Genomic DNA, 67,237 nt, shown 5'->3' with positions numbered 1-67,237 from the left:
CTTGAAACATTTTGTATAGTATAGGAATGATCCTTGAACATTGAAAAAAAGAACTTACCCATAAAACTCTCTGGGCCCTGTGCCTTTTTCTAGGGTAGGATTTTATAGCTTTCAGTGGGCAACCTGTTTATTGACAGGTTTAGATAGTCTAGGTCCTTAAGACAATTTCCAGATACATATTCAGTGAAACAAGACCTTTAAATTCCATTTAGTCAACAAATATGTTTCAGTTCCTATTATGGTCCAGACTCTAAAGGCAGATACATTTCAATCTGAATCGGCATATAGAATGTCCATGAGGATAGACATTCAGTAAATTTCAGTCTCTTTGCTTTCCTCCCTCCTCCCTGACTAGGGATGTCACAAGTGACGACACAGTAGATATCCGTTGACCTGCATTTGCCTTATACACACCCACATGTCAGTTCCTACATATATCTATCCCTGTATCTACCTATTCAACCATCCATCTATCCACCCACCCATCTACCCACACGTACGTACACACATACATTCATATGTACATCCATCCATCTACCTGTCCACCCACTCACCCATCTGTCCATTCAGGGCAACCACACTGAGCCTCTACTCTGCAACAGATCCTGGTCTAGGTATTGGGGTCCGTGGAGATATAAGCTAAGTGCTTAAGTGCTGGAAGGCCAAATGAAGGATCAAAATGGCCCCAGGAGGCTACAATACGAACAGAACTGAACAGGATAAGGTGGTGTGCTAGGATCCAGGGAACCAGGGGGCCAGAGTGGCAGATCTGAGTGACTGATTTCGGGGTCGGCCACCCCACCTGAGCAGGGCGGGTAGTTTTCAGCTCCTGCTTGGAGGAGGCAGCCTGCAGAAGGAGCGGTCCAGGGTCCCAGGTGAGAAGCCCCCTGGGGGGTAACTCCCCTGACGTGGGCATGCCCTCAGCTCTGCTGTCCCTGTCACCCTTGAGTTGGCACACCAGGTTCCTCCTTCACTGTGATTGTCTTGAGGGCAGCAATGGAACCTCATCCGTCTCCGTGGCTCCGGGGCCTTGCTCAGAGCCCGGCACCGACGTTTACTGGATAAAAGATGAGGGAAAGGAGGACCGATGGCTGGGAGGCAGTGCGCGCTCACACAGATGCTGTAGAGAGCTGGGTAGGGCACTGCCAGCGTGGGTCTGGGTTTCTTCCCCTCCCACTGAAGCTCTGCACCCAGGTCCCCAGGGGGTGGGAGACGCCCCCACAGCCTCAGCTCCCACCTGCTGGAACCCCTCAGCACACAAGAGGCCTGGAGAACCTTTCTTCCCCACAGCTGCCCAGCAGGGGCAAGACCCTGGCTGGGGAGCATCCCAGGCCCCTAGGCTCCAGGAAGGTGGGGGTGGGAGCGCTTGTTCTCCCTCCTCCCTTCACCGGCTCCGCTGAGAACCAAATCGCCTTATCAGAAACTCCCTCGAGTGACTGGTTAACCAAATAGCTAGAATTCCTGCTCAGAGGCACATCTGTTCCTGATCGAGGGGAGGCCAGGGGATGACAAGGAGAGGAGTGGGGAGCAGAGGTACAAGGCCAGGCCGTCCCAAAATGATGCTCGGGCCAGACCACTGGGAGCGGGGTGCCAGCCTGGCAGGAGCAGACCGGATTGTCTCCAGGGCTGGGGGTAGGACAAGCCCCCTGCCTGCACCCCCCCGCCAAGAGTGGGGAGCTGGGACCTGCCCACCAGGGTGGGAGGGAGACGGATGGGAAGCACCCCCACCCCCGTGCACTGGCTCCGGGATGCTGGGCCACGCCGAGCTCTTCCCAGTGGGCGTGCCTCCCCTCGGGGCTCTGCCCCCTCCACCCCCTAACACACCCCCAACCCTCAGGCTCCAGCTGGCCCCACGTGTAGGCCGTCCCCAGAACGGCACCTGAGCGGCTCTGCTCGTGGAGACCGCAGGTCGTTCCAAAGCCGCCCGAGCCCTTTTCCCTCCGCCCAGAGCGCCCTTCCAGCCTCAGCGTCCGGCCAGCTGCCCTGTGACTTCCCATCAGGTGGTCCTCCTCGGGTACAGGGGTTTCCAGGGCGCCTCTGCCTCACCCCCACTGGTGAGACTGCGGACCTGCCCCGTGACACCCGAGCCCTCAGCCCAGGAATTCCTTCCTCTTAGGCTCTGGCTCCCCGGCCCCCAGCGCAGAGCAGAGCACGAGATAACGGAAGGATGAGAGAGGCCTCGCAGGGAGAAGGCAGAGGAGGAGACAGGCTGAGGCCGACACAGAGGAAGGGATGCCGAGGGAGGCCGCGAGGGGGAACTGCACGCGGCGGTCACAGCGGGAAGGGCCCAGTCCCTCCCGCCGGCCAGAGCCCCTGAGTCCTGCAGGGCACCCACCTCTGGGCTCCAGCGTGGGCCTGGGAGGAGCCCTGCTTTGCTGTCCCCCCAATCTGGGCTGGGACCACCAAGCTCTACACCTGCCACTTCGCGGACACTAGCCTTCCCGGGTGCCCGCCCCCGGGGCAGAGAATGTGCCCCCCACCGTGGGCTGCACGCTGAGCCGGCTGAGGGCACATGAGCCCTGGGCCTTAGGGCAGGGAGGAGCGGGGAGAAGGGGCTGCCGCGCAGGGCAGGCAGGCGATAGACCAAGTCCGGCCGCCCCGTGGCTCTGTGCGAAGGGGTGGGAGCTGGGGGGCTGACAGCAGACTCCGGTGGGGGCTTCCTTGGAGGGGAGCCGCTGGGGGCAGCATCTGCCCACCTCCCCCGCTGGGCAGGGCTGTGCGGCATCCCCAGTGCAGCTAGACGGAGGGGCACCTCCAGCCCCCAGCACGCTCCCCGTCACCGACACCCCGGAAGAGGCAGCCTCCCCTCAGCCCAGCCTGAGGAGCCCCCCACCTCGGCCGGGCCCCGCACCCCTCCCGCGAGGCCGCCCATCGCGGAGGGCCTGGCCTAGGGCGAGGGCCAGTGTAAACAGATCATTTCTGTCCGCCTGGGGGGTGGGGGTGGGGGAGTTGTCTTGAGCTTTGTTATGTTCTGAAAAAAAAGGCAAAAAATTTGGGTCACAAACCACAAACTGTTTTGCTTTCGGCATAACTGGCACAAACAGGCATTTTGTCTGTGGTTTCTGGCCGCTGAGGCCTGGGCTGTCTGGGGCTGGGGCGGGAGACGCTGGAGGCTGCGCTCATGAGGGCAGAGGGGGCTGGGCAGGTAGGGGCCGGGCCTCCTGGGGTGGCCTGTCGGCCTGTGGCCCCCCGGGGCGGCCACACCTGTGCAGGAGCGCCAGCTGGGGGCCAGGCCCAGGCAGCCCGGAGGAGCGGGGACCCCGGGAGCCGGGACCAGCCAGGCAGGTGGACACAGGTCGCTGGGGGTGAGGCCTGGGGCCCAGGGCCACATGCGCGCCTGCCGAGGCAGGGAGACCTGCCTCCGGGAAGGCGGGGTTCTCCCCGGAAGGCGGAGAGCAGACGGGGCTGCGTGGCGAGGGGTCCCCAGGGGTTGGTATGATGGGGTCCCTCCCCACACCCTCCGGGGCCGTCCCCCCGGCTGGCTCTGCGCTGGGGGCTTTGCCGAGAGCTCCGGAGAGCTTGGGAGGACCTGACAGCAGGTGAAACGATGCACCTGTGGTTATGGCATGTCTGGGGGTCACAGGCAGGGGCTGAATGCCAGACCGCTGTCTACACGGGAGGGGCAGCTCTGGACACCAGAGACCCAGGAGTGGGGGGTTGGTGAGCCAGGACAGCACAGAATGATGGAGAGGGCACGAGGGCGGGGGGTTAGAGGGGCCAGGAGAGAGCAGCCCGCCTGTGTGAAGCCTGAGGGGTCAGGCGGTGGGGACCGAGACACGACCCACCGAGAAACCGGAGGGTGCCAGGTGCTGAAGACCCCAGGAAAGCCTGGCCTGGCGTTTGCCCTCTACCCAGTGGCCCACGGGAGCCACGGAGGGTCGTAAGGGGAGAGCAGCAAGCTGTGGGCCTGCAGAGCAAGCTTGCCTAGTCGCACATGCAGAGTGTCTGGAGCAGAGACTGGAGCAGCGTCCCGCTTCCAGTGGGCCTTGGCGACCAACTGAACGTGGTGGGAGGGGGCAGAGGACCCTGGAGCAGGTGCGGGGTGGTGGCCGTGAGCGTGCTCTGGTCAAGGGTCTGCGGCACACTGAGGCAGCTGAACAGGCCCCAGCGGGTGCCATGCTGCAGCTCAGGTGGAAACACCAGGTGGAGGGAGACACAGGTGGGGTCAGCAGCGGGGAAGCAAGTCCAGTGCCTCCAGCTTAGCAAACTCAGTCTCCTCCCATGGCTCATGGTCAAGCCTTGGTGTCCCCCCGCCCTCCCCCTGTCCTCCTCACTCAGCAGGTGGTCAGGGGACTGGAACACACGGAGCGCTCCTGAGAGGGTGCTCTGGGCAGGCCTCCCCGAGGGGGGTGCAGTTCAGCACCGAGTGATGAGGGCAGGGCCCAGGTGGGTGCCGGCAGGCAAAGGGGTCCAGGCAGAGGCAGCCCGTGCAAAGGCCCTGAGGCAGAAACATGCATGTGCGTTCAACCAGCCCAGCGGTGGGCGGGCCAGGGTGGCCTTGCCAGCCATCGTGAGGACTCGGTCTGTCTCCAGGGAAGCCAGGAGCAGAGGTGGGACCTGGTCTGATGTTTTAAGAGACCACCTGCGCTCCGCGTGGCGGTCAGGAGTGGAGACGGGAAGGGGCCATCCTGAGGGGGGGGTGCGGGCGTGGCCACCTGCTGGACTCACTGCGGTGCCCTCGGCCCCTGGAACAGGGCCAGGCAGAGGAGGTGTGCCCTCGCCTAACTCGTTTCCTCAGCAACCACAAGCTGGGTGGCTTAAAACTATAGAAATTCATTCTTTCTCAGTCCTGGAGGCCAGAGGTCTGAAATCAGTTTCACTGGACTCAAGGCGTCCAGGGCCAGGCTCCTTCCAGAGGCTCTAGGGGAGGGTCCTTCCTGCCTCATCCAGCTTCTGGGGGCTCCTGGCTTGTGGCCGCATCCCCCCAATCTCTGCTCTGTCTTCACACGGCCCCTCCTTTGTGTCCTTTCTCCTCTCTGCCATGGTAGGAGCCCCCGTCCCTGGATCTGGGCCCTCCCTAAATCCACGACGGTCTCACCTCCAGATCCTTCACTTCATCACATCTGCAAAGACCCTTTTTCCCAATCAGGGCACATTCGCAGGGGTCTAGAATGTAGACACGTCTTTTTGGGGAGGACACCTTTCAGCCCACCCCCATGGGTGCCCATAAATATGGGCCTCTGACCTCATCTCCCACACTTCCCCCGCGCCCCCCGCGGCAGCCCCAGCCCCAGCCCCAGCCCCGGACTCCCCAGGTCCTGCTTCACCCCTCCTCCCAGGAGACGCCCCCCCACCCTCACCTCCTGAGTCACTTTCTCCATGAGGTCTAGCCACTGGAAAAAGCACCCCAGTAATCCCCTCCGTGACGCCGAGCCTGGGGTGCCCCGCACACAGGCGCTCATCCACACGTGTGAATGAGTGGATGAGTGAATGGAGCCCTGGGGTAAGCTGAGAGCTTGCAGAGCGCGTGGAGAGGCTGGGCAGATCCAGGGCACCTGGGACACGGCTGGGCCAAGCAGAGTGGAGTGGGGGCAGTGATGGCAGTGGGGGAGGCTTGGGGCTAACTCAGGAGGGCCGCGGGAGGGCTGGCTGTGCCCTGGTCGTGGCGGTCTTGGGGAAAGCAGGTGGGGGCAGAGGCATGGGCGAATGGGCTGCAGTGAGGGTGAACAGGCTGGGTGATGGGGCAGCTGGGAAGGGCAGGGCCTGCCCAGAGCTGCAGGAAGGGAGACCCTGGCCCAGCATCCCAAGGGTCCTGGGAGGGGCCCCGGGCAGGGCTGCAGTGAACCTTTCGGGGGTGGGTCCTACCTGGGGTTGGCAGGAGACAGACTCCAACTTGGTCTGAGGGTGGGCAGGGCTGGGCAGAGGGTCCCGAGCTGGGTCCACACCCTAACCCCCCGGGGGGTGTCTCAGCACCTCCTTGGGTGGGGGGCGCCCTCTGCCCCGCCCTGGCCCCCAGGCTCCCCTGAAGGGCCCCGGCTGCCCAGAGGGCACGGTGCGCCCCCGTCCAGCTCACTCTTTCCCACTTTCCCAGCCCTCCTCATCCTTGATCCCGCCTCCTCCAGGCAGCCCCTCCCCACCCCGTGGCTGAGCTCAGGGAGCCTGGGCATCATGGCCGCCCCTGGGGACGCCATCCAGACCCCAGGGGCCACAGCCCGGCACCAGGCCGGCAATGAGTTCCAGAGGCGGAGTGAGCAGATTCAGGTGCAAGGCCTCGCCCCAACCCAGACAGGGGCTGAGAGCCCTGGGCGCCCACTGAAGGCTGCCCAGTCCCCGGTCACAGCCCACCGCCCTCTCCCCACTGGCCACACCTGCTGACCGGGGGCTTGGGGATAGGTGGGGTGAGGGGAGGGCCGGGCAGGCCCCGAGCATCGTGGAGGCCAGCCTGACTGCCTTCTGAGGGGCACGAGGACCCTAAAGGTCAGTGGTCAGCGTGGTCTGGGCTGCGGTGCGGGGCTGCGCGGGGGAGGGGGTTTCCAGTGCCCTCTGATGCGGCCTCAATCTCGGGGGCACGGGGAGCCCATCTGCGTGTGCAGGTGGGCACACAGGTGACAGGTAGCCCTGAGTCCCCATCTGTAGCAACAGCTACAGTTTCCAGAACCTTTCAGAACCTGGCCCACGCCCTTCCCCCTGTCCCCCGAGGCTGGGAAAATTCCCTGGGGTTGACAGACAGCGACAGCAGTTTGCTCCTCAGTGGGCTCTTGGAAGAGTCCCCCGGGACCCCTCCCGTCGCCTGGAGCCCTGTCTTTGAGGATTCGGTCCCTGAGATGGTCCCAGAGCCTCCCGAGATCCACGACCGTGGTGTCACCACCGCTGAGAGCTGCGGGCCTTCGGGCTGTCCTCCCTGCACCCCATCACTGTTCCATGAGTGCTATTTTTTTTTTTTCCTCTTGCTTCTCTGATCGAATGAATTCTGCTGCCCTGTCTTTGAGTTCACAGATTTTTTTCTTCTGCTTTATCTAGTCTGCTGTTGAACCTGTATGTTGAATCCCGCAGGGGCCCAGAGGAGGTGTCCCCACCTGCAGGGTCTTCCTGCCCCCCCTTCCCACCTCCCCTGCCCCCTCCCCAGGGCTCAGACCTCCCCTCCCTCCCTCCCTCCACCAGGTACCCAAGTGAAAACGCAGAGGACTCAGAAGAAAATAAATTTAAATGCTTTATTTGGGATTGCGAGCGTTAAAAGTTAAAGACAAAACCCAAGCTGTGGATTCTGTCAGAAATAGCATGTTAGGGGCGAGTGGAGGCGAACACGGCCGCGGGATGGACTGGGCGGCAGGTGACACTCGGTGTTCTGCGCGTGGGGGTCCTCAGATGATGGTGTAGAGACCCGAGAGGGGGTCCCGCTGAAGACAGCTGGGGGGACTCGGGGAAGAGACACGATGGAGGGCCACAACCAGGGCGTGGAGGTCGGAAGGAGCCCGGGTCGGATGGCGATGACCCACAGAGAGCTGCTCACTGGGGTACACAGAGGAGCCTCGGCAGACGCCCCCAGAGCCCCCACCCGATCGAGGCAAACGGAACACTGGGTGGGTGGCGTCTGGCTGAGTGGGCAGGTAATTTGGGGTGCCTCGAAGACAATTTGGATCTCAGGCCAATCCGTCTGGCTTCTCCGATTAAGACAATTTGGCTTTTTGGGCTTCTGTCCAATGGTCCAAATGGCCCACTCCCTGGACGCTGGCCGGGGGACCCTCTGTGCCTTGGGTGGGCTGGCACGGACCGCCCCCTGGGTCGTGCCAGCCCCGTCACCGGGGCCCAGAAGCCTCGGGCCTCTAGATTGCTAGTCGGGCTGCTGTGCAGGGGGGCTGCGCTGGGGGCAGAGGCGGGGGTGAGGTAAACCTCTCAGCCGCCCGGGTCCCTGCCGCAGCCCTAGGCGCTGAGATGCTGGCTGGGTCAGTACCGCCAGACCCAACGGCCTCGGGGCCCAAGCGACCCCAGCTGTCAGACACACTCACAGCTCTCCTGCTCTGCAGGGCTCGTGCCCTCCGGACCTCTCCTACTGCCTGGCATCACCCCACCTGGTCACCAGGAAGCCCCGCGGAGCTCCGAGCTTCCTGGGGCCCAGACGGGGCACTGAGGAGGCGGGCAAGCTGTCACCGAGGGGCGCGGGGAGGGCTCCCCAGGTGCGCGGAAGGCGGCCACCTGCTCCCGCCCGATGGAGCCCCTTGCTCACGCATCTGTAGCCCCTTCCCCCCCGCCGGCTGGGCCGGCCGGGGGCCCCACATTGGTGGCCTCCGAGCACCTTCCTGACACCTGAAGAGACGCCTCCCTGCCCCCTCCTCCGCCCCTCAGGACCCCCGGGGACCAGCCACCGCCCCCGGGGGCCAGGCCAGGCAGCGGCCGTCTCCATTCCCCTCTGACTTCTCGGGGGGCACAGTGGCCAGCACCCCCGCGAGGCTCCACTCTCCACTCAACCCAAGCGACAGGGACAGGCAAAAATCAAACCAAGGGTGATAAATGGCGGAGGGCAGGACGGCGGCGGGCGCCGCAGAGGTGACAGGTGGTTGGCTTCGTGCGTTCCTTGTCCTTGGTCACTGCCCCCCTGTTACACGGGGAGGGGAGTAAGTTTAATTTGGTACATGAGCGCGCAAAAAGCTAAGGAGGGATAAAAAAAAAAAAAAAAAAGGAAAAAAGCCCCAGGAGAAGCCAATTAAAGGGGGGAAATAGATCAATTGGCGTCAATTTGGGTTCCTGATTCGATCTGTAATTCTGCACGTCTCCTCGTCAATCTTTCCTCCTGACCGTTTCGTCCAAACCCTTGCTGGACCACTTCCTACCCCAGAGCATCCCCCCCCAGCCCCCAATGCCCCCCCACCCACCCCACCAACCTCCAGACTTCCCACACTCCCCATGACCCTTGCCAGTCTCCAGGGGGCCCTCATTTCTGACAGGCTCCCCCAGGAGGCTGGCAAAGGCGAGCCCTAGGTGTGCTGGGGGGGGTCCCCAGATCTCACAGGAGCACACCTAGGGGGTCAGGCGACGCGGCAGGGCATGTCTTGCTTGGCCACAGCCATCTCCACTCCGGCCAAACCCGTTCCTCGCTCAGCACGATAGTAGGTGCGTGGATGCCAGTGGGGTCTGGGGGCATCGGGACTCTCACTGCAGGTGCCGTGGGGTCAGGACGGGTGCCGAGAAGGAGGGGGGATCTGCCTCATCTCGGAAAGATGGAACCACCCGCGCCTGAGCCTGGGACACACACCCTCCCACCCTAGGGCGCATCCCAGGGGACCAGAGAGGAGCACAGGACGCGAAAACCTCATCGCAGGGCAGCTTAGAGAAGAATTTGGGATGGAATGCGGTCTCATCTGCACAATGCTGGGTTTGGGTATCCCACATATATGGGTGTGTGTGCGTGTGTGTGTGGATGCACGTGAGGGTTGTGGATGTGTGTGAGAGTGTGTGTGTGCGTGTGTGGATGTGTGTGAGAGTGTGTGTGTGTGTGTGTGTGTGCGCGTGTGTGGATGTGTGTGAGGGTTGTGGATGTGTGTGAGGGTGTGTGTGAGGGTGTGTGTGTGTGTGTGTGTGTGCGCGCGCGTGCAGGGTTGCGTGTGGGTGCGTGTGCTTTCAGAGGTGAGAATTCAGACGTAAAATTTTGGAGCGTGTGGGCGTTCATGCCAATTAAGTCTTATCTGCGCGAATTCGGGTTTTCTGTCCCGTGCACCGCTCCCCGGATGTTGCTGGGCCCCCCCCACGGCTCCACAGCGGTCTCAGTGATGGAAACTACGGGGAGGAACAGGTTTGGGTCTTCGGTGTCACACGGCCAGAGCCCGGCGAGGGTTGGTGGAGGAGGGAGATGGCTGGCGAGCAGTGACAAGCCTACCTGCAAATTTGGCGCCTTCCTTTCTCTTGGATGGTCAGTCACAGCCAATTGAAGTCCAGGTCCGAGAGGAACGAGAAGGAAGGGTGGGGGCCGAATTCTTTTATTTTGCCAATTGTTTTGAAGCCAATTTATTTTTAGTATTTTTTTTTTCAGCTAATTGATTTTTTTTTTTTTTAGGGTTTTCTGGAAAGCTAGTTAGCTTTTCCGGTGTTGCTAAGAAGCCAATTCGTTTCAAGGGGGCCGACACGTTTGTGATTGCAATTTCGGTTGTGTAATTTGGGGGTAATTTGGGGGTGATAATTTGGGAGAGAGGGCGAAAGCCAATTGATTTTGTACATTTTTAAAGATTTTGTTGTGATTCCCTTAGCCCGATGGAGGGGGCCGAGGAGAGAGCAGCCTGACGTGGGGAGGTTGGGGCACGGGGGCCAGGTCGGGGGAGCCCGCAGACAGGACGGTACAGAGGTTTCAGCGGTGGGACCTGATGGAAAGGTCCGGTCAAGAGGAGGTCACGAGTGGGTGGTGCCGCTTTGCAGAATTACGACAATTTGGCTCACTTGCGATGGCCGGACGCCTCAAGAGAGGCGCCCCCGTGGGCGGCGGGGTCCTGGGTGGGCAGGGCGATCAGGGGGCGGTGACGCTTGGCCTCTCTGAACACCTCCAGCTCCTTGGCGAGCGTGCGACCCCGGCGGGCTCGCAGGAGGGCGGGCAGGCCCCTGCGCAGGCGTTGGGCGGACTGCTTCCAGGTGTCATATTGGAAGAATTTGCCCACGGGGTATCTGGGGAAGTTGTCCTGAGAGGGGAAGGGCCAGTCAAGGGGTGCCTGGCCCCCAGCCCCTGCTCCCCAGCCACCCAGGCCCCGGGGGGACATCTGGGCAACCTGCTGGGGGCTGTCCCTAAACCTTGCAGCGTGCCCGACGTGTGACAGGTCAGTAACTCCCCCGGCTTCTGGTCAACACCACCACGGTTGCGGTGGGGGCACGTGGCAAACATGTAAAGGACTCCCTAGCCGCGCTTCCAGCTGAGGAGCTGCTGCGCCCTGGTCCCCTGGCTTACAGGTCACAGCCCCGAGGGGCTCCAGAGAGGGGGAGGGTCCCGGAGACGCCGGCTCCCCTCACAGGGGCCGGGCCGCCCACAGGCCCAGAGCTGGGGGGCTGCCCACGGGCCCAGAGCGTCCACAGGCCTGAGTTGGGGGGCTGTCCACGGGCCCAGAGCTGGGGGGCCGTCCACGGACCCAAGCTGGGGGGGCCGCCTTACCGGAAGCACGGTCGGAGGGGTCGACACGTCCCTCTCGGACTTGGCGGGGGTGGCGCAGTAGGTCTCCAGCAGGGCCAGGTCGCAGCTGCGGAAGCAGCACTCTTCCACGATGCCACGGCTGCGGCGGTTCACGCGGCTTGCCGGCCTGCCTGGAAGTCCCACAGGAGGAAGGAAAGGGCACGTCAGCACCAGCGCCCCAGGGGGCTCCCCAGGGTTCCTCCAGCCAGCCCGCCGCCCCTGCCCTTGGGACAGGATGCCGGTCACCTTGCAGGGACAGCCGGCCTTGGACTGGAGGGAAGGAAGAAAGCGAGAGGGGGGCGCGCAGGGGCCCCAGAAAGGAGAGAATGGACAGCGGGGTGAGTGCGCTCCAGGACCAGCCCCCTGGCCTCTCGGTGCCTCCCTCGTCGTATGTAAAGTGGGCACGGCCTCCTGGTCCACCACCAGGGGCTGTTTGGAAAATGCACGGGGCCCGGCCCCACATCCTGGGATCCCAGGGTCCTGACCCAAAGGCCGGCTGGGACCCAGGTGCCATCCCTGAACCAACCAGGAGCCTGGGTGCCTGCGGCCCTAGAGCCGCCGCCGAGACAGGTAGGAATGGGAGGAAGAAGGAGAAGACGGGAGGAGAGGAGTGAGGACCTGCAAAAACCACGCCCTCCTTTCTTCCCGTCCTCCCCCTCTCCTCCACGCACAGGCTCCAGACTCAGCTGCAAGGAAAAGCCCCCGGCCTGCCTTCCGCCATCGGTGGGGGGAGGGAGAGGAGCCCCTAGTAAGGGGTCCAGGTGCAGGGTCGAAAGGGTTGGGGGCTCAGCCCGGCCCTCCTTTCAGGGAAACCTGGTGCCAGGGGGCCACTCCCCGGGCGAGGGCCAGCCAGCACCAGACCGTACGGTGCTATCTCCTGCCCCCAAATGTGGCAGGAGACAGAGGCCACAGGAGAAGCCAGGGCAGGCAGGGGCCTCAGAAGCGTCAAGAAGCAGGAATGTTTTTTAAAGAGAAGCTCTGACATGCAAGACGGGCATTTTCGGCCCATTTCAGAGGGTGGGTAAGTAAAGGCTGCAGAAGAAGGTGCCTTGTGGTGGGTGATGGTTACGATGAGCCTTACGGCCACTGCCTGCTTGCCCCAGCCATGTCCCCACCCACACCCAGCCCTGAGCAGTGTCCGGCTGAGCCCAGGGGGAGCACACACTCCCTCCCCCCTCGAGGGTCAAGAAACTGCTCCCTAGTTTCTCCCGTTATCCGGATGGACACTCTCCGGAACTCCCCTGACCCATCCTGCAGTTAAAGAAACTGAGGCCCAGACTGCTGGGAAACGAGGGCAAGAGCCCACACCCCGAAGGAGAGCTCACCTCCAACGGGGGACCCGCCCTGCCACACAGGGCACAGGGGCAAGGGAGAGCAGAGGTCTCCACATGCCCAGCCGGCTCCTGCAGGTTGGGAATCAGAGAGGAGGGCGAAGAACAGAGCCCTCGGGCCAGCAGGCGGGCGCCCTGCACTGTGCCCTGCCCCTTGGGTGCGGGTCCCACCCAGGCCTGGGGTCCCCGGCGGTCCCCTCCTGCAGATGCAGCCGAGCGTGGGCGAGGCACACTCACGCCGCCAGCAACGTGTGCTTTTATTCTGACTGGTTTTCAACCCATTTGATTCCATTTAAAATCTCACCATCCACGGGTATCTGCCCGTTGCCAAGATGTGGGCAAAACGTGCGGGGAAACCAGTGCCTGCAGCCCTGCCCATGGGCAGGTCAGGGAGAAGCAGGAGGGGAAGGGCTGCCTCCCTGTGGGGGCCTGGGTCACCCCGCCCGGAAGCCCGGCCTCCAGCCCACTCTGCACCCCACCCGCACCTGCCACTTAAGGTCTGGTCCCCCTGTAGATACCACCGTCCACTCTCCCTCCCACCTGCAAGAAATCAGGGAGTGCGGGCACCGCCCAAGCACACCGTAAGTGCCTAATAAATGTGGACTGCGAGGGCGTGACTGCGCTCTCCAAGTCTCACAGCAAGGGCCCCGGGCTCATTCACCTCTGAGGGGCCTCCCTGGGCCCGACCCCCAGGCCAGGTGTGCTGAAGACCTGCAGAGGTGTCTGACATGCGGTAAGGAGGACTCCGGCATCTATCGAGCACCAGCTGCGTACACCCCTCCGCCCTCGCCCCGCTGAGCTACTTACTGAAGTAGAAGCCGCGGTCCCCGCAGACAAACTGGAGGGTGTCCACCAGCTCCCCGCCGCACAGAGTCTCACTGGGGCGGTAAGCAGCATAGCAGCACGAGGCGAAGGCCAAGAAGGCGAGCAGCCCCAGCATCGACTTTCCCACTCGGATCCCCATTGGTGTCTGCGGGCGGAGACAAGAGGCGTGAGCCCACCGCCCCGCCACGTCCAGGCCCGGGCCCCTCCCACTGCCCACCAGCCAGGGCGTCCCGAAATGCTGGCCCAGCAAGGGGATGCGGGCCTGCTCCCTTCGGGGACACTCAGCTCAGCCATCTCCTGATTTAAAGTCCAGTTACAGCTTTAAAGCACGGCTTTCTCCTTAATCTTAATTGTTTTAATTACAGAAGAGCTGGAGCTTCCACTGCTGACGCAGGCAGGATGCAGAGCTGCCCCGCGTGAAGGGCTGTGTGCGGGGCACACCTCTGAGGGGCACCGAGTGCTAGTCAGTAACTTCACGTGGGGATCCCCATCGTTATTACTGCAGGGGCTCAGCCACACCCAGAGCTGCAGGGGCCAGTGCTGGACACTGGACCTGGCCTCCATCCTATGATGTCATGGGGGCGGGGCCGGCACAGGGCAGCGGCCACTCCTCGGGCCTCCCAGCGCCAGCCAAGATGGCAGACGGCCCCACCCCAGCACAGAACATGTGCATCTCAGAGGACCGGCTGAGCAAGGGTGCCAGGAGGACCAGCCTCCCTCCCAAAGCAACAGGGGGGTTCTGCTGGGCCAGCACCACCCTCCTCCCTCCCGCACTGCCTCTCCCACCCTCTCAGTCTGCGGCTCAGCAAAGCCTGGGTCAAGGGTCCGACGGTCAGCACGGCGGTGCCAGCCACGCTCCCAGGAGCCACCTTCTCCTACATCACTCAGTCCCTCGACTCCAGCCTGCCCTGGGCACCCCAAACACACATAAAAGCCGAAAGCCTCCTTTCCAGGCCTCGCATCACACTACCCAGGGCCAGGGACCTCAAAGTCCCTCCAGGACCACCAGGCCCTCTCCCCATTTGGGGTACCCAACCCCACCCCAGGAGCTGGAGAGAACAGCTCAGGCCACCTAGAGGCCAGACCCCCGGTCCCTCAGGGCACCGCCTAGAAGGAGAGGCACATCTCAAGACACACCCCCTCGCAAGGTTTTGTGGCTGCAGACCTGGGGCAAGGGTTAACCAGGTCCCCGAAGGAGTCGGGGGGGCTTGAAAGGGACCTTGACTCCTCTTGGGACGCAGCGAGCCACCCCTAGCCCTCCAAAAGGTGGAAGCCCCCCAGGCAGGCAGCCCCAGCCTGCCCTCTGCGGGCCCAGGTACGAGCCCCTTCTGGGGGGACAGTCTCGGCCGGGTGCCCCTGAGCCCCGTGGCACCCGCAGGCTACCCTAGTAAGGGCCTGGGTGGAGCTGCCCACGTGTGTCCCTCTTAGGCTGTGCACCCAGTGAGCACAGAGGCACCGAGCAGCACGCCCCTTGCCAGCCTGGAGCAAGGCTGCTGCATGCTGGGCCCAGGGGAATTTTGATGCAATAAATCGTGTAGGAAATGAGGGGCTGCGAAGGAAGCACAGTCTCGCTTAAGCTCCTGACGAGCAGGGCCAGCTCCGTGGAAGATGGAAACTGCCGCCTGGCTCAGCTCACCTCCTCCCTGCACCAGACCCCAGCCTGTCTCCCGACAGCCCGGTGCCGCCCCCCGCTCCAAATTCTAGGAACAAATTTGTCCAGCTAGGGACTCGGTGCCGTCCGAGCGGCAGCCCCATCCTTCTGCAAGCCCAGCCACTCGGTGCGGGGTCCAGTCCAGGGCACCAGCAGAGAGCAGAAGACTAGACGAGGGGCATGGAGCTGTGCGGGCCAGGTGACCAAGCGGGCAGAGGAGGGAGGGCAGGGGCGACAGGGCAGAGGCAGAGGGGAGGGATGAAGGGGCTGGGTGGGAGGCCGCGGGCAGGGGCCAAGGGGCTGAGGCCGGAGCGGGAGGGCAGCCGGGTCCTCGCTCAACAGCCCCGGTTACCTGCAGCTGGACAGGAGGCTCGCTGGGGCTGGAGGAAGAGGATGCGGGAGGAGGAGGCTGGAAGGCTGCCTCAAAGGAGAAGCCAATGTCCAGTTTGCAGGCTGGTCAGTGCCTCAGCTTTTATGTCTGAGCCGGCTCCTCCCAGCCGCGGCTCCACCCTACCCCCACCCCTCTCCCTGCTGACCACTCCCCCCGCCCCCTTTGCTCCCGCCCCCTCCCTCCTTCCAGCCGTTCCCTTCTCTGCGGCACCCCCAACCGCCTTCCCCACCATCTCTTAGCAAAGAACGGGGGGCGGGGGGGGCTCATCCTGCACCCCAGCCCATCCTGGCACCGGGAAATGGGGGCGGGGGTGCAGGGAGGGGGGCTGCTTTCCACCTCCTTGTCTGGAAACTTCCATCTGCCCACTGGGGCAGGGGCAGTTACCCTCTCTGGGTTGTCCACTGCTGCCCTTTCGAGCCCTGGACCAGGCCCTCTCTCCAGATTACTGGTGGGCAATGTCGGGGACAGGGAGAGGGAGGCTGTAGGGGGTGCGCTGCGAATGCGGTGTCTGGCAGGACTCCTTTGCCAACTCGGCCCCCCCTCGCTCCATCCTGGCCCCGCCCACCCAGTTTTCCTCTCTCGGTCTTGCTGGCACCGAGTCAACATACCAGGGTGGGTTTCTGAGACTTGCGCCCGTCCTCGTTGCACTGCCCCCCCGCCCCCGCCCCCGCGGCACAAATCACAAACTTTCAGCAACACCCCCTGCACCCGCAAAGCGACCAGGAAGTCGCCTTGCAGACAGCTCACACCTCCCCGGGCACTTCCCAAGTCCCCACCCCGCCCCCCCCCCACCCCTCGCCCCCTCCTCCGCGGCACAGGGCAGAGCTCGGGGTTCGAGACGCGGAACGTGACCGACAGCCCCCCACCCTGTCTGCCCCGGGCCCAGCCGCCCCGGCCCGGCCCGGCCCGCACGCAGCTTACCTGGAAGCCGGCGCAGGGGCCGCCCACCTCCCTGCTGCGTATTGCAAACCGAACAGCGGGCGTTGGCCCTCCTGCCGGGCACTCCTCTGCCAGCGCCGCTCTGGCCGAGTCGCGGGGGCCGAATGTGCGACGGGGCAGAACGGGGGGATGGCTTTTTTGGGGGGGTGGGAAACTCGTCTGATTGTTTGGGGAGGACGGGCTGTCTGCGGGCTGGGGCGGGCCAGATGTTGTACTTTTAGGGGGGGAAAGGGTATCGGGAAATGAGGTCAGCTGTTGTATCAAGGATAGAGAGGGGCAGAGATAGTGAGAGAGACAGAGTGAACGTGAAAAGGGGGGGGCCGAAGAGAGGGCGAGAGAGAGAGAGAGAGGACAGTGAGAGACGGGCAGGCGCACAGCGGGAGAGAACAGCGAGGAGAGAAACAGAAAGCGTATAATTAATCCACTTTGGGACGGCGAAGGCGAGAGGGCGGGCGTGGAAGGGGAGGGAGTTGGAGGCAAGGAGCTGGGGGGGGCGGGAGGGAGCAAAGGGAAGGCTGCGGAAGAAGAGAGGGGGCCGGGACCAGAGGCCGGAGAGGGGACGGGGAGCGCAGAGAAGCGAGGAAAGGGCGCAACGTCGGGGGCCGGGGAAGGTGCTGAGGGGGGCGGAGCGGAGGCGTCACCCGGGCCGCGGGCGCCCAGCTCGGTTTGGGCCGACGGAGCCCTCGGCCGTCGCGAGCCCGGGCCTCGGGGGGGGGCGGCGGTGGCGGCGCCGGGGCCGCTCGGGACGCAGCGAGGAGGGGGAGCGGCCGGGCTGCGCGCCGGGGAGGGCCGGGAGGGAGCGCGGGGGATGACAACGCCGGCGGCCTGCGAGCCGGACTGCCTGCGGGGGGGACCGCCTCCTCGGGCGAAGCGGGACGGGCGTTGAGGTAGATGAGGAGGAGGCGGCGGGGGATCCGCAGGCCGGCGGAGCGCGACCCCGCCGACGGCGCCCGAGATGGGAGTCAGCAGCGTGGCGGCGGACGGCGTCGACGCGGGGCCGCCAGCCGGGTGGAGGCGCTGGCGGGCCGAGCGCGGGCGGGCGTGGGCCAGGAGGCGGGGGCGGCCGGAAGGGGGGGGGCCGGGGGCCGGCCTGGCCTCACGCAGCTCCGCCGGAGAGCAGGCGAACTCCGGGCGCCAACGCCCGGCTCTTATAGCCGCGCCACCCCGCGGCTCGGCGCCCGCTCGGGCCCCGCTGGCCGTGCGCCCGCGCCAATGGGCGCCCGCGGGGCCCTCGCCCCGCCCCCGGACCGCCCTCGCAACTCGAGCCAAGGGCGGGGGGCGGGCTTGGGGTCCCGGGGGGCGGCGGTTGGGGGGGGCTGTGGGGTGCGCGGGGGCGAGATTGGATTGGGGGCAGGGATCGGCAGAGTTCGAAAGAAATCCCGAATCGCTATTCTAAAGTGTTTGGGGGCCCCGTCTTAGGTTCCGGGGTGCCAAGGTCCCCGCATTAGTGCACGGGGGACGCGGGGCGACCAGGGTGGGCGGCGTCACACGCCCTAGCGACGGCCAGGTCCCCGCGCCCGGCCAGGGGGCTACGCGGCGAGGGTGCCCTGTCGGAATGCGGGCGCAGGTGGCTCGACACTGGGTCGGGGGTCCCCGAGTGCCGCTGGGATGTACAAGGGAAGTGGGGAGTCCCTGGGCGCGGGCGGGGCGCGCAGCCGCCACCTGCCCGAGCAGGCGCAGCCCCTCGAGCCGCAGCCGGAGCCCGAGCGCCCCCCGGTGCCGCGCGGGAACCGGGGAGTAGCCTCGGCGGCTGCCAGGTGCAGTACGTGGGGAGGGCCGGCCGGGCCAGGACCGAATCTGGGCCAGGCATGGGGCCGGCCCGGGCTGCGCCTGCCGGGAGAGATACGAGCAGGGCGGGAAACATCGCTCAAATCCTACCTGCATGACCGGGCTCACCGGGGTGCATCTAAGCAGCTCGCCTTTGGGGCCCACCCAAAATATCCGGATAATAGTTCCCCCGTCCTCAGTGCGTTGGACTTGCGCAGACTCGGGTTCAGCCCCAGGGGCCACCACGATAATTTGGGGGTCTGGGGAAACCATCTCCTGGAGAGTTTGGACGATGTAAGAAGTCGTTGTGATTTTTACCAAGTCAAAAACCACGCACGAGCCCCCGCGCCCCGCCCGCCCCCAGGAGCCCCGGCAGCCAGCGCCCCTCCGAGGGGAAGGGGCCGCCGGCGGCGGAAGCCCGCGCCCGGCTCGCCCCCTCGCTCCGCCATCAATCACGTCGCCCGCGCTCGGCGCGCGCCTCCCGGAGTCCTCCGCCCGGCGGCTGGCGGCGCCGCGCCGCCCGAGCCGGGTGCGCCTGTCCTCCGCGTCCCTCCTACCCTGCGCCCTGCCTGCCCCGCTGGGGGGCCGCCGAGGCGCTTTCCCCACGACCGTGATCTTTGCAGAGAGCAAACGAAAGCGGCGCGGGTTTCAGGGCGCCCGGCCTAGCGAGCGCGGCCGCCGAGGGGCTAGCCCGCCGCAGGCTCCCGCGCCCCGCGCCGGTGTCCCCAGCAGCCGCTCGGGACGGCGGCGGGTGGGTTTGGGAGCCGGGCCGGGACGCGAGGCGGCGGGGAGCTCACCGCGAGGCTGGAGGCCGGAGGCTGCGTCCGCGGGCGCGCTAGGAGCCGAGGCAGAGAGCGAGCGCTCTGCAACGGGCGGCGGACGCGCTGAAGGTGAGCGAGACCCCGGGGGCAGTCCCCAGTGTCCGGGGGCAACGCCCAGTCCGTTGGAAGACCCGGGGACAATGCCCAAATTTGGGGGAAACTGGGGGCAATGCCCAGTCGTTTTCCTGGACGCGGGAGAAGCACTGCCTGCGTCCTGGAGGACACGCTGCTGGGCCAAGTGTGTTTGGGGAACACAAGAGAAATTTTCCAACTCCGAGGAGCTCCGGGGACTTCGTAGGAGACGCAGAGAGGCCCAGAACCAGTGCCCGTGGTACGCGGGATTGGGGAAGCTGCAGAGACCGCGGCGGGGCCGGGAACAATGCCCAAAGGCCGGGAACGCAAGTCAGAGCCGCCTGATTTGCGGGCGAGAGAACGAGTGTCCCGAAGTGGGGACCCAAGGGAGGTTGCGTCGGTGTGGGGAACTGCGATTCACGACTAAATTCGAGACTCCAGAAAGAGAGTCCGAGTCTGAGGACCGGGGGGATTTCTCCCTGCAACTGGGGGACAAGGGAGCCGCGTCTAAAATGTGGGGACCCCAGCATCTGGGTCAGCAAGTTTGTGGGGGGTCCCACTTTGTGGCGAAGTAGGTTTGGGGATGACCCGAGGAAAATGCTCAGCGTGAAACTTGGGAGAACCCCAGAGGCGTACTGTCTAAAACCGGGGGAAGAAAAACAATGGACACATTTTGGGGATCTAGGCAAATCGTCCATGCGGTGGAGAAGAGTGGAGATTAATTTCCACAACTTAGAAATTCAAGTTAGTGGCCTGGACGCTTGCATCACCCAGGGAAAGTAACTTCCATAATTGCTGTGGCTTTTGAGAAAATCCTCAATGTCCTTTAGAGAGTCAAGAAACACGATCTAAATTCGGGGCAACCTGGGGTGTGATCAGGACATTTGGAGAATGCAGAAAATCAATGTCCTTTTATATCTTAATTTTTACGTTGGTTTCAATTAGTTTATTTTTTGGTGAACAGGAAAAAAATATATTTTCCCGGGCACTGTCTGCATTTGGGGAACCCTAGGAAGACGTGGCCCAAGTTTGGGGGAATCCATGAAAATTGTTCAATAGAGATTGGTACCTAAATTTCAGGGAACCTGGTTAGTAGCAAGGAAGCTTGTAGGACGCGGCCTATAATACCTGGGATTTCCAGGACCCGGGGATTTTTTTCGGTATCTGGGCAATTTCACTTTGGGAGGCCTGTGGAAAATTGCCTAAATTTAGGGGGACTCGGGGCAAGGATCATCAAGTCAGGGGACCCATAAATCAACGTTCAAAAAAAGATCAATTCTTTTGTGGAGGGGGGAAAATAATCTCAGTTTATTTTGGAGGGCTGGCAGGCAGTGTCTCAATCTGGAGGCCCCAGAAAAATCATTTCTGAATCTGGGGATCCAAAGAAGCTCTTCGAAGTCCTCAGGAGAAATGAGGGTCAGTATCTAAGTTTTATGGGGAAAGGATTCAGAGTTCCTAAGTGGTGGGGCCTGAAGAATCAGTGCCTGCAGCTGGGTATCTACAGGGGGTTTGCAGTGTCTGGGAGACTCAGAAAATGTCGACTAAATTTGGGGTGACTCAGTGGGTGCCTGAGATGCCTTGGAGCCCAAGAAATCGGTGCCTTTCTGTGACAGAAGTGTAACATTGAATGTGTCTGGGGGGCCTGGAGGGCAATGCCTGATGTTGAGAGCCCAGCGTGTCCAAATAGAGGAAAGGGTCCAGCGTTGGTTGGCCCGGGATATGGGATCCGTTCTGAGTTTTAGAAAACCTGGATTCTTGTCAGTAAGCTCGTGGGGCCCAGGGAATTTTTTAATATTCAGAATGTTATGAGGCGGAGAAAATATTCAGAATATTTGGTTACTGGGACACTCAAAAGAGCTTGGTATAACAAGATATAGGCTCTGTGAAAGAGTTTGTTTTGTGCGTGGTTTGACCCAGGGGGACCTGGGAGGTTTGCGATTTGGGGGGATCTGCCTGTCCACGATCACAACTGAGCGCACCTTGGATAATTGCTCCACGTGCTTTCGGGGCCTGGGTAAGTGTCTAAATTTTAATGAACCTGATAAGTGGCAAGGAAGCTTGGAGATCCCCGGGAATGAACGCCCCATATCTTCATGGCCCACCAAAAAAAAAAAGGGGGGGGGACCAGAAATTAATGCGTTTTGGGGACCAGAAATCATCCTCTCAATTTTGTGGAACTCAGGAGATCAGAGCGCAGACTGTTTATGATTCAGAAGGGGGATCGGCGTGCTTTGGGTGTAACGCCTAAATTTTGGTGGAGGTATGGGAAGCAACGTTCAGACCCTGAGGGTCCCGGGGAAATGGCTTAGTGTGTTGCGGAGGTGGGGGTGCCTAGGATTCTTTGTGGAAAATTTAGGGAACCCAGGGTGAGGCCAATACAGTTGTGGAACCCAGCAGATAATGCCCCGAACTCTGGTGAACCAGGGGAACAGGGCTTCAGTGTGGGGGGCCCAGAACAGGGGTGGTAAGCTTGGGAGCCACTGTCGTCCAAAATTACGGGGACACAGGAAGAGAGCTCCACTTGTTTGGGAATGATGCCTAAATGCCAGAAAAACACTGTGCACATTCTGGGGAGCCAGGCGAATTGGTCAGCCTGACCACAGGACCCAGGGTTAATGTTTAAATCTTCCCGAATAGGGTTTGCCACTGTGTAACTCTGCAGAACCTGGGGGTGGGGCTGGGGGGTATATAAAATTGTGAAGAGCCTGGGAGAAAACACCCAATGAGTTTGGGGACCCAGGCCACTAGTGTAAACCTGGGAAAGCCAGTGGGGGTTATGCGTTTTCAGATCCCCAGAAATTAATGTGCAAAAAAACCCCAAACCAAACCAAAAAAAAAAAAAACCCTTGTGACCTGGAGAAATGTTGAATGTACTGGGGTGACCTGAGCAAGGCTTAAATTTGGAAGAGACCAGAAAATATAATGTCTGCGATCCGGAGGAGCGGGGAAGGTGCTGGGTGGGTTGGGACCCTGGGAATGGAGGGCTGCGTTTGAGAGGTTGAGCTCCGGTGCCCGGGGAAGCACCCGCCGCTGGGGATCCGCCGCCCCCGGGACTCGCGCGGAGCAGTGGCGCCCTCCCCGGGGGACGCGAGCGCGGGTTGCGCGGCGGCGGCGGCGGCGGCGGCGGCGGCAGTAGCAGCAGCTCCGGGGCTGGTGCGCGGGACTCCCAGGGGCGCCCTCCACCCCGGCTGGCACATGGCTTCTCCCGCTTTTGCCTCCTGGGCCATGAGAGCGCTTCCGTGTAGAAGCCCGGCCGGGCGGGCGTCAGGGTGGAAGGGAGAAACCCGAGAGCCGCGGGGGAGCGATGGGGCGCTGCTCCCCCGACGCTCCCGGGGCTCAGGGCTCCCTGCTCGGCCGCCTGCGAGGAGGCCCGCGGGCTCCCCGCCGCCGCCGCGCCCCACGCGCTCCCGCGCTGCGAGCCTAGGCGAAGCCGCGGCCGCGCCGCCGCCGCGGGCAGGCTCGTCCCCGGCTCGGTTTGGGGGCCCGGGAGCACCCCCGGCGGCCACCCCCTGCTCGCCCCGGCGCTCCGAAGAGCGCCGTCCGGGCCTTCCCCAGCCCCCAAACGAGAGCGAACCCAGTTTTGTTCTGGTGATGCGGGAGAGCAGAAGGCCTGGGAAAGAGGAGAAGAAAGTCGGGGGAAGAGATGGGGGGAGGCCTGCACGGTGGCTGGGGGTCAGGGGTCTCCTTTCGTTTTTCTCGAAGAGAATTTTCACGAAAAGCCTCCCTCTCCGAGCTGTGAAAGCCTAGTTCCTTGAAGACAAACACTGAACCCTACCCAGCCCCAAGGCACTGGCGGGAACTGGATCACCCCTTCGGAACTGGGCAATGTGGGAGGTGGGGGACAGCCACCCCAGGGGCATCTGTGGGTTGGGGGCGCTGCCAGAGAGGGGCTGCTGCTGGGGGCAGCAGAATGGCGGGGCCTCCGACCGGTATGCCGGCCGTCGCTTGTCCCCGCTGTCACCCCACAGAGGGACCCCAGCTAGAAGGGGGACACCTCAAAGCCTGACACTCTGGGAAGGCAGGGGTTAAGGCCATTGGACAGGTGTGGGGACTGGGCAGGGCTGAGGCAGCCCTTTCACAGGAGCTTGGCAGGACAGGGAGGACACCCCCCCACCTATGAAAAAAAACAGCCCATTTTCCACCCAGAGCCCAAGGCACGTGGGGAATGTTCCCCCTTCAAATTCCAGTCCATATCAATCACCCCCGTGTCCATTCCAAGAACATCTGGCCTGTCTCGCCCCCCCTCCCGCCCATCACTGCCCCCCTTTCCCCCTCCACCAGCCTTCTGCAGTCCCCCGCGTCCCTGGCTTTCAGGCCTATGCCTATAGGAGGGAAGGCGAGGAGGGAGCCTCCGGAAGGGAAGCCTGGCTGCGTAGCTCCCTATTCTGTGGCAACTTGTAAATTGGGGGCGAGGAGTATTTTTAAGTGCCTGTCTGCGGACCCGGCTCCCTGGGATCCCAGAGCAGATTTCAAGTCCTGGATGAGGGCCTCTGCTGCCCTCGGCCCTGCTCTGGTTTCCCCACCTCTCCTCCAGTCCTACTTCCCAGGCTAGGGGTGGCGGAAGGCTGGGGTGAGACGTGTGTCAGTGGGGCTGCCTGGGCGCACCCATGCCAGCGGCCCTCTGGTGAGCCACTCCCCTGCTTTGTGCCCTGAGCAGGCGCCAGCCCTGGAGAAGCTGCCGCCGGTGCCTGCAGACCTGGACCTTGGAGGTAAGACGGCTGAGGCCACCTTGGGGTGCCAGGCTGGGCCATCAGGGCGAGGGGAGGGGGGCAGAGATGCACTTCCTCCCCGTGAGGGGCTGCCTGCTGAACCCTCGCCTTATTTAGTCACGAGTTCGGCTAAAGGGGCAGGGTTGTCGGGGGGCAGATCCGGGTCGCTGCGGGGCTCAAAAAGGGCACTGGCCGCCCCCAGCCAGGACCAGCCGCCCAGGTCGCCCCGACTTCCGGCCCCCCACGGTAGGAAGGGACCTGCCAGCAAGCGGGGCATGTCGTGGGGCTGGGGTCTCCCCCAGCACAGGGCTTGGCTGGCAGGAATTCAGCCCCAAGCGCCATTCCCCCACACCCCTAACGACCTCCCCCCCCCACCCTGCAGCAGCCCTGGCCGCTCCTCTAGACCTGCAAACCACATTTCAAAGAGAATAACCATCCCCCCAAAGATTCGGACTCACCCCAGCAAGCCCGGCCCTGCACCCAGGCCCGCGGCTCCAGTGCTCCTGCCTTGCCGGTTCCCTCGCTCCCGCCCGCCCTGCAGCCGGCCTTTCCCACTCCCCGGTTTCCTCCCCCGGCTCTGGCTCCGAGCTGGCCGCCCCCCCCCCCTCCCTGGGACTAAGCCCAGCATTTTACAAACCCGGCTCGTTCTCCGAGAGTCCCCTGAGCGCCCCTCCTTCACCCCCCACCCCGCAGGGCACCCGCCGCTGGGGGCAAGGACCCTGCCCTCCAATCTAGGAGGGACACCCGCTCCGGTCAGCCCAGCTGGAGGCAGGGGACCCAGGCCCCAGCTGGAACGCCAGGACCCCACGGCGTGAGCCACCCCAGGCACAAGGCACCACAAGCCACTGATCAATAAACCAAAAGTCAGAAGTACGTATGGGTCGGTGTGTGGGCAGCAGGGGAGGGGGCCGAGCAGGCGCCCTCGGGAAGGACCGAGGCGTCGCCACTATTGTACTCTTTTATGTAGTGTCTGAACTAAAGACACCTTTAAAAAACGTTCTTGGTTTCTCTCTCGGATGCGGATGCGCAGACCAGCCTGCAAGGGGGCACCTGCTGGGTCCCCCACTGCAGGCCCTGAAGAGTGGCCTCTGTCGCTTTGGGGTCAGCAGCAAGAACACAGACCCACCCACCTCCACCTCCAAAGCTCTCAGCGAGCCTGGAGCGAGCGCCCCTCTAGGGCAGCTTAGCCGGGGCCCCCACCCCGGTACCTGATGCGTGAACCCTGCGGCCACCGCCACGGAGCTGGCTCCAGAAGTGTCCAAGGAGGCTCTGGCCCCTGGGCCTTTCTAGTCACCCCCCCGCGGCCCCCACGCACACACAGGAAGCCCGCCGGCCTGAACACAATGGAATCATGACAGCAGCACTGAGAATGCTCTCCGGCCTCTGGTCATACCTCACTCGCGCCTCTCGATTCTCAACAGCCAGGAGGGCTGCGACTGTCGCCCACTTTGACAAATGGGGACACAGAGAGGTCAAACCACTGGTGTGAGGACCCACAGCCAGCAGCCCAGGACAGGGAGGACGGGTCTCACATGCCCCAGCTGAGCCCAGCTTTCCCGGGGTCCCCTATTCCTCCCCAGCGTATGAGTTTTTCCCCGGTGTGCCCTCCTTCTTCCTTCCTCCTCCAATTCTGTCCTCACCTTGACCCCCTCCCTGGCTTCTCCTCTACGCTGCTCCCCTCCCCCTTCCTCTGTCCTTCTTCTACCAGGAGCTCCCCTCTGAGGACCATGCTGCTGCCCAGACCGCAGGGAGCCCCCCAGGGAGAGAGGCACCTGGAGCCGACCACCCGAACCCCAGATTCCAGCTGTGTGACTCTGAACACACCCGCAGCCCCTCTGAGCCTCCACTCCTTGTCAAAACGGGGATGGGAACTAAAACTGCCCGGGGGGCTCTGAGCACCAAAGGAAATCAGGCCCCTGTACGGAGGCTGTTGCGCAGAGATCTGTACCAGGGGACGCTGGGTCCTGTCCTGGGAGTCTGGAATCACTCACCTCTGCGGGGCTGGAGCTGACTGCCGGCTTCAGTTCTGAGCGGGTGGGGATCGCCTGGGCCACAGGCCGCAGCAGCTGACCTCCGGGCTGGGGTCTCGGGTGGCTCTGGCCTGCTGCAGCTCCGGCTGGCGCTCGGGCTGCGGCTCAGGCTGGGGGGCAGCCTGGGCAGGGAGCTGACCCGCAAATGTGGGGCCTTGGGGCTGGCAGCTAGAATCCACCTCCTCTTCCTCAAGCTCAGTGGTGACTCTTCGTCCCCTGGGGAGAAGCGAAAGGGTGTTCCTAAGATGACTGCTTTTAAAACAAACCCACCCCCCCCAAGCCAGGGCCCTGGTCCCCTGCCCCTCCCCTGGCTGTTGGGTGGAGAGGCTGCAGGTCACCTTGTCAGGGTTTGGGCGGCGGCTCCCCTTCCGGTCCCTCTGGCTGCCCAGCTCTCCCTTTCTTAAAGCACTAGGGAAGGAGGAAAGTGTCCACAGTTCACCCGGAGCTGGGCTTCCACAGCCAAGCCTGCAGAGGTGCCCATGGAACGGCAGGACACCCTCTTGTTGGACAGGCTGCCCCTTCCTGCTGTGGACTTCTGCCTGGGCATGGGGGCTGGGGGCTGCACACCAACAGCCTGCCTTGGGGGATCACAGCACACGCTATCAAAATTCTCCCCTGTACTCCCCAGCATTCCCACCTGGAATGGAAGCAAGGAGGGGGAGCTGGCACAAACCAAAGGACGCAGCTCTGCCTTGGGAAGGCAGCTGAGAGTGGGGGGAAGCTGGGCTTCTCTGGGGAAATGAACCTCTTCCCCACAAACACCACCCTGGCCGGACGGAGGCGTCTGGGACCCTGGGTGGTGGGAAGAAACACGTCATGCACAAAGTAATGCACTCCTGGCGAAACTACCCAGGGCAGGGGGAGCTGGGAGGGGGCCCGGGAGAACACTGTCTGGAGGAGAGAAGCCTTACTTTCTAAATCCTGCTGTGGGGCCCCAAGGGGCATTGCCCCTTCATTGTCCTTCTCACTCTCCAGTGACATGGTGGGATTCTTTTGGGGGGGGGGGTGTAGGGAGTGGGGAGAGAGGAGGGAAGCTTTACTTTTTAAGTGGCATCAAAAAACCAAAAAACAGCTCCAAAATCTCAGGGCCCCGCCCCTCTGCAGTGTCCTGTTTGTCTTTGGTTGCCGTCAGGGAGGGTGGGGTGCAGCAAGAGGGAATTTCTCACGCAGAAAAACCCTGCCTTTTACATTTGCAAAAACAGCTGTGCCTTCCTGCTGAAAAGAGCAGCCCTACCCTCCGCCTCTGCCCCTCCCATTTTGCAGAAGCGCGAAGGAAAACTTACTTTCCTCGCAAAAGACTTGAGGGCTCTGGGCAGCCCTACAGAAGAGTCCCTGTCCACCTGTCCTTCCCGTCCCCTCCGAAGTCGAAGCTCGCCTGCGTCCTCTGGCGCAGAGGTCTCTCTGCTCCTGTTAACTGCCCCAGCCCCAAGCCCCCGGCCCACCCACGCCTGAAAGATCAGAATGCAGCTTTTCTCACACACTCAAGGGGGAGGGAGGGAAGCCCAGTCACCTGTACTCTAGCCGCTGCGTAGTCCCCGAAGCTCCCGGGCAGTGGATAAAAAGGACTGGGGAGTCTCTGGTGCCCCAGGCTCTCTGCCGAAACTGCCCGGGTGATGGTCCGCCGGCCGGGCCAATATTAGCAGTCGCCACCAAAGCAGGGGGGGCTCTGGCTGTGCTGCCCGGACCCTCCAGCCGGCTCGCCGCAGAGGCGGAGGAGGGGGACGAGGCTGAGGCTGGAGAGACGACGAAGGGCACTTTCAAAGTGTGCATCATAACAGGCCCCTGGAAGCAGGGGAGCCTCGCCGCCACTGAGCACGGCACCTGCTCGAATCCCAGCTGAAACTATACTTTCGCCCCTCACCTCTTCGTCCCCTCCACGCCTTTCCTCAAGCCCCTCCAAATTTGGGTAGCTTTGCGCCAACTTGGTGGTGCCGGGGCAGCTGGCTCTGGCACCTTCCCACGTGAGGGCACAGCGCATTAGGGGGTGGAGATCAGGCCCACCCCTAGCCTGGCAGAAAGGCGTTTGTGGGCGTGGGCGTTAGCCGGAAGCACTCCCTGCCTGCTGGAAGGTGGGACTCTTCGGAGGGGGTGGAGAGTGGGTAGGGCCTCACTAGATTGACACTTGGCAGTCACTCGACACCCTGGCATGCCAGTGGGCGTGGCACGGGTAAAATGGGGGCGGGGCATAATAGGGAAAAAGCCAGGGTTCGAGAATGGTCAGAAAAATCTTTCTTCATGGGCTCCCCACACAGCTGCAACACAATGCGGCCATGTCCGTCCTTCTTCCAGAGACAGGGGACTCACCTGGGAGTTTTCTCCCTTCCCTAGTGGCATCTGATACTACCCCCTACACCCTACGTGTGGTGCTGGGCACCCAAGGATGCTGAAGCAAATGGAAGGCGGCAGGTAGCGAGCAGCAGTGTCCTGCTCACAGGTACCCCTGGGTGGGACGACTGGGGCTCACAGTCTTTTGAGCTTGGCGGAAACTCCAGTTGAGGCATAGACTCGGAGGTGTCAGAAGCTGGTGGTGGTGGTGGTGGTGGGGACCCAGATAGAAGTGCTGCCTGATTATACACTAAGCCTCACTGGGAACTTAAACTTTCCTGAGCCTTCAGGTAGAGCAGGAAGCAGATCAGAGACTCACTAAGAGGCAAAGACACATGCTGTTCCCAGAAGACCACCAGTCCACACCCTCCCTGTGCCCCTGCACCCCAGCTTACCAGCCTGTGTTGGGGGTTAATTCTCCCCTCTCCCTTTGTCTTTCAAGCCCTCACCTGAACTTCCTTCCTTAGCTGGAGGTATACATCATCTGGTGGGAGGACAGGGCTTTCAGTGGGGAAGAGAGTCAGACTTGGGGGGACTCAAATCTCGTGGGGGTGTCCTAAACAAAATGCAGATGCCCCAGAGCCATACCATCCTCTGGGAGGAGGGCAGGTGGGCCTCCTCACTGGTCTCTTGGGTGGGGAAGGATGCAGGGATACTAACGGTCCTGAATCAGGTCCAGGGCACGGAGAGGGGACTCAGTGTGAAGCAGCCCACAATTGGGGGGATGCAGCAGTCACATGCTCACGCTGGCTCTGCTTTGGGTTCTGTGGCTTTGGAGTCTTCACAGCCTGTGCCACACACCTATGCCCGCCCCCCCCCCAGACTCCAGTGTCCGCTGCCGGGTGCCCAGATGTCACAAGGAGCTACTTGCAGGTCCCTACAGAGAAACGTATCTGGGACTTCCCAAGCCTCAGGTGGGGCTAGAGAGGGTGAAGGGCTGACCCCACGTCAGATGATGGGGTTCCATGGAAGGCCCACCAAAAGGGGTGTCTTCAAATTGAGAAGGTGGGCAGCTAAGGGGTTGAAAGGGCAGCAGCCTTTCAAACCCACAGATCAAACTCTTGGAAATGTGGAACCTCCCACCCCTAAAACAGTGTATGGAATCTGAGCTCTGCCCTAGTGAGAATCCCCGTTTCTGGCACAGCCCCAAAGGGGATCTCACCAAGGCAGGGCTGTTTTATTCCATCAGAACCTTGAAGCCCAGAGTGTTTAAGCAAAGGAAGGCGAGCAGAGAAAGGGTTTCAGGGTGGGGAGCACCCATGGGGGACTAGCTAGGCCATGGTGCCACTGAGTCAGGACTAGAAGTGTTGTGGGTGTGAGGGCTGTGACCCTCGACATTCCATGTACTGTCCATGGTGGGAACACATGGCCTATAGGGGATACAGGGTAGTGGGAGAGAAGGGACAAATTCGGGGTGCACCTCACAGCATAAACGTCACGGCCCCACTGCCTCTTAGGCCTGAGAGAGGGTTATCCCATCCTGGGCTTCTGGTCAGATCCTAGTTATGCCTGAGAGACTTAAAGGACCCTTAGAAATTCCCTAGTTTCCTCCACTTGGCTGCTTAAGTGGCCTCATGCTGACACCTGGTGGCCAATTCTAGAATTACAGCGCCCGGCTCAAAAGTTCTTCGGAGCGGCAATCTTGGGGCACCCTGGGGAGAGGGCTGGGGGCAAAGTGACAACATTCTTCCTGCAAGGGGGAGGCCCCCTGCAGTGTCGGGGTACTGGTGGGCTCTGCACCTTTGCGCTTGGATCTGAGGCTCTCCTCTGCCCCCGCCCTGGCATTACAGAACTGACGGTTGAAGGAGGCCCAGGGGACTTCCTCTCTGGCGGTTCCGATCCCAGGGGTGTGGCGAGGTGATGCCTAGAGTACAGGTTAAACCCGGGACGCCTTCCCAAAACATCCGCTGTGTTCTGAGAATTAGAGAAAACTGTATTATGTTTATATCAATAAAACCAGATTCATTACTGAGAGGCTCTGGAGCAGAACGTTTGGGACCCCCATCCTGAGGCAGGGTCCCCGAGACCAGATTCAGGGGCTGAATCTCGCGCCCGCGACCCACAATCCCCGCAGGGCTTTCCAAATCTGACCCGAGCCTGGCACCTTGTGGCCACATCGAGAAATGCACCCGCAGCCTCAGAAAACACCTGGCTGTCCTAGAAATCAATATTGCCACGAGGATAACAGAAGAGCCACTTTACCAAACCTGAGAGCCGAGAGAAGAGGGGGGAGGAAACGGAACCCCCATGCTGAACTCACCAGACGTCCCGAGAGCCCCACACCACTGGGACCTGTCTGACCCAGCCACCTCTGTGCGGGCAGCTGGAGAGGCCAGGGTGAGGCCACCCCAGGGCAGCAAGGCCACAGTGGGAGGGCCGGGGGCTCATGCTGTACCACTCACACTGCGGTGTATCCAGAAGGGGAGAGGAACGGGCACGAGGAGACCTGGATGCTGACCCGGCTCAAATCCCTGCTCTGCGGAAGGACCTGGGCGAGCCCGGGCACCCCTGGGAGGCCACGTGCCTCTGACCTCACAGGCTTGACATGCTGGTGCCTGAAAGCCCTTAGGTCAGCATCCAGCACAGACCACATACTAATACGTGTTTGTTATTGTTCATCATTATACTCTTTCAATGCAAAAGTATGTTTGCCCCTGACTCCCCTGACCGACGGCACTAGAACCTTCTTTCCTGGGTGTTGGTAGCTGAGTCATGGCCCCGGCTGGTCCTGGGTAAAAGCGGCCACCTGAGAGGACTCTGGAGTTTGGGGGGAGGGGGACTGGCCAGGCAGGGAGTCTTGCCCTGTCGCCGGGCACAAGGGAGCCCCGGATCCCCTGGGCCATGCACATCCCTTCCCTCATCCTGCTTTCAGCCTCATTCAAGACGTGTGAGCCCTCCACGACCCCAGCCCCGGGCCTCCTCCCTTGGGGAGCTGTTCTTCCTGGCAAGCCCCACCCAGCACCCCGACATGCCCACAGGCCACCCCTGCTATTGAGGAGCTGCTCCTTTCCCGTGGAAGACGCATCAGCGGCCTTTTGCCTCTGCTGCCCGCAGGGGCAGCAGCCTGTGGAGCACGAAGGCCCAGAGAGGGGAAGTAACGTGCTGGAGATGCAGAGCTAGAGGCCGCAAGAAGTGCCCTGCGCCCGTGGTCCTCCCTCGGCCTTCCTCACCTACACGCCTGGCCCACAGAGGACAGCGCGGTGCATGCCGGGCGCGTGGGGGCAGCCTGAGACCACGGCCTGTCCTACTGGGGAAGGAGCTGAGAATACAATTCAGAGGACCTGCGGACACCATGGCAACGGGCCTGGGGGGTCCCCACTCACACACATCGCCCCACTGGACCCACACCACCAAGGCGGGAAGAGTCTCCTCGGGTTCCCTTTTGATGGATGAGGAAACCGAGGCTCAGAGATGCTATGTTACTTTCCCAAGGCCACACAGCCATGGGCAGCAGAGCAAGGACTTAATCCCCAGGTGCCTGGCTCACCAGCTCTCACCCTTCAGCCCTGAACTGGCCCGAGTGGACCCTCCTGCTGACCCCAACATGCTGAGGGCGTTCGGGAGGTGAGGCGTCCACAGGACTTGACCCATTGTGTCCTCCAGACCTCAACCTGCACCTTCTTTTTGGCCAGGGCCTGGAGGACGACATCTCCGTGTGAACGCGGCTCCCAGTGTGGCTCCAGGGAGGGTGGCACGGGCTGTATGTGCCCCACGGCAATCCCTGGGCTCGGTTTGCACCTTCGGCCGTGACAGCCAGATGCGGACACGATCTTAAGGTCTAGGCACCTGCATGCGGACACAGGACCCTTCCTCCAGGAAGCCTCCCAGCCTGCCTGGTCTGACCTCCTCTGATCTGTGCAGCTGGAGTTGGGGGCCCCCTCAGCCCTCCCCTCTCCTGTTTTCCTCTAGCTCTTCCTCCCACCCGGAGTCTGGCCTCTTTGCCCTCCCCGTTCCCACAGCTGGACCCGGGTCCAGGAAGCAACCCCAGCAGGTGACCAAGAGCAGACCCATCGTGTAGGCCTCAAGGGAGGAAGCCCATCTTCCATCCTCTCCCTCTCCCTGACCCTTGGAGGGTTTCTTGGACAGGCTGAGTTTGTTGGACCTCAGGTGGGTGCCAGGGAAGGCCAGGGAGACCATGGAAGGCTATGGAGGACCAGAGAAAGCCAACAAAGGTCACAGAGGGCCAGAGAGGGCCAGTGAGAGCCAGGAAGGGTTAGGAAGGGACAGAGCCTCGGGTTCAGAGCCGGGGCCCCCATGTTCACCTCCTCCCAGCCCTGTTCCTGCTGCCCGCTGAGCTACCACGCAGGCCTGACCCGCAGCCCAGAACCTGAGGCCCAGAGAGGGAAGGGGGTTTCCAAGGTCCCCCAGCAAGTGGGCCATGGGTGTGGGAGGGGCAGGCAGGGTGCCCCCAGGGAGGCCAGGCTGGAGCAGGGCCAAGTTCTGAAGTGAGGATGGACTTTGAAGAAGAAAATCGTGTGCTTTGAGACGCAGTGTGAACGGCCTCAGGCTGCAGGGCTGCCGGGCGCCGGCTCTGTTTTCCAAAAACACAGATGGACTGGGCAGGGGGTCAGTGAGGCTGGCGGAATGCGCTCCTGGCCCCCTCCGCCCCCCATCCCCGCCCCACGAGGTTCTGATGGGCCAGCAGCGTGGTCCACATGGGGCTGCAGAAGGTGGGGCACCCGGAGCTCACAGGCTCTGGACCCCCAGGCTGTGGAGGCCCACCTTCATCCCTGGCAAAGCACAGAGCCAGGCTTGGCTGGGAACGACCCTGTGACCTTGACCCTAGGTCTACGTCTCTGAGCATCTCTGGGTGAAGGGAGCCTGGGAGGCAGCACCCACTTGCACCCCCCTCCTGAGGCTCCGGGGGTGCCCCCAAGATCCCATATCTCAGCCCAGTGCTTTGGAGGGCGGGGATTGTGGAGTGGCGGACCCAGGCCCAGCTTCTGGGGGTAGCCTCAGGGACCCATCTCTGGGCTCCTGGGYGGGGATTGTGGAGTGGCGGACCCAGGCCCAGCTTCTGGGGGTAGCCTCAGGGACCCATCTCTGGGCTCCTGGACACTCTCCCAGGGGTCTCCGGGTCAGACCCCCGACAGCGGCAGGTGGCAGGAAGTGGGAGGTTTGAGCCGAGGTGGGGTGGGGCTGGCGGGCTGCCTGGGGACGGGGTGGAGCTGAGGACCCGGGGGTTGGGGGCCGGTGCTTGGCTGGGGCGTGGTGGGGAGCCACCTCCGCTGGTCTCCACTTTCGAAGGACTCTGCCTCGCTGTTCCTGCACCAGGGCCAGAAACAACAGTGCGGGAGGGAGGGGCGTGGCCGGTGCCCCCCCACCCTGCTTGCCTGTTTGTCATCTCCACGGCTCCCAGACCCATGACCACCCCCTACCCCCAACATTCTTTCTGGAACTGACCTCTCTCTCCTCCCAGCACCGGGAGGGGGAGATGGGGATGGACATGGGAAAGAGCTAACCCTGACCCAGCTGGACCCCCGCCAGAGGCCTCCTGGGCCCAGGGTTCCTGGCCCCAAAGCCCCCGCCTCACGTGAGCCTTCTGGCCCGAGTGGCCAAGGTGGCTACAAGCAGAGCGAGGGGCCGCCTGGCCTGACGGTGACAGCCACCCCGCAGCCCCCAGCCTCAATTGCCCCAGGTCCTGGAGACCCTCAGCCAGGGCTCCAGCTCGCACGGGTGCCTGGCTTGCTCAGCCAGGATGGGGGCCCTGGAGGAGGTCGGCCCCAAGGACTTCCGGCCCCAGGTCTCTGATTCTAGAGGGTCAAACTCTCACTGGAGACGTTTCCAGAATGTTGGGGGCCCGGAACATTTGTCCAGCTGCTCCCCCAGGAAGCCTGGGCCCGTGAGGGGGGGTGTGTGGGCTTGAATGGGGGGCTGAGACCTCGGCACCCTCTCCCCTTCCTTAGCCTCATGGCCTCCAGAGCCCGGGGCGGCCAGCCCGTTGGGCATCCCCCGGAGCCCCTGTGCCTGCTGGCAGGGGGGAACGCGGGCGGCGTGGGCAGCAGACCCCTGCGGAGAGGACCACTGTCCAGGACAGTAAGCCCAGCACAAAGTGGAGTGTGGCGAAAGCGGGGCTTTGGCGCCCTCTGCTGGTTCTGTCTGTGAATGACCGCTCTGACCGCCTTGCCCGGCGTGGACGGGTGCCCACCTGGTAAAACCGCCCACGCAGGGGACCCCACCCTGCCTGGGTCCCGGGCAGGCTCCCCAAGGTGGGGGCTCACAGCCTAACTGGACACAGACACCGGCCGGGCTCTGCCGGGGCTCTGCCTGGGGGGCCTTTTCCAGGAGATCAGGCCACTGGTTCCTGGTCTTGTTCCCTCTTCCCAGCCTGGCCCCCACCGAGCACCAGGCCCGCAAGGGCAGAGAGCCCACCCCAGCATCCTTGCGTCCACCTCCCATAGCCCTCAGGATCTGCTCAGGCCCGGAGAACAGCGAGGACAGTAAATATTTACTGCCAACAGGAGAAGGCAAATACAGCCCCAATGGCCAGGTGGAGCTGCCAGTTCATCCGTGCCAGGAGCAGATGCAATCCGGGGAGCCAGCCTGGAGGCAGCCACACAGGCAGAGTGTCCTTAGTGGGTGGGCACCAGAGGGCCTGACCCCAGCCTCTGTCTCCCCATTAGGAACACAGGGGCAAACAGCACACACCCGCCCCCCACGGCACGCGTGACAGTGCAACACGGAAGACGCAACAGTGAGGGAGTGGAACGTGTTGGGGGGGGCTGCTCTCGGCACTTGGACCCCACTGCCCACGTGAGGGTTACACACGGGCCTGCACACAGCTGACAGCCACCGCCAGCCGCATGGGCCAGTGGAGCCCAGGTCCCAAGGGCAGGCCAGGTCTGCCCTCCAGTTCCCAGAAGGGGGCGGAGACTGGGCCTGGGTTGGGTGGCAGAGCCCAGGTCTGCGGGCCTGGCTTCCGTGGGGCGATGTGGGGGGGGGGGTCCAGAAGCGGGGGCACCTGAGGTTCAGTGCCCAGGGCGGTGCCGAGCAGGAGACTGGGTCCGATCCCGCCCTCGCCCCCAGGGTTCTGGCGGCCCTGGGCAGCCGCTTCTCCCTCCCTCCGTGACCCCGTCCCTGCTGGGTGTATGGAGGGCCCCCACCCCAACTGTTCGAAAACACATCCGCTGGTACCCAGGGGCTGGTGGGAGCGGCTGGGACGGGGCGGGTCCTGGGCCTCAGAGCGGCAGCAGGTCTCAGGAGGGGAAAGGAAGACAGGCCCCAGCCCAGGCAGGGCGCGAGGGCCACGTCACACCCTGTCCCGCCACGTTCCCCACCTAGTGGGCTCCTCTTCCGAGCCCCCACCACCACCCAGCGCCAGCCGCGCTGAGAGTCCTGCTGGCCGGGAGGGCCCCGCCTGCCCCGGGACCCCAACGGCCTCCACCCTCTCCACAGAGTCTGTTGGCACCTGAGGGGGAGGGGGAGCGTCCGAGTCGTCCCCAGGGTCTCACTGGCTGGCAGGGCCTTGAGGGCAGCCTGACTCCAACCGGCCCACTTCCCAGCCCCAGCTGCATGCAGCCTGGCCTCGGGCACCCACATACCTCAGCTCCTGCGGGGTGCCCCTGCCTCCACCCGTGCTAATGGGCCGCCTGGGTGATCCCATGGGCAGCCTGCCGCTCACCCTGGCCACCCCCCCTCCCCCTCCTCTTCCGGGTCCAGTGTCCGGCCATCCACCTGCCTGCCCAGCCCTGGCCTCCACTCCAGGGGCGGGGCCTGCTGGGGCCTGCAGCGTCTCCCCTGGGGTGGGGGGACCGGGGTGAGAGCCTCGGGGTCACAGGGAGGGCCGCCCAGCCGGCTGGGTACCAGGCCGGCCTCTGAGTGGTCTGCGGCAACCAGGGCCCAGGCAGCAGCCCCAGCCTGGCCACCCCGAGCCCTGGCCCGGGCGGAGCCTTCAGGAAGCCTGCAGATTGATTTGGTCTCTGAGCAGCCGGCAGGCTGGCCAGGCCTTGGTACGGCCAGGTCACCCTCTGACCTCCCGGGCTGTGACCAGCCCAGGCACCCCTGGGCTCTTTGGCGTGACCGGCAGCGGCCTGGGCGGGTGCCCCACGGAGCCACCCCGTGCAGCAGTGGGGCACTGAGGAGTGGGGTGTCTGGGCCCCCGAAGAAGGAGCTCACCACCTTGGGGGGTACTGCCATGGCGCCTGGTGCCTGTCTGCCCGCACACCTGTGGGCAGCCAGTGTGTGACGCAGAGAGAACAGAGAGGGGTCTGGGGCAGCGCCCCCCCCACCCCCGTCACCAGGGCCTGAGCAGGTGGGCCGGCCTTCCTCGCCCCCACCCCCAGCAGTGCCTCAGCCCCCCAGGCCACACAGACGACAGCAGCAGGGCTCATTCAGGGGGTTTATTGACCGTCAGGGGTGCGGGGAGCGCGGTGCTGGCCGCCTGCCTGGAGGGAGCGGCCGCCTGCCTGGAGGGGGCGCCCGCCGGGCCCTAGTTGCAGTAGTTCTCCAGCTGGTAGAGGGAGCAAATGCTGGTGCAGCACTGCTCCACGATGCCGCGCTTCTGCGGGGGCCCCTCCAGGGCCGGGGGCTGCAGGCCGCCGGCACCGGGGCCTCCACCCAGCTCCACGGCCCCCACTGCGGGGAGAGACGGTCAGGCAGACGGCGCTCCCCTGCCCACCCTGCCCGGCCCTGGAGGGGGACCCTGAACAGGTGCCCTGGCGCCCATCACAGGCCTGCCCCGCCCCCTCCCCTCCCCACAGCCCGCCCAGGACGGGGCCCTCTCCCAGGGTGACGGGGCGTCTCCCACAAGCACCACCATGGCCGACACATCACCCCGAGACCATGGGCACCCAGGACTTGACTCACTTCAGAAGATTCCTCCCTGGAGCTGCCCTCGGTGGGGAGGGGAGAGAGTGGGGCCAGGGTGCTGGGCGAGGCCGGGGCGAGAAGGGAGGGGGGGAGGGGCAAGCCCACCCTCAGGCGTCCTCCTGGCTCACCCCCAGGGAGCTGGTCACCTTTAGGATGTGACCAGGAGGACATCATTTTCCTTTTTAAAAAAGTCCCTCCTGACCTCCCACTGGGTGCCAGCTGGAAGCACCGGGGCGGCGGGGCGGCGGGGCTCACCCTGCGGGCCCTCCACCTCCCGGCGGGCCTTGGGCGTGTAGAAGAAGCCACGCTCCCCGCACACCAGGTACAGCGCCTCCACCAGGTGGGAGCCGCACAGGTGCTGGTTGACGAAGGCCCGGGCAGGGGCGGGCGCCCAGAGGGCCAGCAGGGCCAGCAGGGGCCCAAGGCGCAGCCACAGGACCATGGTGGGGGCACGAGGACCTGGGGGACAGGCGGGGGTGAGGCCAGCGAGGGGGCGCCCGGGACCCCCAGCCGGTGATCACCCCCAAACGCTCCAAGAGAGGAGTCCACGCCCTCCTGCCGCTCAGCGGAGCTCGGGCCTGGGGCCCCGAGGCACCGGACCCGGGCGGACGCAGAGCCCGCAGGACAGACCTGCTTGCTGACGCCTCGAGTGAGCTCGTCCCGAGGGCTGGGGGCTGCTGGGCCCCGCCAGCTTTATAGCCCCGACCCCTCCACCTGGCCCATTAGGGCCTCAAGCGGGTGGCAGATGGCCGGGGGCTGAGGCTGCAATTTCTGGATCATTTCCCCGCTGCTGGGTCTGCAGGAACCTCTCCTTGGTCGTCAGCACCTCTTGGGGCCACAGGGTCATTAGAGTCTTAACGAGGGACCTAATGCCGAGCTGTCCCCGCTCACAGCTGGGGGCAAACGCCTCCACAGGAGCCGCACCCCACCCGGCCTCGCTTGGGCCCCATCTTCCATGTTGGTCCGGGGAGTGTGGCCAAGAGAGAGGACCCCTGCCCGCTGTCCCTGGGGCTGCCCTCGGGGCCCCAGAGGTGGTCTAAGGCCATGGGTGGGCAGTGAGGGAGCGTCTCCTTGGCTCACGGCCCCAGCCTCACCCACCCCAGCGCTGAGGCCCGCTGACACCCCCAGCTCCCTGGGGCACTGCCGAGGGGGCTGAACTCAGGGACCTGCAGCCGTGAGGCCCCTGAGGCCGGCCCCTGTTCCTCACCTTCAATGTAGGGGCCACAGGACGCGTGGGTGGGGCCCCGCCACACCCCGCCGAGGCGGCCTCTCAGGCCCCATCCCTCTTCCTAGAGCCCATCCCCCCGTGCTGACCCCTTTCAGACCAGCCCCTCGGCCCCATTGCATCCTTTGGCTGCCATTTGCGCCGAGCCCCTGTGGTGCCTCCAATCCCCTGGACAGGCCCCTGGAGGAAGGCCCGGACCCTAGCAGCCCCCCACACCGAGGAAGGGGCTGGACCCTGCCTTCCCAGGGCGTCATGATGTCCAGAGGCCCCCCTGCCGCCAGGGGAGATCTGGGGGCCTCTTAGAGGTGTGCAAGGTGGAAGGCTGAATGACGGAAGTCCGCGGTGGCAGGGCGGACCCCAGGGCCCAGGAGGGCAGGAGGGAAATGAGGCTGGCCGTTAGCCCTTCCCCAGGGTCTCAGTGGGGCTCACAACCATCAGAAGTGGTTCCATTTGATGCCTCACAGGCTAAAGGGACACAGGTGCAGGAGGGCTAGTCACAGACAAGGTGCTTGAGGTGCAACTGATGGAAGGACAGACCACCAGGGAGGGCTGGGACAGAAGGCTTTGCCCAGGAGGGTCTTGACGGATGAGTAGGAGTTTACCAGGATTAACATCCTAAGAGCTTAGAGCCAGGGTCCTGGTGGTGGGAGGGGCAGGTAGGGGGAACCAGAGGAAAAGAGCAGGGCCTGGAAGATGGGCTGGTGTCTACCTCCTGCAGGAAGTAAGGAGCCAGCCACCTCCCAGGAAGCCCCAGGCTGCTTGCTCCGAGGGCCAGGGCCAGGGTGGGAAAGGGGACACCCTGGGCTGGGCCAAACCTGGAGGATTCTGGGGGCTCTAGCTGGAGGGCCAGGTCCAGACCTGTCGAGTAAACCAAGCCCAGAATCCAGCCCCCCGCCCCCCTTGCAGGGGAGACTGAGGCCCAGAGAGGTTACCTAGGGCCCAGCTCAGCTGAACGCTCCACCAGCACACATTGCGGGGTGGGGGGGTTGCGTTCCCAGGTCCTGCTTTAGGTGGGGTGGGGTACGGGGATCAAAGGCAGCTGTGCCTTGGACCCCCCTCCCCGTTCCTCTGCTTGCTCTCACAGGCTGGCCCCTGGACCCCCGTCCTCCTCCTAGCGGGGACATCGGGCTTGCGGGTAGGGCCCAGCCTGCAGCCCTGCCTAGGAGACCACGGCTGTGAGCCCTGCCCCCGCAAACCCAGGCCAGGCCCCCACCTCCATGCTGCCCCCCCACAGAGATGGGACAGCTCAGCCAGGACCCCCTCAGCCCTCGAGCTGCTGGTGGCTCAGCACAGACGGGCTCCCCTGGGCGAGCAGGTGACCCAGGGCTGCCTGGAGGAGGGGGCAGGCAGCGGATCAGTCTCTGAGCAGGGATGGAGCAGAATGTGAGGGGTGCAGGGCTGCGGGCTGAGCCCGGTGCACAGACACAGACACAGACACAGCCGGGTAGGCACCCAGAGGGATTCTTTCTTTTATTGAGAATGGGAGCAGGTGGCACACGGCACACGGGCAGCACACGGCACAAAGTCACCTGCAGCAGAGCTGGCAAGCGGTGGGCGGGGCAACAGGGTGCCCTCCAGCAGGGGGATCTCTGGCGGGCTCTCGGGGTGCCCTATGAGCCAGCCCTTCACGTGGGTGGGGGCCGGGGCGGCGGGGTGAAGGCCAGGAGACCTGGGGCCGGCCTAGGGGGGCCTGCGGGGTGGCGTCCCGCGTCTAGCTGATGGCGCTCAGGGCGTGGGTGAGGGTGTGCAGCTCGTCCCGGACACCATCCAGGGCCCGTCGGATGGCGTGGGGGCTGTCCAGCACATCGATGGCCAGCGTGTATGGGTCGAACTTCACGGAGAAGGGGCGCTGGATGCGGGAGGCATAGCTCCTGGTAGGGGAGCCGGCAGGGACCCTCAGTCACCCAGTGGGGATGAGCCCGAGGGTGGGGGCCCGGGTCTCCGTCACAGCAGCCTCACAGCTCCCGGGACTTTTCAGAGCCGCCTGCGCCCCCAGAGCTCATTCTGTCCAACCAGCCAGACAAGATGGGGGACGGAGGCCTCCTCCAAGGGCTGGGGGCTGTTTACGGCAGGGAGGGACGGGCCTTTTCCAAGCGAGCCTCTGCGAGGCACTCCAGCCCTCCCTGCTCCTTCCCAAGGCTCAGCCAGGCCTCCTCCCGCAGGAAGGTTTCCAGACCGTGCGCCCCGCAGGGTCCATTGCATCCCTGTCCCTAAGGTTGTGTGTGGTATCCAGCCCCCACCCCACCCCCACTGCAGGCACATAGATCCTGGGCCTCAATCTCCCCGGTGACAACAGGAGCCTGGCTGGAAAGAGGCCCCTTCCGAGGGCGAACTGGTGGGCCCCGTCGGGCTCTGCCCTCCCCCCCGGGGAATGCTGGTCACTGCACCTCCAGCCCTGCAAACTCCCTGCTACCCCCAGGCTCCCCACCCGGCCCTCAGTCACCCCGGCCCTCGTCCTCTGTCCCCAGCACGGCCCCAGCTGCTCAGAGGGCATGGAACTCGGAAGGACCCCGCACATCCGTCTTACAAAGTCAAGCTTCACCTCCTCAGAGCCTGGCCTTGGCCCGGCCTTGACGTAGCCACCAGCCCCGCAGGTCTCCCCACCCCAGACTTTTTGGGGGTCCTGCTGCGGGAGGGGTGCTGTAACCTAGGTGTGCACAGTTTTCTCCACTGTGCAGTGGGTTCGGACGCCCAGCCTGCTGGCTGGCGCTCCCAGTTCAGGGAGACAGTGGGGGTCTCAGCCTACCTGAGTTTGTCCTTGGCGTCGCTGAAGCTCTCAGACACGAAGTAGACAGGTTGATAAGTCTGGTCCTGGTAGGGCTGCACGGCCGCTGCGTCGGGGTCGAAGGCCCGGATCTCGGGCTCCTCAGACAGGGAATGCTGGCGGGAGGCCGGGAGGGGGGGGGGGGGGTGGATCTCAGGGCCCCGAGGGAATTGGAGCCCCTTGGCCCAACTCCACAGTGGGCTCTGGGTGTGGATTCATACCCTCCCCTCTCCACTGGGGGTCCTCCCGAGGCCTGGGGACAGTGTGAGTGGGACGGGCAGGGACAAGTTTTCTTGGCCCCCCTAAAAGGGCAGCCCCAGCCTCCTGGGAGGCCCGAATTCAGAAGGCACGGCCAAGGTCGCCCTCCCCGTGGGGACCCGGGCTCCAGCCCCTTCCTGGGGCGTGCGGGGAGCGTCTCACCAGGAGCTCCCCATAGGAGGACAGCAGCCCCGCTCCGTAGGCCTTCACCTCGCCGTTCTGTTTGCACAGCCCAAACTCCACGGTGAACCAGTACAGCTGGTGGGGGCAGTTGGCAGGGTCAGCTGAGAGATCACAGCACAGCATTCCCCACTGACCATGGCCCCAGGCACCCACCACCCAGGCAGAGGTGAGCCAGGCTCCGGGCGGCCACGCCGTGAGAAGCGGAGACCGGAGCCTGGACAGGAGGGCCCAGCCTGGACCCAGCGTCCTGCAGGGGAAAGAACCCACCGTGGACAGCTTCTCAATTTCTTCGTCCGATGCCCCCAGGGATGCGAGGCCGATGTCCTGTGGGGGAGGGAGAGCTGAGGGGGGAGAGGCTCAGCTCACCATGGCTTGGGCGCCTGTGTGAGGGGAGGGTGCTGGGGCTGTCTGCAGCCCCTCCAGGGGCCTCCTGGGCACTGCCGGGGTACAGAGACCCTCCCAGGGTGCAGGGATCCTCCTGGGACGCAGGCACGCTCCCGGGATCCATCAGGGGCCCAGGACCGCTCCCTGCCGTTCCTCGGAGAGCCAGCAGGTGGCAGCACAAGCCGCGGCACTCCGCCCCCAGCTTGTCCTCTGCGCACCGTGATCCCCTGACCCTCCGGAAGGGATTCTTCCCCGTCTCTGTTCTAAGGTGGTCTTCCCAGAACGGCCCGCCCACCCCTCTCTTCCAAGACGATGCAGTCTCTCTGAAGTCTCATGACCCAGGTGTGGGCGGCATCCATCCTGGGGGTGGGGAGGGGCAGGCAGCGCCCATCGCTGCAGGTGCCACCCCCCAGCCCCTCGGCTGACGCCCAGCTCCTGAGGCCTCGAGGACACACCTGGGAGAACTGGGCGAAGGTCCGGTCGGCCAGCATGGGCACGTGCCCCAGCAGCTCGTGGCAGCAGTCCCTGTGTTGGGGGCGGACAGCGGGTGGGGCTGGGGGCCGGGGCCGCAGCCTGCCCCCCTCCCCCAGCAGCACGCGCCGGCCCCGTCCTCCGCAGGCCCCCCGCGGCGGGCTGGGCTGGGCTGGGCACTCACGGCTCGGGGGAGTGCATGGGTGAGGAGGCATGGCGGATGTACTGGGTGCACTGGAACACGCGGAAGGCCAGGCTGGCCAGGAAGTCCCGGGCGGACAGCAGGCCGGCCACGGGCCGCAGCTGGAAGCCGGTCCGCTCTGCAAGGGCGGCGGGGGGGGCGGTCAGCGCGGTGGGGCCGCCGGCTGCCACCCCAGGCCCTCCCGCCGGGGCCTCCACAGCGGCGCACCCTTCAGGAAGCGGGAGACGTCCTCCAGCTGGGGGATGCTGTCCTCCCGGTACCCGCAGAAGTGCTCCAGCAGCTCGAAAGCCTCCAGGTGTTCCCGGCACGCGTGGGTGGCGTAGAGGCCCCGCAGCGTGGTGTAGACCTCCTTCCTGTGGGCGGGGGAGGGGGGCTCAGGCTGGCCGGGTGCCCCCCACTCCCAACCTGGCCCCCCGCCGCCTGCCCCAGACCCCTCCCGGCATCCGGCAGCCCCTCCCGTGGGCGCTCTGCTCTGCCCCCTGCAGACCCCAGGCAGCCTCACACTGCAGGCCTCTCCCTGGCCCCAAAGACGCTGGCCACTGGGAGTGGATGTCTCCCACCTGCAGCTTTGGGGGGTTTCAGGGGACCGTGGGGGGCCTCGGGAAGTCCCTCCTCCACCCGGAGTTAGTCTGTCCTCTGGAGGCCACCACTCTCCAGGCAGGGGTTCTGGGGGTCTTCCCGGGCCCTCCTCATTCCCCACCCCGCCCCTCCCCAGCTGCCATCATGGGGTCTCACCAGGTGGCAGTCTCCTCGGCCGTGTACTCCACGTGGGGAATAGGGTCGCCTCTGGGGAGGGGGTCAGCAGTTAGTCCAGGCCCCCTCGGGGAGGGCGTGTGGGGGGTGGACAGGAAGGGCCTGGGCTGAGCAACGCCGGCTGTGTGGCCACAGCAAGTTGCTTAACTGCTCTGTGCCTCCGTTTCTTCAGCTGTGACTTGGGGACCCCGAATCGGTGACCACGGTGACAGTGAAGGTGATGGCATTGGTGACAAAGGCATCCCTCCCTTCCCCCCACCCAGGTCTAGTGTGAGGCCGCAGGACGGGGTCTGGGTCTCAGAGAATGAGGTCCCGAGGGGGGTCCTTACTGCTTGTACTGGAAGGCGATCTCAGCAATCAGTTTCCTGCGCTGGCGGTACACCTGGTCGGAGAAGCCCTGACGGCAGAGTGGACGCCATCAGCCACCGCGGCCCGCCAGCCCTCCCCACGCCCCCAGCCCAGACGTGACCTGTGATACCGGCGGGCGCCTGGCGGCCGCACCCAGCCAAACCTCAGGGTTCCACCAGGAGCCGGAGGCAAACAGACACCCCGTCCCAAGCCGGGGTGCACGCCCACCGCCCCAGCCATGAGTACGGGAGTAGGTCGGGGCCCCGGCTCACCGGATGGTCCAAGTCCAGGTCAGGGTCAAACTTGGTGACCAGGTGGTGACACTTGTCCAGCTCAGAAACTTTCCTTGGGAACCAGAGGACTGCACGCAGGAAGGAGGGTAGAAGGACCAGATTGGGTGTTGGGCTGTGGTGGGAGGGCCCCCCTGGAAACAGCCTCCCACTTGCGACTGGGGGGCTGGAGGTGACACAGGCCCGGACACAGACGAGGGGGATTGGGGAGGGCCAGAGCCAGCAGAGAGGGCGCCCCAGGCCATGCACGCAGTCACTGGGGTTCCCCTGTGGGACCCCTTGCACCCCGATGTCTCGGGGTCACGTGGTCGCCCTCAAGGGTATAGGGGCAGCCTCACCCTTGTTCTCCCCAGCGCCCCGCACATCTTCAGCCACGCGGCGAAGGGAGCTGAGCAGGGTGGGCAGGGCGGCGCTGGGTACCTCACAGCGCACGAAGTACTCCAGGTGCGGGCCCCCTGCCTGCGGCTTCTGGGCGGGCCGGGTCTCCAGGTGGTGGATTTGGGCTTCAAATGTCTTAGGAGCCAAAGCAGGGAGAAAGAGGGAGGGAGAGATGGAGAGGAGACAGAGACAGAGACAGACAGAGGGGGAGGCGAGGGCGCTGGGAAGCAGGCACCGGGTCGGCCCGCCCTGCCCTGCCCTGGACGCCGGCAGCCAGACTCAGGCCCGCTGCTGGCCGCCTGGACAGCTTTCAGCTGGGAAAACGGCTCTTGTCTAGCTGGTCTAACAGGGGTTGTCACAGGGTCCCCCAGACCCAGCGTTTCGGGTGGGGCCTCCTCCCAGGCAGCCTGATTTCCATCCCTGGTGGCCTCGTCCGAGACCTCTAGACGCCCGGGGCTGGGGGTGGGCCCTGATCCCACTGCGGGCAGGTCGGGAGGCTCAGGCCCCCACCAAGCAACACTGAGCGCGGGGGGGAGGGGTGGGTGCGCTCCCCTGCCAGCTCCCATCACCCAGCAACGAGGGAGCCTCAGTCTTCAAGGCCCTGGGGCCATCGCGGGAGCTTGGGAGGAGTCGGCTGTAATGTCATTTGGGTGCGTGTGCTGGGGTCCAGCAGCTAACGCCATCAGCTGTCACATGAGCCCAGCCGCGCCAGGGCCAGGCGGGCATGGGAGGCCCTGCGTCCCCGGCTGCCCTGGGGGACCCACACCCCCCCTGCCCCCAGGGTGGGGTGCTGGGCACGGGGGAGGGCGGGGGGCTGGGCTCAGAGAGCTCCTGAGAACAGAAGGGTGTGGCGAGGGGCTGTGAGCCCCCTCCGCACGTGGCCCCCTATGCTCCCTCACCTCAAACACCTTCACAGCCCGGGACAGCGCAGGGGGCTTGGTGGCCCGCAGGGTGAAGAGGAGATTCAGCGCGGCCTTCCCGGCCCGTCCCCCCAGGGCCTCGCCCGGCTCCGCGGCTGCAGCGGCGGCGGCGGCGGCGGCCTCCGCCTTCTGTCGCTCGTTGCGGGCATCCTGGATGAGGCTCTGCCGCCTCCCGACGAAGCGTGGGGACTGTGGGGACAGATGCGCCAGCTCCCCCTGCCCTCAGCCGGACCCACAGAACCTGGGACCCAGCTCCAGCGTCGCGCCTGCCGGGGGCCGCAGTGGGGGAGGGAGACAGGGAGGGCGCTGGGAGCCACAGCTGAGGGTGGTCTGTGCCCTCAGGCCACATCTAACCGGGTTAGGTGACGAGGGCTGCTTGGGGGCTGCCCTGCTGCCCCCCGGGCTGCGCAGGGCCAGGGGACATGGTGTCTGGCCCCATGGAGTGACCTCTCCTCATGGCCCCATGCCCAGCCCTGCCTCACAGCCCAGGGGCCCTGGCCACACCTTGTCCACAGCCGGTCCCGAGACCATGAGCCCCTGGGGTCAGTGTGTCTGCCCACCCCCCCCCCACCCCCCGGCCTGAGTAGAGAAGAAGCCCCCTGTCTGGGGCTCATCATTTGCAGCTGAACTTCCAGGAAGCTTCTGGTCTCTTGGGTCTTGGAACATGGCAGGGGGCCGCGGGGGAGCCCTCCCCAGATCTCCCACTCTACGGTGGGCGGGGTGTGGACAGAGCCAGGGGCCTGGGGTGAGCGCTGTCTACCCCACGGCCAGTGCCCTGAGATGTTGTCTGCAAATTAAATTTCTAGAACCCAGCCCGTGTTTCCATTAAAGCTCTATAAACAAGAGCCGTTTTAAACCTTCAGGGAGCTGATTATTCCAGGCCATCCCTGAGGACGAACTGGAGACCCCTCTTCCAGGCCAAGAAGCCCCCAGTTTTCCAGTCTCAGAGAGGGGGTGGCCCAGCGGGTCTTCCCAGCACAGCCTCCCTTGAACTCGGGGGCTCCCAAGTGGGGGGCCAGGCCTTGGGGGCCATCCCTGGTGGTCAGGGAGGCCCAGAGTTGCTGGACAAGGGAACAGGGGAGGTGGGTTTCAAGACAGGAGATCCCACGTGGGACATGGAATGCGTGGCAGGTGGATGGGTGAATGATGGATGGACAGCTGGACGGATGGATGAATGGGTGGTGGATGGACAGGCAGATGGTGGGTGGTGAACGGACAGGTAGATGAGGGATGAACAGGTGGATGGTGGATGGACAGGTGGATGGGCGTGGGATGGATGGGAATCACCCTGGAGCTCAGACCTCCCTTCAGCTCAGCAGAACTGGGGCCTGCACCCCTGTTTGCCCAGTGCCCCCCACCACCTTGAGCTGCTGCAGGGCCCAGGACACTGTTGCACACACACTGGGTCCAGCAGGACCCACCCATAGAGATTCAAACGCCCAGGCGCAGGGGTTGCCCACGGAGTCCGGGCAGGGGAGGTGTTTGCGGCCAGGACTGGACGCCAGGCCTGGGTCCAGGGCGCCCATATGGACCCTGAGCCTGGAGCCTCCCTCCAGCCTTCAGGGGACACCCCTGGGCTTCTGGTTCGTTCCGGCCCGTGGGCACCAGCCTGCCTCTTACCATGATGGCCTCGGCCTGCTTGGCGTCCAGCTCGGAGACGGCCCTGCGGAAGCCCTTGGCCTGCGGCGAGGCAGCGTTGGGGGTGGGCATGATGCCGGCGAGGTCCGGGCTCCGTCTCCACAGCCCTCTGCCGGGCGGCCTCTTATAGGCTGAGCTGACGTCAAAGCCCCTCTGGGTCCTCCACCTCCCACCTCCTCTGCGTCCCCCTCCTGCTGCCGCCTGAGGGAGGTGGGGTGGGCGAGGAGCACGGAGACGCAGGAGAAAGGGCTCTGTCCCATTAAATCTAATTGCATCCACCGTCACAGGCACCCAGGCGGGCGGCTGGCCCTTCCTCTGAATCATCCGGGCTCCGGCAGGCGTGCTCCGCAGGGCTGGGTGCAGCCAGGCCCCTCGGCCCACACCTGAGCCGGGTGATGGGCGGGTACACGGGGGGGTGGAGTTCTGGACACCCCACCGTGCTCGTGACACAAAACCCTGACTTTTGGTGGCCATCGGTCCAGAAAGCCGGGCTCAGACCTCAGATGTCAGGAGGCAATTCGCTTTTCCAGAAGATTCTTCACTTCACCAAATTTCCCAGCAGGGTCCCGAGGCACGTTCCTGTTAGATGTCCTCAGCGGGAATGTTATCTGCCCCCCCCCCCCACAGGCACATCCAGCATGGCTCAGAGTGTTCCAGAAGGGCACATCCTCCAGGGTGCAGGAGAATGAGGGACGCGGGGGTCAGGGAAGTCTCTAACAATTGTCCCACTCACTCCTGCATGGCCGTTTCTCCCCCTCTCCTGGCCCGCCCCTACCCCCCAGCGTCCCCCAAGGCCCTCTCACCACTTACCGCTGGGGTGTCACTGCCTCGGGGATGTGCCCATCCCTGAGCACTGAGGCCCAGTCCCTGTGGCCCAACCCTTCTTCACCTGGTCCCTGGCACCATGCGGGTCCCAGGACAACCCCAGCCCAGAGTTTCTCCTGAGTTCCATGCCCGCTGTTCCTCTGGCGGTGCCCCCACCCCGGCGACCAGGGCCCCGGAGGGAACCCCCGCCTTGGCACCAGGCAGACGTGAGTCCTGCCCTGTCTACCCCGCCCCCTGGCCCATCCCCACGTTCAGGCACATCTTTGGGAAAGGTATGAGGCCCCCGGCAGCTCCAGCTGGTCACCATGTTGTCTCAATCCACCTCCCCGGCAGCCCTCATGCCCCAAAGAAGCACCCGCTCTTCATCACAGCGGCCATCCGCACCCCTCTCCTCCCGGACCTTCCCCAGATGTGGTCTGACCATGCCGTTCCCTTGCTCCACAATCCTCTATGGCTCCCCATTGCTCTCTGGAAGCAGCCTGAGTGACCCCCTCCCCTCACCCACCCCTATTGATCTCACCCCCAACCATCCCCATTTCCTGCTAAAGGAGGGTTTGGACTTCATGACACCCTGTTTGAAATACTGCCCCTCACCCTTTTCTTCTCCTGGCGAACTCCTATGCATCCCACAAAACCAGCTCAGCTACCATTCACTCTGCAATGCCTACTCCTTCTTGCCCCTGATATTAACCTCCCCCTCCTCTGCTCTCTGAAAGCAAGAACGCTGCTGGCTTGGCCCACGGCTGCATCCCCGTGCCTGGCCTGTCTCATCTCCTAGACTCTGGGCTCCTGGAGAACATGTCTCAGTGGCCCCTGCCCCCAGGGCCCAGCCTAGAGGAGGTTCCACAGGGCTGTGAGCCCTAAATGGCGCTAAAAGGAGCTGCCCAAGACCCCAGTGGGGAAGGCGGGGCTGGCTCTGCCCTTGTGGGCTGATGTGGAGGGCAGTGGGCTTCCACTGCCCTAGGCCGCATCTGCCCTGCCTGAGTGCCCAATGGTCCCCAGGGGTGGCCAGCCTCCATGCCCAGCATCAGGTCTGCTGCAGCCCTGGACGGGTTCCCTGCTCCCCCTGGAAGCCCCCTGGGGCTCTCACGTGTCTCCTTCTGGGAGGGCTGCTGGAGACCCCGTGGTGACATGGGTCCAGCCCTTCAGTGGCTGGCCCATGTGCTCAGAGGGGGCCCCGTGCAGGGGGGTGACATATCCGCTAAATACTGCACAGGAGGAGCGCGGGCCTCCACTGCCGGCTGTGGATTTAACCTTTCGGCAAATATCTCCACCGATAACAAATATTGTTTCTAATCCCTCGGCTTCCCTGAGCCGGTGCCTGCGTGGGAGCCGTGTGGAGCCAGCCTTGTGAGTCTGCCCTGGGGCCAGGCAACCCCCAAGTGAGACCCCCGGCAAGAGCTGAAGGCGGGAAGCTGGTGAACACGCTTCAGTGAGCAGCACGGTCCCCTCCTGACCACGCAACCATCTGCCCATCCATCCTGGGAAGACTTTCCCACACCCCTGCCCCTCCAGGGCTGGCTGGACTGGGCCCAGGTCTGGGGCCCCCAGAGCACAGAAGTGCTCCCTTTTCCTTTAGCCGCGCTCCCCACCCCGCACTGTGTGTTACACCCTCTTCCACCCCAGTTGGTGAGGGGACCCAGGGCGCCCCAAGCCCGCTAACATCCTCTCCCCTGGTTCTGCACCCTGGTCTCCTTCCCGCCGAGGGTCCCCTCTGCCCTGGGCCTCCCAGGTTATTGCAGTGTCTGCCTTCAGACAGGCTTCATAGACCCATTCCACAGATGGGAAGACTGAGGTGAGTGTTCCTCTGGGTCACGCAGCGAGTCTTGAGCCCAGGTTTCCCATCTCCTGAGACATGGCTCTTTCAGGGACCCAGTGGTGTCCATCCCAGGGGCTGAGGGGGCTCAGGGCCCCAGGCCCCAAGGGGAGAAATCTAACAAACGCACGCCAGGCAGGCAGACACCCCCGAGGAGGGCAGGGCTGGAAGGGGACCCACGGGGGAAGGTCAGGCATGAGAGAGCCCTGTGGCCTGGACACAGTCCACAGGGGAGGAAGGGGCCGAGCACCGAGGGCTGGGTTTGGGGGTGGATTGGGAGGAGGGGCCGGGCACGGAGGTGAGAGGACAAGGGATGTGGCGTGAGGCCAGGGTTCCGGCAGCCCCTGCCGTCCTTCCACCTACTCTGGGCCTCAGCCCTCACTGCCCGCACCCCTCCCCTGGGCAGTCCCCTCTGCCACAGTCACGCTGAGTAATTACAGCCGCCTTGCCAGGCAATTAGGAGGTGCTGAGCTGGAGTGTTTTCTCTCTCAACAAGCGAGGCCCCCAGAGGATGTAATAGCCCGTAATGACAGTGTGCCCGCGCCTGGCATCAAGCCGGCGCCTGGCACGGGGCAGGGGCAGGGTAAGCAGCTTGCGGCCCCCGGCCTCACGACCATAGGGCCGTTCCGAGGCCTCAGGCTGCTCCCCCAGGCGCCGCCTCTCCCACCGTAGGACCCCCAGCCCCTGCTCTCCTCCCCAAACCCCCTCAAGAGGGCTGCTGGGCAGGGTGCTGCTGCATCCCGGGGCTCTGCAGGGCCCCACCGTCCAAAACCATGAGCAAACAGTCAGGGAAACGCTCCTGGCAATCTGGGGGTCAGAGGTCACGTCCGAGGGTGGTCTCTGTGCGCGGGCATCGTGTGTGTCCTGGGAAGGGCACACAGCTGCGTGACACACACAGACACGACACACACCTCCGAGGACTTGGGGCACTCAGAGTGTCCCGCTGCCTGGGCCGTCTCCGGGCCCCTGTGGTCCCAGGGGCGGCCAGGGACCGCGAGGTCTGCATCCCACCCCTTCTGCCGGGGGCAGGTACACGGGCCCCACAGAGCACACGCCCCGGGGATCAGGGACAGAGGTCCTGCCTGAGCCGCCCACCTCCAGCCTTGCCCAGCCTGGGCCCCAGTCCTCTTGCTGCCAGACCCCGTGCTTGGGGACAGGCAGGGAAAAAGCTGGCCAGCTCCCTTCAGACTCGGAGAAGCAGATCTATGCTATCCTGACACACAGGCCTCTCCGAGCTGAAATGTCAGAGCAATTAGCCTGAACGAGGACGTGGAGGGAGCAGAGGCGAGAAGGCGGGTGGAGGAGGTCGACGAGACGGGCCAGGAGCCGGCCGCCCCACTGGTCGATCCGATGCGCTCAGGATAATTGGGCATTTGGAAGTCAGGGGAGCGCCGGCTGAGCGGGCCACATGCCCCCTGCCCCCTCAGAGAGTGCCCACCCCACTCCCACCCCCACCAGGGTCCTCCTGGCTCCCTTCCCCTGCCAGGCCCTCAGGCCCGGTGGCTGCCCCTTCCTCCTCCAGGCAGACCTCCCTCTTGCCCCTTTTCTGAGCTCCTTTCCCGTCAGCACTGTCACCTCGTGGGTGGGACCTGCCCTTGGCAGGAGGCTGGGCCCTTGGCTCCGTGCTGGAGACACGTTTGGGGGGCAGGCGGGGGGTCCTGGAGACACCCTTGGGGGGCAGGCGGGGGGTCCTGGAGACACCTTTGGGGGGCAGGCGGGGGGTCCTGGAGACACGTTTGGGGGGCAGGTGGGGGGTCCTGGAGACACCTTTGGGGGGCAGGCGGGGGGCCCTGGCTTAGCTTCTTGTGCTGCAGACTCTGTTTTCCCATCCAAGCAGTGGGAGCGCGGGTCCCTTGGGCACCAGACATCGGTGCCCTCAGGCTTCTGGAGAAGCACTCCACACCTTCCCAAGCGTCCCCATCCCAGGATCCTTGCAGCAGACATCTGTCCAGCGCTGGGCACGGGGAGGCCTGGGCTGGGCACTGCGGTGCAGAGACGGAAGATGCGGTAGGGCCAGCAGCCGAGATGCTGCCGCCGGGTCTGGGACCCGCAATGGGGAGCTTCAGCCGCAGCTCTATTGGTCTGTTTGTGTGCGTGTGCATGTGAACATGTATGCACGCAGATGCTTGTGCAAGTGTGTGGTGAGTGTGTGCATGTGGTGTGCAGCAGGGGCTTAGAAGGCCTGACCAGCCACAGTCGGTGGTACACAGGGTGACCCCCGGCTCTGTGTCCCTCCAGACCCTCACGCCAAGTCACAGGCATGGCCCCAGTTTCCTGACAGGTGCTCCTGGCTCCTGGGGGTCCCTCTGCAGACCCCCCTGCCTTGCCCCCATGCCAGTGACTCAGCGTGCCTGCGGGCCCCCACCCACCTGGCCCTTTCAGTCTTCTGACAAATTAGCCGGAGAAAAGCAATAAGGGCCACATTCAGTTCTCATTAGTCACTCCCGGGCAGCCTGTGGCAGCTGTGCTGTGACAGCAATCAGGTCTAATTGCAAGAACAGTGTCCCTCCAGTCCTGGTGCCACGGGCCCGGGTCCCAGTCACCCGCCCCTGTGGCCACTTGGGGCACCCAGGGCCCTTGATGGTGAGGGGCTGCCTCATCCCCCGTCTCCACCCACCCAGCCTCCCTCACATCCTAGGGGGAGCCTGGCTTCCGGCATCTGACTCTCCCCACATCGTGGCCCTGGGCTGCATTAACGGAAGTACAGTGGCCGAAACGTGGGAGGGGACAGCCTTGCTGTGCTCAGTGTGGCCAGACCACACCAGCTGAATCTCTCAGCTGAACATCTGGGCGGCCAGTGCCCCAGACTCTGCTTCACCTGGCTGTTCCAGGGGTCCAGCGTCTTCGGGTCCTCCTCGGCCCTGCCCGCTGGGAGCGCCAAGCAAGGCCCGTCCACCTGTGTCCACCTGGGCCCACAGGCGGCCTCCGCAGTGCTTCCTGCCGCTGGGCTGGGATTCGGGAGCTGGCTGGGACCGAGGCCCGCTCTGTGTCCGACCCCATCCCATCCTCCCCTCCCCACGGCCTCACGACCTTTCCTTCCGGCGTGGGGAGGGCAGTGCAGCCCCTCCCCATACTCCTGCTTCAGTGAGGCCCGGGAAGCGCTCTGAGGTCCCACCTTGCCCCCCAACACTGACATTTTCAGGACCCGACAGCAGCAGCAATGCCCATCTCCTGCCAGAACAGGCGGTCCCAGGAAGTGCTGTGACCCTGCAGGAGACTCAGTAACGCTGCCAGACCCAGACCCAGCGTGGCAGCAAACGTCTGTATTTTCCCTCTGTCTGAGCTCCCAAGACACGTTTTGCCCGCTCTGGGAGCCCAGAGCTAGAGGGGGTGTGGTCTGCTGGGTCTCCAAGCTGACAGCACCACACCCCGGGCAGGGCAGGGCCTTTGTGGGGGGCCTGAGGCTCGGGGAGAAAGCCACGCACGCAACTGCCCACTGAGAGGGGTTTGGATGGGGGCCTCGCTGGTTCCCCTACACCTCGCCCCCCCACTGGGCCCGCGGTGGGCAGTTTTCTCCCTGGGGCTGCCTGCCACCCTCACCCCCCGCTCCTGGTCTGGACCCAGATGCGTGTCCCCCGCTCCGTCCAAGCCCCGCCTCCGCTGCTGCTGGCATCCTCTCCTGGGAACCAGCGGGTCTGAAAGAAGGGCCCTGGCAGCGTAATCCTCTGCGCCTCTGCCAGGTGCCGGCCGGGGTCTCGGGCGGGAGGGGCTGCGGGCGCACTCCTTCCAGGTGCCATTGGCTGATCCCGGGCTTGGAGGGGCCCCGCCCCCCGCTGACATTTGCAGGCCGCATGCCGCTGACCCAGCTAGTCGTGATATTTAGACAGGGCTTATGTGCGATTACTTAGTTCTGATGACTTTGGGGCCCAGGATGAGCTCAGCTGAGACTGAGCTGGCCCACCTTGATCTCAAGCTCGTGTTTTATAATATAAACACGTCCAGGCTGCACCAGCTTCCTCCTATGTGGGAGGACAGAGGGCGAAGCCCACGTTTTCCGGGAATATCACATGAGGTCTGGGTCTCCACACCAGGGGCGGGTCCCGCAGAGCTCCCAGAAGCGGAGGCTGCCCATCCTCACCCAGCCCCCTGGCGGGGAGGGTCCTGTAGGGGCAGAAAGGCTGCCGCTTTCATGCGTCTATTCCCTCCATCCATTCGCTTGTCCAACAAGCCTTTGAACCGGGGCCCCTTCCCTTCAGCGGTCTCATAGTCGTGGGGGGAGACCCGTGGGGGGTCATCACGATGCAGGTGTGAACCTTCTAGGGCCTCCAGCCCCCCAGGCTGAGTCCTGAATGGGTCACTCGCAGACCCTGGCCCCCACCCAGCACGGCCAGGGAGTGGGGGAGGAAGGGTGACCCCACCACTCTCCAGGGAGACAGTGGCCAGGGGTCGCACCGCTGGACGTCAGGGTGTAGGGGCAGGGGAGGCCAGAGGTGGGACCTTGGGGGCATCTCCCCCCTCACTCCAAGGATTCTGGGAGAGATTTCCAAATTCTTGAAAGTTCCCCAGATTTCGGAGCTTCGGAAAGCCCTCGTGTGGGGTGAGGGCTCCTCTGGGCCCTTCTGTCTGTCTGTCTGCTTCCCCGGGCAGGAAAGCCATGAGGAGCCTCAGAAAACCAAGGCTGGGAGAGGCCGCGGCAACACCCCAAGAGCCCTGAGAAGCCAGGCTGGGAGCGGGGAGCGGGGTGTGCAGACCCTGGTCCCTGGCAGCCTCTGTGGGCCGGGGAGTCCCCGCTCTCTGCACCAAGTGTGTCCTGCCTTCCTGGTTCCCTCTGCAGCTCTGGGGCCAGGCCTAGCCTCATCCTGACAAAGCCCTCCTCTCAGCTGTCCCCCGGAGAGACCAGACCTGTACCAGGGGTGACAACACCGGGCAGGGGACTGACAGCGCTGGCCCAGCTGCTGCCCTTGAAGGGGGACCTGGAGAGGGTGGCCAGGACCTCCCTCCTAGCACAGGGCCTGGGACCCTTCCATCCTCATCTTCTCCAGGCGTCCCCGTTCCCCAGACACGGGGATGCTCCTGGACCCCGCAGCTCCTGGACGCCAGGCCCATCGCAGCACTTACTGCGGCTGTGACTTTGCTGTTTCTTCATGTGACTAATTAGTGAAAGTCTGGGTCTCCCCGCCTGGAGGGTTGTCTTGGACCTCCCCAGTGCCTAAACGGTGGGCCCTACGCTTCTGTTAAACGAAGAAACAGAGAATTTCGGGGGGCAGTCAGGCTCCAGGTGGCAAGGTGGGGGCTGGGGGGGACTGTTGGCCCGTGAAACCCACCCTTCCTTCCTTGGCTGCCCTGCAGGCTCCCTACCCGGCCCTGCCCCTTCTCGACACCCCAAACCCACACACTCCTCCCCCGGGGCAGGGGTGCCCCTGAAGGCCCTCAGGATGTCTGCAGTGCTGCCAGCGCCCCCCTCCCCGCTCCCCCCTCCCCCCAGTCTCCATTCCAACTGCCCTTTATGTTATTGTGTTTTTAAAATAATTATTTATTTAAATTGTTTATTTATTAAATTATTATTATTTAATTATTATTTATTAAATTATTAATTTATTTAAATTTAAAATAATAATTTATTTATTTAAATTGTAAAATACACATGAAATAAAACGTACCAGCTCAGCCATCTTTAGCGCACAGCTCAGGGGCAGGAAGCACACTCGCACTGCTGTGCCACCTTCACCTCCGTCCACCTGCAGCACTCGTTCACCTTCCCAGACTGAAACTCTCTCCCTCCCCTCCCCCAGCCCCGGGCCCCACTGTCTACTTTCTGCCTCTGTGGACGGGACTCCTCCAGGGACTTCACAGAAGTGGGATCAGACAGGAGTTGTCCTTCTGTGTCTGGACCATTTCCCTGAGTGTAATGTCCCCAAGGTTCATCCATGTTGTCACTGGTATCAGGATTTCATTCCTTTTCAAGGCTGAAGGATACTCCATTGTGTGGATGGACCACTCATCTGTGGATGGAGACGTGGGTTGCATCCACCTTTGTCTGTCGTGAATGACGCTGCGGTGAATACGGGTGTGCAAGTATCTATCTGAGGCCCTGCTTTCACTCCTTTTGCAAATACCCCCGGAAGTGCGATTGCGTAGATCACATGGTGATTTTCTGAGGACCTTCCGTCCTGTTGTCCACAGTGGCCGCCCCATTGTACATTCCCGCCGACAGTGCACGAGGCTCCAGTTTCCCCACGTCTGTGTCACTGTTTTTAATTTCAGTTATACAAGCCACAGACTCTCCTTCAAACACACACACGCACACGTGTGCACATGCACACAGACACACGGACACACACGCAGAAATAAAAGGCCTCCCTCCCGTGGGCCTGGCCCTCCCTCTCTCCAAGCCGGGAGGGTGAGCCTCTCGTGAGAAGTGACACTTGGGCCCCAGGCGCCTGAGCTTTATGGCTTTAGTAGGAGTACCTGGTGCCTTCCAGAGTGACTGCCGCAGGAAACTCTGCCGTCGTCATCCATCCTCTGCTTCCCAAGTCTGCACCAACGCTTGATAGAACCAAACGTTTTGTGTTTCTTTTGTGCTTTGCCGGAGGGATGGATGTGAGATGAATCCACCCTGGCGGTTCACCCCGGGGCCCAGGCCACCATGGTTCTTGTGCTTTCTGGCCACACCCACTCCCTCGAGAGGGGTCCCTTCTCCAGTTTTCCCTCATCTTCCCTTTGGTCCTTGTGCTTTCTGTAATGAGATGGAGGAGGAGTCACATGCTCTGGACGCGAGTCCTTTTCGCAGGAACTCTCTTCCCGGCCCCTGGTCTCCTTGTTACTTGGTTGATGGAGTCTCTTGGCACCAGAGGGCTTTGGCTTTGACGTGACCCTGGTAGGGTCAGGAAGGTGAACCTTTCCCTTCACGGTCTTTGCAGTCTGGGTGTTATCTGGGAACCCGGCCCCAAGTGGAGCAGGGACCCCTGAAGGAGGAGACGCGGCCCCTCAGGCAGCACCCCCAGGGACCTCCAAATTCATCGAACTCACTGTTAGAAGGATACCATCCTGCATTTGGACGAGGACAACCCAAGGCGTGCCGTTGCTTTCCTTTTACAAACCGCAGGTGGGATCTGCTGGTCTGGGGTGTGGTGGGCGCATGGCGTGGGGGGGTGGGGCATGACCTCCCGGGCAGATGTTGAGGTTTTCATGTTCATCACAAGGGTCAGGGGTCACAAAAGGCAGAGTGACACGTGTTGAGATACACCAGGCACCCCTGAAGATGGAGCTGCAGGGTCTGTGCCCCACTTTCTATTGGGGGGGAGCCATTCTTCCCCCTTGGTAATGTGAGAAGCCCTCAAATTGTCTGGGGGCTCGTGTGAGGGGCCTGGACTCAGGCTGAGTAATTACTGCTTCCCTGATGACTTCAGAGCCGATCCAGGAGAACAGGCCACAGAAACTCAATCCACCTTCCGATCACCCTGGGATGCAGGGGATTAGGGATGGAGCCGGGGGGTGTGGCGGGCGCAGGCAGGCAAGGTGGCCTGGGGTGTGCAGGATCGGATTTCGGGGTTCTGGTGGGGGGCAGGGATGCCAGCTGACTCCCTCTGGAAGGAACACCTTCCTTCCAGCTTCGGCCCCTTGGGTGTCCAGCCTCCTGGTCCCGGGAGGGCTGGAGCTCACACGCCTGCCCCACTGTCCACCAGGCCATGGGGGGCTCCTCGTCCCCACAACCTGGGTCTGCTCTTCCTCTGTGCCCCAATGGGGACCTTTCAAGGACAGTGCCCTGGTCCCAACTTGCACCCAGATGGGGGTCCCGATGGGTGGGGTTTGGCCCCCTTCCCCTGGCTCAGCACACTTGGCCTTGGGGTCTCTCTCTTTCTCCACATGCCCACAGGCATTTGGGATTACAGACAAATGCCATGGTCTGCTCAGGACATGTTTCCGATCCGTGAGACCCCGTTAGTGGGTCAGGACCCCTGAAACACGTCTGGAGGCCTCTCAGCTCCTCCAGTCACCCCTAGCTCCCTTCTGACACTGGTGCTTCAGTGATTTCACCTAAATATGTTTCCTCGGTCACTCTCTCACTCAAGCACCTTCTGTGGCTCCCAGTGCCTGTCCATGACAGTGTGACCTCATTACCATGCCAACCCAGATCCCCCAGCCCGGCCCAGCCATGCCTTTCCAGAGCCCCCTCTCCCCTCTGCCTGCACCCTCAGAGCCCAGAGGAGGGGCCTCCCTGGACCCCATAAACAAAATATCCAGGCGTTTTGGGACGTCAGTAGCAACGGACGTTGACTCTGACCTGCTTCTGATGCAACAGGGGGGCTTGTTTTACAGGCAACCCCACAAAAAGCCACCTCAGCCACCGCTGCTGGGACTCTGGGGGATGACGCTTAGACTGGGACCACTTGGGCAACATTTCTCCAAACTATCAATGACCCAGCAATTCCAACCGGACTGGTCCTCCGGGAAAGGTCACCGCAACTCCAGCTAGAAAAGCAAAAGATTCCAGCCATTCAGGTCCCCTGGAGGGCGCTGCTTAGACAGGGGGTGGCCTCAGAGGCTGCTGAGTAAGAGAAGGTGTGGGCTGACCTGACAATCGGCCTGCAGATCAGTGCTGGAGGGGACGCCGGGGGCAAGGCTGTGGAGGGCCTGCTCTTCCTGATAAGCTCCTAAGGAGATTAGCTGATGCACGTACATGCGTGTGCGCACACAGGCACCCGAGCGTCCTTCCGCACTAACTATGGCGGGCGGACCTGGCAGGGGTTGTCCCGGGGGGGCATGGATACCCTATTCCAACATAAAGAGGGGAAAGAGGGCTTAAAAGAGGCCCCAGAGCAAGCCCTTTGGCAGTCAGGAGCTGACTTCCGTTTCCCTTTCCTTGGCCCATTTGGAGTGTTCACATCTCGGTCAGCAAGTCCAGAGCAGTGGCCGGAGGGCAGCAGGAGGGCTGAGTCAGGGTCCCTCTCAGCCACACTCCCAGGAGGCCAGACAGCCTCGGGGACACAGAGACACGAGCCTGGAGGCCCCTCCGCCCCGCCCCACGAGGCCCAGGTCACCGTGGAAACTGGGGAGTATGGAGCCAGGGATGCAGGACCCCAACAGTCTGCCTCCCTCTGCCAGGGAAATGCCCCATCTGGGTGTGCAGGACCCAGAGCACAGGCCCCCCAGACCCACCCTCCCGGACAGTGGGCCGGTTACAGAGCCCCAGGCCGCCTCCCCAGGGCCAAGGTGACGGAGCCCCTCCCTACCTCCTCTCAGGGGACACAGTCTGGGGACACGGCTGGAGGTAGGCAGGGAAGGATGGACCCTTCCCCCAGTTCAGGGACGTTCGCTGCCCAGCCTCCGGGAGCCAGGTGCTGTCTGATCTGATTAGGGCTTCAAACCCCCGCCAGGGCGGGCACAGCCCGGGGCTCAGCAGCTGTCGCTCCAGCCATTCAGGCTCGGTTTCTATTTATTTCCTCTCCATTAAAAGCGTCGGGACCATTTATCGATTTTCTAAATACTGACGTGCTGTCTCCTGTTACACAACAAAGTGAACAAAATTAGAGCAGATAGCGGCCCGGGCGGAGCCCCCCGTAGCCACCCCTCCGACCTGGGCCCTGCGCCCGGCTCAGAGCATCTCCTTTGGCGGTCTTGGGGGTAATCGGAGCGCAGGACGCACCGGGCATCACACCTGCCACCATGCGGCTGCACGTTCGAATCGGTCCGGCGCCTCCACAAACAACCCAGAGGACAAAGGAAGAGCACCTTCCTGGCGGCCGCAGCCTGGAAGGTGACGGCATGATTTCACCAGAGCTGCCGTTTAAGGAGGTTTGGAAGTTGTTCACTTTTGTCTCGTGAAACACGGTAATCCAGTATCTACGGAAACAGCCGCGCGTTAACAGTCAGGCCAGGCGGCCGTCTTCCCTTTATCTGTCCAGCACCGTCGCTGCAGCCATGTGGAGCCCAGCCTGCTGAGCTCTCGCACGAGCTCCAGGGATCCGGGGAATCGTTGCAGAAACATAGAAATCCAGCCCCCGGCCCCCACCTGCTGGCGGTGCCCCCTGGGTGCTGAGAAAGCCCAGAGCACCTCCTCTGGATGGCTTGGGTGGGTGGAGCTGTGTGCACGGGGGCTGGGGGAGAGAAGAGCCTGCCTCTGGCTGCGCTTTGGTCTCCAGACTCTCAGAGCCGGGCCCCAGGCTTCTCTGGAGGGCCCCCAGGGCCTGGAGGCTGCGGCAGAAGAGGGACCTGATTCCCCCCCACCCTGCATCCCTTTGTCCTGCTGAAATTTTCACCAGACACACGATGATATCCCTTAGAAGTCACAGGGATGGGGATGTTTTGGGCTTTATGTCTGTTTCTCAGGAAACTGTTTTAACCGGATATATATATTGGGTTGGCCAAAAAGCTCATTTGTGTTTTCCCATAAGATCTTATGGAAGGACTTCCCTGGTGGTGCAGTGGTTAGGAATCTGCCTGCCAGTGCAGGGGACATGGGTTCGAGCCCTGGTCTGGGAAGATCCCACATGCCTCAGAGCAACTAAGCCTGTGCGCCACAACTACTGAAGTCTGTGTGCCCTAGAGCCCATGCACTGCAACTACTGAAGCCCGTGCACTCTAGGGCCCACGTGCCACAACCACTGAGCCTGCATGCTGCAACTACTGAAGCCCACGCGCCTAGAGCCCGTGCTCCGCAGCAAGAGAAGCCACCGCAATGAGAAGCCCGCACACCGCAACAAAGAGTAGCCTCCGCTCGCCGCAACTAGAGAAAGTCCGTGTGCAGCAAGGAAGACCCAATGCAGCCGAAAATTAAAAAATTAAATAAATAAATTTTAAAAACCATAATAAAAAAAGATCTTACGGAAAAACTCGAACAAAGTTTCTGGCCAACCCAATATATATGTATAGTTTTTCCTGATGGTAAATGTCATCCGTGCTCATTAGAAACACTGAAAAGGTACAGAAACGTATGAAGGTGAAAATAACAGATGCCTCCAATACAGACAAGCAAAATGTGTGGCGCCCCCCAGCGGCCCAAGTAGACTAGGGCGCCCTGTATGGACACCCCGTGTGCAGCGGGTAGGGGCCTTCATGCTGCGAGGGACCACAGTTCAGAATGTCACTGTATCCCTGTGACGGGGGGACGCTGGGCCTCAGCTCTTCCCGTGTTTCTTATTCCTTATTCTTTAGGCAGGAGGCGACAGGCTGTGCTGTGCCCCAGGTACAGGGCTCAGGGGATACTGGTGTTGACTGCGTCTGTATGCCAGGGGTTGATAGTAAACCCGCGGCATGGAGGATCCTTGCTGGGGGCAGCGCGATCTCACAGCAAAATGGGCCGCTGCCTCCGGGCTGGGACCCGGCCTCACTCTCCACAGCTGGAGCAGCAGGAAGCCCCAGGCCAAGGCCAGGGCTGCGGCCACCGGGGCTGCCATATTCCACACCCGGGGGGCGGCTTCCACCTCAGGGAGGAAGGAGCAGTGGCGGAGCCCGTTAAGGCCCCTGCGGGGTGAGGGTCCCTGCCCAGGAGGCCTGTCCCCAGCCCCTGCCGCACTGGCCATTGCCCACAGGAGCAAGAAGGGTCAGGCACCTGCAAATGCACCGCTGCTTGACGAGGGGAGGGGCATCCCACCAAGCCCCTGGGCCAGCCGGGGGCACGTGGGTTTGCACGCAGGCAGGCACTCCCCTCCCCCCTCCCTCTCCACTTCCAGTAGAGCCAGCTGCAGCCCCTGCCCACCGAGGCTGAGCCGGGGGATCGGGAAGGCTGTCCTGAGCTCTCCTGCTTCCGGCACGGGGTCTGGGGTCCGAGTCCGATGCTGCTTGCAGCAGAGGGAGATGCAGGGGGGCATGGATGGGGTCGGCCCTGACGCCACTTAGAAAAGGAGACCCTGTGTGGCCGCTCCCTGGTGGGCCTTGGTGTCCCCACCTCTACAGGGGTCCTGACGCTAACCCTGAGGGCTGCAGGTGGGAGGTGGCGGGGTGACAGGGTGGCACCTTGAGCCTCTTCACAGGGCCTGGCGACCCCACTCACCCCCGGTTGTCCTGCAGCTACGGGCACGTGGCGCTCTCTCCTGATTCCAGTCCTGACCTTGCCTGCGGGCACCTTGCAGCTGCTCCGCTCCTCCGGCCCCTCCACCCCGATGGCCCTGGTTTGTGTCATCCTGACAGGTGCCACCCACGCCTCCTCCAAAAGTCACAGGCGAGGAGAGCGGGGGAGACGGGAGGAAGTACAGCTGGGACAGAGGACAGGCAGGGGGGGTGGGGGTGGCAGGCGGGGGCGGGGGGGCCGTAGGGGCGGCGGTGGGGTGTGGGGAGGGCTCGTAGGGGCAGCAGAGGGGGGCGGGGAGGGCCCGTAAGGGCGGCGGGGGACGGGGTGGGGGGACAGGGAGGGCCCGTAGGGGCAGCGCGGGGGCTGGGGGGGCGGGGAGGGCCCGTCGGGTCGGTGGGGGAGCGGGGGAGGCCCAGGCACCAGGCAGACAGGTGAGGGGCAGGAACAGGGGTGGTGGCAGGGAGGCGGGCGCTCAGGGCAGGGGCATCAAGCCCGCCCCTGCTGGCAGGCGCCCAGCTCCAGGCCACAGAGAGGCTCTGACTCCTTGAGTCCCAGGGAAGGAGGGCGAGAGCTCACCCTGGCGGCCTCTCCCTCCAACGCTGCCCCCGCCTGGGCCTGTCCAAGACAAGCGGACGTGCCCCAGGCCACGTGGCCAGTGAGCCTCTGGGCCTCAGCCCGGTGCTCTCCCCCGGCCAGAGGGCATGTCAGGAGCCTGAAGCCCGCGGCCGGGGCCGCCATGCTCTTCGTGGACTGCTGGTGCGTGCGCCTGTGCGTGTGCGCCTGTGCGTGTGTGTGCGCGCGTGTGCGCCTGTGCGTGTGCGCCTGTGCGCGTGCGCCTGTGCGTGTGTGTGCGCGCGTGTGCGTGTGTGTGTGCGCGCCTGTGCGTGTGCGCCTGTGCGTGTGTGTGCGCCTGTGCGTGTGCGCCTGTGCGTGTGTGTGCGCGCCTGTGCGTGTGTGTGTGCGTGCATGTGTTCGTGCCTGTTGAGAGTGGTGACAGTGGCTGCAAGGGGGATACAGCCTGCCCTGGGGAGGGAAGGGACAGCAGCTGTGAGGGCATGCGGGTCTGCGACCCAGCTGGACATGGGGCCCATCCACAGCTGTGATCACCAAGACCCCCCGCCCCCGCCGCAGATGGGGGTGGGGTCAGGGGACCAATCAGGGATCTCCGGCAGGCCCGGGGCCCTCTCCAGTGGGGCGGGGGTGTGTGCAGTGGAGTGTGTCCGTGTGGGTGCATGTGGGTGGTCCTGGGGGGATGACGTATGTGCGTTTGCGTCTGCAGGGGTGGACTGGAGAGGGCGTGTTTCTGTGGGAGCATGTGGGCATGCACACACCGGGTGAGGGTGTGGATGGGGGTCCTCGGGCCCTCTCAGTGCCCCCCGATCCACCCAGAGCTTGTCCGTGGACCCCAGAACCTTACACTCAGGCCCCACTGCCCACCTGGCAATGGAGCTCTCTGGGGTCCAGGCTCCAGCCACAAGTACCACCCCTGTGCAAGCTTCCCGGGGGCAGCGCACATCTGGCCACCTCTGCCAGGCCATGGAGAGTCCCTGGGCCTCGTGGGTCAGCAGCCACCCTGAACGTCCAGCTCTTTCCAGGGCTTCCCTGGGGGCTGGCGCCCACACGTGGCCGTCTGCGGCTTTGCCTCCCTCTGGGCTCCGCCGTCGTGGGGAGCGGTGTCTCGGCAGGAAAGAGGAGGCAGCCCCGCCCCTGGCAGGGGCCTGGCAGGCGGCGGGGGCTCAGGTGAGTCCTGCAGGGCCGCGGTCCCCAGTTCCCAGATCCCAGGCCTGGAGGCAGGGTTGGCAGTCCTTCTGGGGCACCCGACCCCCCGACGTTGCTGGTCCGTGGGTGGTGCTTTCCAGGACGGGGTCAGCAGCACAGGTCAGGATGTCAGAGGCGTCCATACCAGCCCCAGATGCCCGGGAAGGTGCGAGGAACCACGCACAGACCTCCGACCTGGCATGAGCAGTGGCCTGGGGAGACCCCACCCTGGTTCTCGCCCAGGGACCTGCCCACAGCCTCACCAGCCAAGCAGTGGCTGTTCCTGACCTGACAAAGGCAGGCCCCCGGGCAGCTCCACGGTCGTCTGTGGGTCTCCACCAGCTGGGGGCTCTGCTGTCATCACCCCCACTTGACAGGTGAGAAAACGGGGTTCCAGAGGGGCAGTGAGTGAGCATGGATGCAGGCTTTTGGACCCTACTGGACCAGGCTTCCTCTGCCACCTTGGGGAGGGGGCTTCAAGGGAGGAGGTGTCCTGCTTCTGTTGGGGGGTGGCGTCCATCCTCACATCCAGGTGGGTAAGGCCACAGGGGGCGTGTGCTCACCCTGCCCACATGGGACAGGGACTGGGCCGGGCCGGGTGCTGGTCTGGGGGCTGAGGCTGGGCCGTCTGCTCTGCTGCTACAGCCCAGCCAGCTTGGGGTCCAGTCACCACCACTGTCCCCACGTGGAAGCCTGGGGATGGCAGTGGACCACGCACTCTGGATGGGAGGCTTTCTATCTGTAGGAGGGGGCAGGAACGCGGCTGTGTGGCCTCTTCAATCTCCCTGCCTCTGTCACACACACACACACACACACACGCACACACACACACAGTCAGGGAGGGAGTGACCAGGGCTGCAGACAGGACCATGGGGACCGCCCTGCAGTGTGGTCAGGTGGCCACACGGTGGCGACTTGGCCCCATTTTTGGAGCTGGTGTGGCCCAGAGATCCAAGGGAGGAGGCTTTGGCTTCCTGGGTGACCCGGGGAAGGATGGGAGGGGTCAGAGGTCAACAGGCGCTGGGGAGGGGAGAGTAGGGCCTGGTGGGGGAGGCATGGGGCCCAGGCAAGGCCGCCTGCCCAGAGCCCCCTCCCGCACCAGGCAGAGCAGGGTCGCTCATGTCCCCAGGGGCAGGCGGGGCACCCGGAGGCTGAGAGCCCTCCCAGGATTCCCACATGTGGGGGTCCCCCAAACCCCTCCCCAGTCCCACCTCACAGCTCTGCATCTCACTGTCACCACGAGGATGACGGGGGCCAAGCCTGAGGACACAGGGCCTCCAAGCAACACACACACCCGAGTGCACACACACGCACGTGCCCATGCACACACACACGTGCCCATGCACACACATGCACGTGCCCTTCATTCACGAGGAGGGGAGTGTGGAGGGCTCCGCCTGCGAGGGAGGGGCAGGTGCGGCGTCGGGGAGGGGCTCGCGTCCAAGGCCCCCTGCTCACCAGGCACCAGCACTGGGGTGACACAGGCCGGGGCGCCAGCTCCCCTGGGGCCACTCAGCAGGCTTCCCGCCCGCCTCAGGCGGCTGTGCCCGTTTCCGAGGACCAATGTGGCCGGGCCACCCCCATGCCCCCCACCTGTTCCCGCCCCCCAGCACGGTGTCCCCATCACTGCACCCCACACTCTCAGGGCCACGCACGACCCCACCCCTCCTCAGCTCTCCTTTCTTCCAGGGCAAAGCCAAGTTCAGGGGACAGAGGGGCCGCATAATTGCTCACGGTGTGCGTAGCTGGGGGAAACAGCCCGTGCTGTCCTTCGAGACACCTTTGAGCCCAAGGTGCTTCCGTGGGGGCCCAGGGGGCTGGCAGGTGGGACTTCCTGCGGGCGCCCAGGGCCAGGGGCATGGGCTCAGGCCACCTCAATCTGGGAGCAAGGAGAGGCCCTCCCCAGAGACAGCTCCCCGATAGAAGGTGCACCCCTCTTGACAGCAGCCCCGGGCGGAAGGTGACCCCTGCTTCACGGACCTGGGGACTGGGCCTGTCATGTGGCTGTTCTCGGCCCAGCCCCACGTCATCCAGCCCTGGGTGGACAGAGGGCCAAGCCAGCCTGGTTCTGAGCCTCTCGCCTCCCCAGCTTCCCATCCCAGGGGACCAGCGTCTGCCCCGCATCCGGTGCTGGGTTCTGCCAGTCCCAAAGTCACCCGCGCCTACAGGGCCCCCTCCTGGATATCCAGGGCTGACCCAGAACTGTCTCCACAGACGCATCCAGCCCAGAACCCTGGCCACACTGGGAGGAAGGACCTGGCCACGTCAGCGCAGCCTGTCGGCCCGGGGCAGCCTGACGGCCGCAGACAGGCAGCCTGGGGACTGTGGGCACGAGGGGCCGCCGCAGCTGGCTGAGGCCTGGCCCTCAGGACCTGCACAGCCAGCGCCTGACAGCAGTTGCCACTCGGGCCTGGGGGCTCCCACCTGGGAGTGGGGGGGGACCTCGCAGGAGCTCAGAGCTTCCACCTCACTCGCAGGCCTGCAGGAGCCGGGGCGAGATGGCGAGAGGGCCCGGGTAGACCCCGAGGGCCCTGCACACCCCCTGCCTGGAACACCTGGCCCTTCCTGCAGGTGGCCCCTGTCCCCACGGGCCCTTGCTGGCCACGCTCCCTTCCCAACGTCCACCCAGTTCTCGTGCGAGGGGAGGCCCTGGGGGTTGTCGAGGATGGCTCTAGGAAGGCACGGGTGGATGCCTGGGGGGTCTCTGCACCCCACACTCAGGATCGCCAAGTCAGGGCCCCCTTCTCTCCTCAGCCCGGGCCCTCCTAAGACTGGAGCCTCTGGGTAGAGCCCCCGGCCAGCTGGGTGCCCTGGTGGCCATCACCACCTCCAGTGAGGAGACTGGCCCCCAGACCCCTGGGTAGCAGCAGGAACTCCCACAGGGGAGGCTGCTGCCTGGGCTGAGGTGGGCCACTGGGCAGCACGTCCTGGCCGGGGGGCCGACAGGCCACTGGGCCATTTCTGCACCAGCTCCTCCCCGGGCTGTGCGGCCAGCGGGGGCCGGCTCTCCACTCCTCCAATCATTCCCGTGCCGGCTGGCAAGCTGGGGGTGACTCCAGTCCCAGCCACCCCAAGGCCCAGAGCCCCCAGTCCTTTGACCCCCCCAGGTCTGGTGGGAGGGGCTCCTCTGAGACGCCCACATCCCTCACCCCCGAGGCAGCCTCCACCCCGCCTATCACCTGCCCTGGTGCCTGGCTGGGGCGTGTCTGACCTGGGGGTCTGTCCCCTGCACCCCTCCCCCACCTCCTCCACACACCCCTTCTTCCATCCTCCCCACACATCTGACCACCCGTCCCTCGAGTGCCCAGAGCCTGCCTGTCCCCTGGCCTTGGTCACGCACGAGAAGCACCCACACAATGGATAGGGACCACCCACGTGCAAAACAAACGTGGCGTCACAGCTGACCTACAGCCCCGAACTAGCCAGTCCTCTGGGAAGGGGAAAAACAGATCTTTTCAAAGCAGCTGGATTAATACAAGAGTGCAGTTGCTTTCGAATGCTCTCATTCATCCAGCAAAGGTTTCCTGGGACTCTGCTCTGTCCTGTGCCTCTTAGGGCTTCTGCAGACGTGTGGACTCTGCCCCCGGAGTTCGTAATCTAATGAGAAGTAAGTTGTGTCTGTCCATTGGCTCCGTAAAACGGGGGATGTTTAATGGACAGATAGATGGAAAATAGATAGATCAATGCATAGATAGATCCATGGATGTAAAGAGGGAGGGAGAGAAGGGAGAGATGGATGATGGATGGAGAGATGGACAAATGAGTGGGTGAGTGGCTGGATGGGTGAATGAATAGATGACTGGATGGATGAGTTAATGGATGGATGTGTGGATGGACGATGGATGCATGGAAGGAGAAACTGAGGAGACAGACCTTCACGTGTTCACTGTCCTCTAAGTCTACATTCCTGGTGTAGAGGCCCAACTCCAGCTTCAAAAGCTCTTAGATAGCCTCTTGCAAACTGGCCTAACAGGCCTCCAGTTCGCTAAAATCCAACCCTTCCCAAAGTCAGATCTGGTGCAGAGTCAACATAACCCCCAAAGCCCTGGCCACCTGGGTCCTCACAGCCGGGGCAAGGAGGCTGCACGGATGCTGACCCCTGTGGCCTGCCGAGACCTCAGCTGGCCTCCTGCACACCAAGCTAAGGTTAAATGGACAGACAGACGGGTCAGAGGCCCCCTGAAGGGGCTCTCAAGACCCCTGCAGAATGCTAGAGGCTGCCTGCTGGCCATGCCACCTGTCTTCTAGGCCCAGCTGAAAAGTCACCCCCTCCAGGAAGCTTTCTCTGAACCAGAGGGCCTCCCCCATCCCATTCCCCCATG

The 67,237-nt window shown here is 63.8% G+C and overlaps 3 protein-coding genes across 6 annotated transcripts; all 3 read right to left on the bottom strand.

Annotated features, from left to right (window-relative positions):
* Positions 1 to 9,896: 9,896 nt before the first annotated feature.
* Positions 9,897 to 18,940, bottom strand: IGF2 (insulin like growth factor 2). 4 transcript variants are annotated; one of them, XM_027090269.1, is made up of 5 exons: positions 18,785 to 18,940; positions 18,099 to 18,263; positions 13,222 to 13,384; positions 11,066 to 11,214; positions 9,963 to 10,601 (listed from the first exon to the last, which is right to left on the bottom strand). In XM_027090269.1, the coding sequence occupies exons 2-5, from the start codon at positions 18,258 to 18,260 to the stop codon at positions 10,362 to 10,364; spliced, it is 714 nt and encodes a 237-aa protein (XP_026946070.1). In that variant the 5' UTR covers positions 18,261 to 18,263; positions 18,785 to 18,940; the 3' UTR covers positions 9,963 to 10,361. The 4 variants fall into 4 exon arrangements, with proteins under 4 accessions (XP_026946069.1, XP_026946070.1, XP_026946073.1 ...); XM_027090268.1 differs by lacking the exons at positions 18,099 to 18,263; positions 18,785 to 18,940 and adding an exon at positions 16,203 to 17,336 and having other exon boundaries at positions 9,897 to 10,601; XM_027090272.1 differs by lacking the exons at positions 18,099 to 18,263; positions 18,785 to 18,940 and adding an exon at positions 15,243 to 15,332.
* Positions 18,941 to 36,371: 17,431 nt separating this feature from the next.
* Positions 36,372 to 37,422, bottom strand: INS (insulin). Its single transcript, XM_027090437.1, has 3 exons — positions 37,383 to 37,422; positions 37,008 to 37,211; positions 36,372 to 36,518 (listed from the first exon to the last, which is right to left on the bottom strand). The coding sequence occupies exons 2-3, from the start codon at positions 37,192 to 37,194 to the stop codon at positions 36,373 to 36,375; spliced, it is 333 nt and encodes a 110-aa protein (XP_026946238.1). The 5' UTR covers positions 37,195 to 37,211; positions 37,383 to 37,422; the 3' UTR covers position 36,372.
* A 2,195-nt stretch (positions 37,423 to 39,617) lies between these two features.
* On the bottom strand, positions 39,618 to 46,650 carry TH (tyrosine hydroxylase). The gene is made up of 13 exons (XM_027090323.1): positions 46,549 to 46,650; positions 44,908 to 45,117; positions 43,969 to 44,143; positions 43,613 to 43,701; positions 43,322 to 43,389; positions 42,975 to 43,025; positions 42,447 to 42,592; positions 42,222 to 42,357; positions 42,022 to 42,091; positions 41,450 to 41,506; positions 41,162 to 41,257; positions 40,724 to 40,857; positions 39,618 to 39,848 (listed from the first exon to the last, which is right to left on the bottom strand). The coding sequence occupies exons 1-13, from the start codon at positions 46,636 to 46,638 to the stop codon at positions 39,689 to 39,691; spliced, it is 1,482 nt and encodes a 493-aa protein (XP_026946124.1). The 5' UTR covers positions 46,639 to 46,650; the 3' UTR covers positions 39,618 to 39,688.
* Between the last annotated feature and the right edge of the window lie 20,587 nt (positions 46,651 to 67,237).

The sequence above is a fragment of the Aethalodelphis obliquidens genome, unplaced genomic scaffold (assembly GCF_003676395.1).
Source record: "Aethalodelphis obliquidens isolate GAN/ISIS:26980383/991018 unplaced genomic scaffold, ASM367639v1 scaffold69, whole genome shotgun sequence".
Taxonomy (NCBI): Eukaryota; Metazoa; Chordata; class Mammalia; order Artiodactyla; family Delphinidae; genus Aethalodelphis; species Aethalodelphis obliquidens.
The sequence above is the reverse complement of the archived record's forward strand: the minus strand, read 5'-3'. Positions and strand labels throughout refer to the sequence as shown.

Bases quoted from the DNA above. Each gene is read 5' to 3' on its own strand.
- IGF2 (XM_027090269.1), bottom strand. From the start codon at position 18,260: ATGGTTTCCCCAGACCCCCAAATTATCGTGGTGGCCCCTGGGGCTGAA. The intron at 11,215-13,221 runs GTAAGTAGCTCA...TGGGACTTCCAG, and splicing joins GGACCGCGGCTTCTACTTCA to GCAGGCCGGCAAGCCGCGTG. The intron at 10,602-11,065 runs GTAAGGCGGCCC...TTCCCCTCTCAG, and splicing joins CCCCTCCGACCGTGCTTCCG to GACAACTTCCCCAGATACCC.
- INS (XM_027090437.1), bottom strand. From the start codon at position 37,194: ATGGTCCTGTGGCTGCGCCTTGGGCCCCTGCTGGCCCTGCTGGCCCTC. The intron at 36,519-37,007 runs GTGAGCCCCGCC...CTCTCCCCGCAG, and splicing joins GGAGGTGGAGGGCCCGCAGG to TGGGGGCCGTGGAGCTGGGT.
- TH (XM_027090323.1), bottom strand. From the start codon at position 46,638: ATGCCCACCCCCAACGCTGCCTCGCCGCAGGCCAAGGGCTTCCGCAGG. The intron at 43,702-43,968 runs GTGAGGCTGCCC...TCCTGCGTGCAG, and splicing joins GGGCGCTGGGGAGAACAAGG to TCCTCTGGTTCCCAAGGAAA. The intron at 43,026-43,321 runs GTAAGGACCCCC...CCCCCTCCCCAG, and splicing joins ATCGCCTTCCAGTACAAGCA to AGGCGACCCTATTCCCCACG.